We start from the raw sequence: 62096 nt of genomic DNA on the forward strand, positions 1-62096 counted from the left end.
CTAATCTGAAATTGAGATTAGCATTATTTCCTTTACATGAATTTTCTTTGTATAGAATGGGCTAGAAGTCTATTCACTTTGTTTATAATCTGGAGTGATGAAGTACTGATACTTACCTATGGAAATCTTACATAGTCCATTATGAAATAATAATATTAACAAACTTTCATGAAATTTCATTTAAAAATATTGCTAAATGTAGTTAAAAAATCCATATGAAGCTTATAAAATCAAGTGTTATTGTAGAGGATACAATTTTGATTTTTTAGAAATGCAGTAAGTACATTCTCAATGCCTCCACTTTCATTTTGAAAAATTTGTAAAAATTTATCAAACTGTAACTTAATTGGTTTTGCAAATAATGAACAAAAGCAGCCTACATCAAATATTTCCATCAGTCTGTGTTAGCAACTGAATTCCTTCCTCACCTCTTCCAATCAACTTTTCATTGGTAAATAGTAAAAGGAGTTACCTATGAAAAAAAGGTAAAACAGAAGACAAGAAGTTACAATAGGAATACTTTGACTCCAGTATCGAAGTAAAAAGGTAATTCTTGTAACTGATTTCATATTAATAACCATTCTTAAGTTTCATTCATTTCTACATTCTATCTTCTACTTTACTTTTCTTTCTTTCAACTCCCCAAATAAGTACTTCTGAGTAATCAGTTTCCATCATAAGTCATTTGGTTTATTTCTCCTACAGGTGAATATATTGACATATGACTTTGAATTATCAAGTCTGGAAGACAATCAAATGAACAAATTGTTTTCATCAATTTCACAGTTGGTCTTAGATTAAGTAACTCCAGAAATGATGATTCCATTTCTATCTGGTTCAACAGGAATTCCACTTCAAATGATCAATCGTGTATATCATCAAATGAAAGAGCTGACCACACCACAATATAGAACTTTATAAACCATATGCAGTCTGAGGGGAATGGAAATTAACTTATTCATTTTAAATTCTGCCACTTTCATTCTAGTTTTTCCTACCACTTAAAGACATTCTGTAGGTATATGTAGTCTCTGCAGCTTAAATAAAACACAATCTAGCTTAGAAGTAAAAAGCATCTTTTAATAAAATTTAAAAAGTAGCTACTGGAAAACTCTTCCTTAGTAGGTAAGGAAGGTAGAGAAATTTTTTAAAATTATGTATTTACTGAAAAGTTTATTAATCAGTCTACATTTCAGAAAAACAAAACAAAACAAAAAATAAGAAAATGGAAAATTCTGAAATAAAGATCTACATAGAGTCTAAATCAAGATCATTGACCTAGTAGTCATTCTTCTAGTGTTAGCTGCCTCAAACTCGATTAGGAAAGTTGGTGGGAGGAATATATATTAAAAAAAAAACCAAAAACCAAAAAACAATATCCCATCTACAAAGTTATTTTACGGCCTTCTACCTGTTCAATAAACATTCTACCTGTTCCAGGCTCTGCGTTTGGCGATGGGAATACACAATGTGATCCACCCTCAAGACACTGTCTCAAAAAAGGAGAACAGAACTAAGTGACAGTTACAAACTACAGGACAGCGTGATAAATTTTAAAAGTGAGATATACGTACATGGGAAAAGGGGAGAAGAAAGTGTCTAACTGTATCACTTGGGCAGGCTGTACTTGAGGTCAGGGATAGATTTCACAAATCAGGCTCCAGAAACATGGATCAGAAAGTCCTGCAACCACAACCAGTTAAAACACCTGTTGAAACATGTATATTAGAAATGTCGCACTTGTCAGAAAGCAGTATCAAAGCCCAACAGGAGTGCATACAACACTGGGCCAACACTAGACATATAATTAATATCTGCTATCTGATTTGGTGAGGAGACATTACAGTCAGTGGGTGCTACTACATTGTGAATCATCAAATACTATGTGTAACATAAGGATAGTCAAGGGCTTTGGTATGTTAATATGAAACTACCTTTAAGTGAACTACTTGCTTCATTCTTTAAAATAATTGCATAATTAAAAAGTAGACGACAATAATAAAGTATGAGAAATATGCAAGTAGAGAAACTGCTGCACTGATCCTAACTCGACTTACATAATCTGAGTTTATGTCTGCCAATTACTGACTGAGACAGGTTAGACCAGTAAATCAGGATGGAGAAGTCTTACTACTAACCAAATATCTAATTTAGGACCAAAATCAAGTGTATACAAGAACCAAACAGTTTGACATTTGTTTGGCATTCTTGTATAAATTGCCTTTTTCACAGCTATTACACTGAATTCACTCTAACTTGTCAGGTTGATATTATTTCTGTTGGGAAATCCAGGAAGTCACCTGGTCCATGTTTATGATTAGTGGTTAAAGTGCTTTTTTTCCTCTAAAAATTGGCAGTAGCGCTGTACTGTCTAATAGTATATCTACAAATTTCAAGAGATCTGTAACTCATATAATAAATATATTCACATTTCCCATACTGTTTGCAGTTGTCAACATATTCAGGCCGTTGATTTTTATGTTATACAATTTTAGACTTTCTTTTTTGAAAATAAATTACTCAAATCTACTGTATTCTATTCTGGTTCTTCTTATGTAAAATGTCACTTACTCTATATTACTATTTTGTATAAAATTATTTTTACCCTAAAGATAATTTTTATTTTGAAATTATTTCATACTTATTGAAAAACTACAAGAATAGTACAAAGACCCTTTTTTATTCCCTGAATCATTTGAAAGTATGATTTCAAAATGATGTCCTATCACCCCTAAATACTTTGATATATTGATATAACTTACAAATATGACCATTCTGTTAAAATCCTAAATAGCCACAACACAACCCTCAAAATCAAGAAATTAATGTTACTATATTCTACCATCTTATCCTCTGGCCCCATTCACATTTTGCTAATTGTCTCATTTATGTTCATCACAGCAAAGTGATCCAATCCAGAATCACATACTACATTTAGTTGTCAAGTATCTTTAGTCTCCTTCATTCTGTAGAAGTGCCAGTCTTTCCTTGACTTTCATGACTGTGACACTTTTGAATGTTACAGGGACAGTCCTCCATTTGGGTATGTGGTGTTTCCTTGTGCTTAGAGTCAGGCTATGCATTTTTCATACAAATACCACAAAAGTAATGTTATGCTCTTCTCATGGCTGGTGTACATGATTTCAATTTGTCCCACTACAGATGATGTTTACTTGGATCACTTGATGAAATCCATTTTAATTTATTGGCTTTTTAACATACCTCTTAAATTTTGAAAATAGATGCTCTACGAATTACAATACACATCCTTAATTTACACTGTCTACTAGAATTATTACTCTATCACTCCATGTAAAATATAGAAGTTTTGAAGCTGTTTAGGTCCTTTATAAGCCACCCGCATCAGTTATATTGCAGTGTCATATGTCATTTGTATTACATCTACATACATTATAAAACCCATAAGAATATGCTACACTTTTTGCTTTAAACATTTGCTTTAAACATAAGGACATTAAAGAAAAAAGTCTTTTACATTTACCCAAATATTTACCATTTAATTGGTTTTCATTGTTTCCTGAAAATTAGTTTCCCTTTAGTATCATCTCCCTTCAGCCTGAAGAACATTTCTTATAGTAGTGCAGATATAATGGTGAAATTTTTTCTTAGTTTTCTATCTTAGAATTCTGGTTCAACATTTTTTTTTTCTCTCAATACTTTAAAGATATTGTACTACTGTTTTCTGGCACAGATTGTTCCTGATAAGAAATCCACAGTAGTTTGTAACACTATTACTTTGTATACAATGTCGATTTCTACCCCCACACCCCGATGTTTCTGAGATTTTCTTTAGTTTTCAACAATTTGCTATTTTTTTTAAAGGAATTTTTTCTTTCTTTTTTTAAAATTAATTAACTTATTTTTGGCTGTGTTGGGTCTTCGTTGCTGTGCGCAGGCTTTCTCTAGTTGCGGAGAGCAGGGGCTACTCTTCGTTGCGGTGTGTGGGCTTCTCATTGCAGTGGCTTCTCTTGTTGTGGAGCATGGGCTCTAGGCACGTGGACTTCAGTAGTTGTGGCACACGGGCTCAGCAGTTGTGGCTTGCGGGCTCTAGAGCGCAGGCTCAGTAGTTGTGGTGCACAGGCTTAGTTGCTCCGCGGCACGTGGGATTTTCCCGGACCAGGGATCAAACCCATGTCCCCTGCATTGGCAGGCGGACTCTTAACCACTGTGACACCAGGGAAGTCCCCAACAATTTGCTATCATACACCTAGTTTTTTGTTTGTTTTGTATTAACCCTATTTGGGGTTTGCTAAGCTTTTTGAATCTATAAAGTACATATTTCATTCAATTTAGGAATTTTTCACCCATTATTTCTTCAAAAATATATTCTGTCCCATTCTCTCTTTCCTCTCCCTGTGGGACTCTATTACATATATTTAAAAAATTTTGATATTATCCCACAGGATCCTGAAGCACTGATGATTTTTTTTCAATATTTCTTGCTCTCTCTTTTTCAGATGGAACACTTTCTATTCATCTGTATCTTCGAGTTCACTGCTTATTTTCTCTGTTATTTTCATTCTATGAAATGAATGATTTCTATGATTTTTTTAACGTCAGATATTGTGTTTTTCAGTTCTAGAATTTCATTTACTTTCTTTTTATATTTTCTATTTTTTCTGCTGAAATTCCTATCTTTTCATTTGTTATAAGCAAGTTTTCCTTTGCCTCATTGAGATATTATAGCTGCCTTAAAGTCCTTATCTGATCATTCCATTTGAGTCTTCACAGTATTGACCTCCATTATCTTTTCCCTTGAGAATGGGTCACAGTTTTCTGCTTTTTCACATAACAAGTAATTTTGTACTTAGGAATAAACCTCACCAAGGAGGTGAAAGACTTATACACTGAGAACTATAAAACATTAATAAAGGAAATTGAAGATGACTGAAAGAAATGGAAAGATATCCCATGCTCTTGGATTGAAGAATTAATATTGTAAAAATGGCCATACTACCCAAAGCAATCTACAGATTTAATGTGATCCCTACCAAATTACCCATGACCTTTTCCACAGTACTAGAACAAATAATCCTAAAATTCATATGGAACCATAAAAGACCCAGAATTGCCAAAGTAATCCTGAAGAAAAAGAACAAAGCAGGAGGCATAACCATCCCAGGCTTCAGACAATACTACAAAGCTACAGTAATCAAAACAGCATGGTATTAGCACAAAAACAGACATACAGATCAATGGAAGAGAATAGAGAGCCAAGAAATAAACCCACACACCTATGATCAATTAATCTTCAACAAAGGAGGCAAGAATATACAATGGGAAAAAGACAAACTCTTCAGCAAGTGGTGTTGGGGAAGTTGGACAGTCACATGTAAATCAATGAAGTTAGAACATGCCCTCTCACCACACACAAAAATAAACTCAAAATAGCTTAAAGACTTAAACATAAGACATGACACCATAAAACTCCTAGAAGAGAACATAGGCAAAACATTCTCTGACATAAATTGTACCAATGTTTTATTAGGTCAGTCTTCCCAGGCAATAGAAATAAAAACGAAAATAAACAAATGGACCCTAATCAAACTTACAAGCTTTTGCACAGCAAAGGAAACCATAAACAAAACTAAAAGATAGCCTACAGAATGGGAGAAAATATTGCAAATGATGCGACTGACAAGGGATTAATTTAAAAAATTTACAAACAGCTCGTGTGGTTCAATATCAGAAAAACAAAAACAATCCAATCAAAAAATGGGCATAGGGGCTTCCCTGGTGGCTCAGTGGTTAAGAATCCGCCTGCCAATGCAGAGGACATGGGTTTGAGCCCTGGTCCGGGAAGATCCCACATGCTACAACTAAGCCCGTGCGCCACAACTACTGAGCCTGCGCTCTAGAGCCCGCGAGCCACACCTACTGAAGCCCGCATGCCTAGAGCCCAAGCTCCGCAACAAGAGAAGCCACCACAATGAGAAGCCCATGCACCTCAACAGAGAGTAGCCCGGCTCATGGCAACTACAGAAAGCCATGTGCAGCAACGAAGACCCCAATGCAGCCCAAAATAAATAAATAAATACATTTATTAAAAAAAAAAAAATGGGCATAAGACCTAAAGAGACATTTCTCCAAAGAAGAAATACAGACGGCCAATAGGCACATGAAAAGATGCTCAACATCACTAATTATTAGAGAAATGCAAATCAAAACTACAATGAGGTACCACCTCACACGTCTCAGAGTGGCTGTCATTAAAAAGTCTACAAATAACAAATGCTGGAGAGGGTGTGGAGAAAAGGGAACCTTCCTACACTGTTGGTGGGAATGTAAGTTGGCTCAGCCACTGTGGAAAACAGTATGGAGGTTCCTCAGAAAACTAAAAAATTACCATATGTTCCAGCAATCCTACTCCTGGGCATATATCCAGACAAAACTATATAACTCAAAAATATACATGCACCCCTATGTTTACAGCAGCACTATTCACAATAGCCAAGACATGGAAACAACCTAAATGTTCATTGACAGATGAATGGTTAAAGAAGAGGTGGTACATATATACAATGGAATATTACTCAGCCATAAAAAAGAATGAAATAATGCCATTTGCCTCAACATGGATGCAACTAGAGATTATCATACTAAGTGAAGTAAGTCAGAATGAGAGAGACAAATACCATATGATATCACTTATATGTAGAATCTAAAATGACACAAATGAACATATTTATAAAACAGAAACAGTCAGGGACATAGAGAATAGACTGGTGGTTGCCAAGGGGGAAGGAGGTGGGAGAGGGTTGGATTGGGAGTTGGGGATTAGCAGATGCGATCCGGTATATATAGGATGGATAAACAACAAGGTCCTACTGTATAGCACGAGGAACTATATTCAATATCCTGTAGTAAACCATAATGGAAAAGAATATGAACAAGAACGCATATATATATACAACTGAGTCACTTTGCCATACAGCAGTAATTAACACAACATTGTAATTGTAATTCAACTATACCCAGACCAGGGATCGAACCCGTGTCCCCTGCATTGGCAGACAGATTCTTAACCACTGCACCACCAGGGAAATCCCTCTTATTTAAATTCTATGGAGATTATTGGTAATTTTTCTTTAGCAGGACTTCATTCTGGTTAGATTCAGGCCAAAAGTTCCAACCAGCCTTCTGGGAGTCATATTTCAATGTTATTTCTGATTTCAAAAACCTCCAGAGTTTTATTCATATCTAGGCCATGTGTGAGCCACCCAGTAGCTAATCTTGGATTTGGGTCATAGTTTACTTCTCAAAGTCTGTGTATGCTGTTTGGACTCAGACCCACACTGAGGGCAAGACTGAGATTTCATAAGCAACTTTACGGGGTTACTTTGCTGATCTCTTCCCTCTCCCAATCTCCTCTGTACTTTAGTTCCTGGGGCTCCCCCCACTTTTTTTTTTTTTTAACCTCCCAGCTAGAAAGCTGAGGCTTTATGTGCCCTGCTCTACCATACACTTCCTATGAGTATGCCCATCTGGGGCCAAGCAGTGGGAAGACAGAGAGAACAAAAGCAATGGGATTTACCACATCCTCTTGGGACCACAGCTCCTCTGATTGTACACGAAGGTTCCCTTTCCTCAGAATCTTAGGTGTCTGTGGGTTTGTCACTGCCACTGTTGCTACTGTTGCTGCTGCTGACACCCTCAGATTGTTTGAGAGCTGGTGTACAAGAAAACATAGAAAAAGAAAATGGAGTATTTTCTTAATTTTTGCTGGTCATTAGGAGACTCCCTTCCCACTCTTTGAGCCAAAATTAGGTTTTCTCTGGAGCTCTGTCTGCACAGATTCCCAATTCTGGGTTTTAAGCAGCCTTAAGCCCAAGTAGAGGGGCTACCAAAGGGGGAAAAAATGGGTAAACTCACTGTTGGTCTTGTGGTATGTTAAATTCTGGTCTTCTTCAATCTGACTGCTACTCAGAGTCCTCAAGTAGCTGGCCCATGCATTCAAATAGCTGGTCTATGCAGGTTTTATGGCTGCATTCGGTGGGGATAGGATGGAGTGTACTTACTCTAACTTACCCAGAGCCAGAACTTCCAAGGTAGCTTTTGATCAACTGTTTATCACTATGCTCACTTGAGGGTGACTTTTACGTGCTTCAAAATCCTAGGGCTTCAGGATGTGGACGGTGTGGGAGGGTATATGCGTTACGTGGGGGCAGTAGTTAAGTAGGAAATCTCTGTATCTTCTGCTCAGTTTTGCTGTGAACTTCAGTTTGCTCTAAAAATAAAGTCTATTTAAAAAATGATGATCCTGGTGACAAGATGGCAGAGTAGGACATGAGCTCACATCTTCTTATGGAAACATCAAAATCAACTAATTGCTGAACAACCACTGACAGAAAAATGCTGGAACCACCAAAAAAGATACCCTACAACCAAAGACAAAGAAGAAACCACAATGAGACAGTAGAAGGGGCACAATCGTGATAAAATCAAATCCCATACCTGCCGGGTGGGTGACCCACAAACTGGAAAATAATTATACCACAGAAGTTCTCCCACAGAAGTGAAAGTTCTGAGCCCTACATCAGGCTCCCTAGCTTGGGGGGCCTGGAAAAGGGAGGAAGAGCCCCCAGAGAATTTGGCTTTGAAGGCCAGAGGGGTTTGATCACAGGAATTCTTCCACAGGACTGGGGGAAACAGAAACTCCACTCTTGGAGGGCACACACAAGGTCTTGTGTGCACCAGGACCCAGGGAAAAAAACTGGATAGCTATACGTAAAAAAAATGAAATTAGAACATTCTTTAAAGCCATACAAAAAAATAAACTCAAAATGGGATAAAGACCTAAATTTAGGATCAGATACTATAAAACTCTTAGAGGACAACATAGGCAGAATACTCTTTGACATAAATCATGGCAATATCTTCTTCAAGCCGTCTCCTAGAGTAATGGAAATAAGAACAAACAAACAAAAAAGCCAAATGGGACCTAATTAAACTCAAAAGCTTTTGCACAGCAAAAGAAACCATAAACAAAACAAAAAGACAACCTAGAGAATGGGAGAAAATATTTGCAAAAGATGTGACCAACAAGGGATTAATCTCCAAAATTTACAAACACCTCATGTGGTTCAATACCAAAAAAACCAACAACCCAATCAAAAAATTGGCAGAAGACCTAAATAGACATCTCTCCAAAGAAGACAAACGGATGGCCAAGAGGCACATGAAAAGATGCTCAACATCACTAATTATTAGAGAAATGCAAATCAAAACCACCATGAGATATCACCTCACACCAGTCAGAAGTACTGTCATCAAAAAGTCTACAAACAATAAATGCCGGAGAGGGTGTGGAGAAAAGGGAACCGCCTACACTGTTGGTGGGAATGTAAATTGGTACAACCACTATGGAGAACAGTATGGAGGTTCCTTAAAAAACTTTAAAGAGAGCTACCATATGATCTAGCAATCCCACTCCTGGGCATATATCCAGAGAAAAACATGGTTCGAAAGTATACATGCACCCTTGTTCGCTGAAGCGCTGTTTACAATTGCCAAGAGATGGAAGCAACCTAAATGTCCATTGACAGATGAATGGATAAAGGAAGTTGTGGTATATATACACACAATGGAATATTACTCAGCAATTAAAAATAATGATATAATGTCCTTTGCAGCAACATGGATGGACCTGGATATTAACATACTAAGTGAAGTAAGTCAGACAGAGAAAGACAAATATCATTATGATATCACTTATATGTAGAATCTAAAAAAAAAAAGTGATACAAATGAACTTATTTACAAAACAGAAACAGACTCACAGACTTAGAAAATGAACATATGGTTATACGGGTGGGGGGAGGGATAGATTGGGAGTTTGGTATTGACATGTACACACTGCTATATTTAAAATAGATAACCAACAAGGACCTACTGTATAGCACAGGAAACTCTGCTCAATATTCTGTAATAACCTGAATCGGAAAAGAATTTGAAAAAGAATAGATGTTTGTATATGTATAACTGAATCACTTTGCTGTACACCTGAAACTAACACAACATTGTTAATCAACTCTACTCCAATATAAAATAAATATTTAAAACATTTAAAACATAAAAATGAAAAAAGAAAAGTCCTAGGGGAATACTTCTCATGTATTCTACCATAGGTGACTCTGATGAACATTTGAGAATATTGTTGGATAGAGCCTGGGTTCCTCAGAAAGCATTGCTGAGGCAGAGATATTTTGTATCAATTTATTAGGAAGTGAAGTTATGGGAAAGGAGAATGAAGCAGGTTAGGAGAGTGGCAATGCGAGGTGTTACTGAGCTGGCTGCTGCTAAGTGTGACTAATTGTTAGTCAAAGTAATCATCCCAGAAGCTATACATGGTGAGTCTCTAGACTGTCCATGACTGATGGGAAAAACAGAAAGAGGGAAGAATTTAATCACTAGTTCTTGTCTTCCACTTGTCAATGGTTCCCCTGCTGGCTTATGTGTGTTTTGGAATGGTAGGGGTGGGGGCATGGGAACAAAAATAGGGTGCTCTGCATCTACATATAGTTGGCTGGAGCCTACAAGCAGTGGCAGCTGTAACAAGAGATGGTGAGTCTGAGAGAATCTGAAATGGCTCATAAAATGTGTCTGAAATGATACATACCTTAAAAATTAAGAAATCCCTCAGATTACTGGCTTGGTTTGAGGCATGGAACTACAAAGTATTGTGGCCAAAAAAACCACAGGTCTTTTTCGGGCCAGGCTAGGTTGTGGCTGCTTAGGTATTGATTTCTTTGACACTTCCTGAAAAATTGAGCTGTTCAGAAGTTTCCAGGTGACCTTAACTGAACCATATGAAAGTGCTATCATTCAGCTGCTTTGGGCCTACAAAATGGCAATGCCATATGGTTCAATTAAATAGAATATGTTAAGACTTTCCATAGGGAACCCTAGGAACTGATATACTTGCTTAGAAAACACTTAGGACAGAAACCAGCAGAGAAAAGGATCTTAGGTGGTGAGTGGATATTCAAAACAAGAGTGACTAGGATGTGTAAAAAAGGAAGATGAAATGCGTCAGCTTCCTCAATAAAGGATTATGGTAAAGACTCAAACATTCGAGACACAATTATTGCCCTTGCAAATCAAGGTTATGCACACGTCTCTAAAATAAGTACTGAGTCAAATTCTAGAATAATTTTGAGGGAAACAATTTTTCTAAATATAAGATAGTCTGTGAAGTGATTTACATTATTACGCAGAGCCATGTCAGTCCCTAATGTGTTCACATTCTGGCTTCCAGGCTGTGACCCGGGTTTACTGGAATAAGCAAATGTGCTATCAATTTTAGAGAGCCATCTACTCAGTGATAGCTACAAGGACTTGGAAGCAATCTGAAATCATGATTTTTCTGTGAGTTAGCCCAGATCTGAGTTTTGTCCAGGGCACCACTGAACCCTCCCACTCCATACTATTTTCTGTAAGAAGGAAGAGAAGGTAAGGATTTGGGTACATCCTTTATAATTAGAGAGTTTACACTTGAGTTACACTATGAAAAATTTTTTCTGATTGTAGTTGATTAGAGGATTATCTTTTTTTTTTTTTTTTTTTTTTTTTATATGGAGATGATTTCTGCACTGATTGGCAAGTAAAGTGGCACGGATGTGTGACAATCCTAGTAGAAAACCCTTCCTTCTTTTTTTTTTTTTTTTTTTTTTTAAGAAATTCACGTTGAGGATTATCTTAATAAATGCATATATATCGATATTAACTTACGCCTTTTGAAGAACAATTTGAAGTAAGGCTAAAGAAAAAGAGATGAAAAAAATAAAAACTAACCATGAGTTAAGTGAATAACCTCAAAGTTTCCTTAGAATAAGACACTTAGCATGATGGTTTTTCATTTTATTATGAAGTGACCTTAGGATGTAGATACTCTTCCTCAGTTTTCTTCTGTAAGGTAGGATACATAAGACAGATATTTAAATAAATCTAATAAAAATAAAGATGTATTAAGTTAAATACAGAGTACTGTATAATCTTTAAATGCAAATAAAGTCTTTGTGGCACTAGTAATACTCTTATATTAAAAGGAAATACAATTGTAGGCTTCCTAGACAAAGTTGCTGCTTGAATCCTATTCTACTGTAGGGCAAGCCCTATTCCTATTCCTAAAAAAGACTAAGACCTCCTGATATGGAGGCGAAGCCTCAGAATTGTCCTGATCTCTTTAAGAAAGAACTATAGTCTATTTCTTAAGTTTATACCCATTTCCCACATAGACAAGTTCTGTGATAAGTATTGATATATCTGCTTGTTACATCTGAAGGTCTAATTAGTAGAAAAATACTGCCTCTTGCCTTTATAGAGACCAACACACTTTTTAATCAGCAAACATAGCATTACTATTTAAAAAATAGTTCTGTATTAGACGTATTTCAAATTAGAAAAACAAATTTTAACATTAACAAGACACCATGTTGATACAGGGTCTTGGAAATCATTTTATTTGTTCTTAAGAAATTTTGTCCTGCTATGAATAAATGAAATAAAATTAGTCACAGTATGGGGGTTTTACAGTGTAAAAACGGATAAGTGATATTTTGTGAATCTATAAATTAAGCTCACGGAATTAGTGGACAGTACTTAATACACTAATAATCCAGCATCTAAAAAATGCAGTAAAAACTCTATCAGGTAGACAAGAAAGTTTCCAGAAATGGCAAGAACTGATGTATCACATTTAAGAGCATCACAAAAACAAACAAAATAAAAAACCCTACAACACAGAAAGGATAACGTATCTGTAAGATATATCTATAAACCTTCCCAAGAAAGCCCTGGGGTAATAGTTAGTGATCACTAAAATGAGTGAAGTGAGAGCTTCCTATGACCTTAGGATGGTGCATTCTGATATACACACACACGCACACATTGAGCCTAAGAAAATAGAGCTTAATGTGAAATTGGCTTTAACTCCAACATTAATGATTACTCTCAATTAGAGGAAATGTAAACCTATCTCAGTAATGTTTTACTGTAACATTGTAACATTTCATTAAATAATTGGACGAGTTTATAAAGTTTTCCAAAAGAGAATGACACACACACACACACACACATACACACTGATTTCTGGGCCTAGGCCTTTATGGATATATGTTATTCCAATAGTCAAATGGCAAAAATTTAGAACACTGAGGCAAAGCCATAAAATATTTGCAATTAAGAAAATATTTTTAGCTATAGTTGTTACTTGGGGTCACAACTTAAAATGCATATCCACACATTGGATTATTAATGTGTCTACATTTTACCACGTTTCAAGACTGTCAACACTAGTTGTCAGTTAACTCAAAATATTGAAAAAAGTCACTGAGAAATCTGGAAGACCAAGCCAGATGCTTGGGGATAATCTGTGTGTGATTAAACTTTGAAACATTTACATGTCTGATGTTTCACAATCAGCCCCATCTGTTGCCACCCATTTAAAGAAAAAGAAGGAAAAAGACGTCAGAGGGACAAGACATCAATATAACTGGGGGGGGGGGGGCCGAGGATTTCAATGAGCATTACTTTTCAGCTATTTGCATCTAATTTTTCATCTTTAATATAATTATTTAAGAAAGAAGTAATTTCAAATTGTTCTATTCCATTTTAGAATGCTCTTTAGCTTTTCAAGAAACCTTGCAGAGGTTAAGAACACAAATTCTGGAGCCAGATAGTCTAGACTCAAAATCTGGGGTCTTCTGTTTATTTGCAATGGGACCGTAGGCAAGTTACTTAACCTCCTTTGCCTCACTTTCATCATCTAAGATAGGGGTCGGCAAAGTTTTTATGTAAAGCCCCAGACAGTAAATAATTTCATGCTCTGTGGGCCACGTACTGTATCTGTTGCCTTTTTTTTTTTTTAAATAACGCTTTAAAAATGTAAAACCATTATTAGCTCAAGGGCCATACAAAGACAGATTAGTAGTTTGTTGACCCGTGACCTACATAATAGAGATAATAGCGCCTACCTCATAGAGTTGTTATGATGATTTTTTTGAATTTTATTTATTTTTTTATACAGCAGGTTCTTATTAGTTATCCATTTTATACATATTATATTATGATGATTAAATGAATTAATATACATATGTAAAATGCTTAGAAAGTGCCTGGCACATAGTAAAAACCACAAAAATGTTAATTATTACTACTATATTTCTAACCATATTTTATTTTCAAAGTACCTCCTATTCCTCTATGACTTCTAGCATTACTTGGTGACTTGAAATTTGGTGAAGAATTAAATTTGTCCTTTTTGGTTTATTCTAAATCACCAGAGAAAAGCTTAATACTATATGTTCATGAAGCTGCCAAGTGTGGCATTAAAATCGAATGATCAGAGGGAAGAATCAGTAATGGTCCTGAGGCAGTTCCTTGCAAACCCCAGAAGGAACATCCTTAATGAGAAAGATTCACAATAAAAATGTAATAAATAAGTTACTTGAAACATTCAATTAAACACAATAACCATTTCTCAGTCAAAGTATTTCCTTCAAGTCACAGAAATGAACAAACCCATTTTAACATCTGTTTAAGTGAGCATTTAATATTGGTTTTATTTATTTTTTAACTAAGAAGCAAGAAGGAAAACTCAGAAAGCAAATCAGTTAAAATGCTACAGTATTTTAATGTACCAGAGTTACATGCAGAATGTATTTGCCTTAAGTTTTCTCTAGAGTAACTACATATATTTATGGAAATCACAATACGGTGGGAAAAAAATAACTTAAGTAATCAGAAGGCAATTCATAATTTTTAGCAGACAACCTATAAATGAAAAATATGTACAACTCAGCTCTTTTGTGATTTATAAGGCACAGGCTGAATAGGGCCACATTATAAATATTTAAATGCAAAACATACAATAGGCTAACTTTTGAACAATTTACGAGGTGTCACATTGAAATGTGGAGCTTAATGAATTAAACTTTGTTAACACAGTGATGTCTAAACATAAAAAAACACTTGCTTGAGCTTTAATGCAATAAATTTTAATTGCATAATATGTTAAATACAAATGCAATAACCTCAGTGTATACACACATGGCGTGCTGTGACCACTGTAGCCCAACTTGCTTCTACATAATCTTTACATAAAAATGTAGAGTACAAATGGATGTTTATACACTATAAACTAGATCTGGAGATCATGAAAACAAAGGAAGCAGTTAGTAAGCTCTCTTCTACATATTTGCATAGGTGTGAATTACTGTAGTTTGTGGAATACTAATTTAGCATCAACAAATCAACATAATTTCAAGAATTATTTTTTTCATAGTCATTCCTGCCCAGAGTTTAAATTTTGAAGTGTTAATAGACTTAAAACAAGCAAAAAGAAAAAAACAGCAGTCCCTTGTCCCTGACCTCCAGCACCCCAATCCTGGTCTCCCACCCCAGTAAGAGATTTTTCCCATCCTTTTAGCTATTCTTATGGCAGATACCTCTATATTTCTAAAATCAGTAATACTCTTAGCTCTTGAATCATCCATTTTAAACAGATTGTTTGGTTCTGAATACCAGCACCACCACTTACTAGCTCTGTGACCTTAAACAACCTTTTTTTAGGCCTCAGTTTCCTTGTCTATAAAACAAACACTAGAATCTACTACATAAGGCTATTATGAGGATTATATCATGCAAAATCCCATACATGTAATAATATCTTGCTCAAAATATAGTGATAGCTTTTATTATTGTTATTGTTACCTTATGGTAGATGAGGATTTGAATTCTCTTAAAACACCCCTTTCTCCATCCTCCTAAAATAGTTATAGCATATTAGGTTTTTTTTGTTGAATTACAGTGTTTTCATCTTCATGTCTTTTTTATATTTGAGGCAGCTCTAGATTAATGAGACTCACTTTGTATCTTCATCAAAACAATTTATGAGAGGCTGGCAACCTAGCTAAAATGCTGGATCACTGGAATATTCTGGATAACTTTCAATATGCCAAATTCAAAATCACTGGGATTTCTGGACTAAGAGAAACTGAATTACAGAACTTTTACTGTAGTTTTAAAATTATTTTATTCAAATCTCTGTGAAACATACCACTACTGTAATTATCATAATACACCTTTATTACTCACTTACCTTTTCTCTTCTGTTTTTATCATTTTCACAGCTAATGATATTTATGATGTTACACATTATATATTACAGTTTTTCTTTATATGTAATATTTTTTAGGATTTACACCATTGCTCTATCCACTGTTTCCCAGTGATTAATTAAAAATGAAAGCTTCTATTTAGAGTTTACAATTATAAGCAGTCTCTAAGTTGTGAGAAGTAACACAATTTGCATACAGTAGATGGCAGAGATATGTTTAAAATTCTAAAAAACATTTTTGTAGCAGTTTATGCTCAGGAAAAACACAGTTGGTGAGTCACAGTCTATTTTAACAAAGTACTGCAGTAAACTGGAGACATTTTAAAGGAAGAAAGAATAAGTCAGTTGTAATAATTATGAAGAATCACATTAATTCATTTTTATACCTCTTAATCTTAAAATGCAATATTTTCAGTCAGCCAATGAAATAAAATTAGATACTCTGAATGAAAAGATTCTCAAATTCTCCCTCATTAAATTTTAAGCTCTCTGAGGATTAGGAATACGTTTTGTTTACCTTGTATCACCATTGCCTAGGACAATGCCAAACTAGTAATAGGTACAGAGATGTTTCATTTATTTATTCAGTGTTTTATTCACTGAATAAATAAATTCAGCTTAACTTGGTCTCAGGTAATTTACAAATGTTTGACAGTAAAACACAAAATACCATATTAACACAGCATTATTCTTTTCAGCATATAAAGCACACTAGTTTGTATATTATATTTTATGTTTTATTGATGGTGACATATAGCAAAACTTTAATATATATTAATTACCCATGGTCCCTTATAAATATTTACAAGTTCTTTTTCACAAGCACAATCATACTACAAAGTCATATCATAAGCTAAGTTTTTAGAAGACAATTAAAAAAATAAAATGCATTAAAGATATCATAAATCAAGATGAGATACTGAGATAACTCTGACTTTACACATTCTAATTACAATCAAATGTAGACCTTTCAAGAAGTTGATAATTCTGGGGAGGGAGACCTTCAGGAAACATTTAGTTTTCATATAATTAATGGCCAGATTAGCATCCCTGAAGTCTTATGTTCTTAAAAACCTCATTCAGAGTCCATAAATGCAAGCAGAAGATTATCAAGTATTCTTAGATGTAAAAACAACTTTCAAAAAATTTAAAGTATTCAGTGTGCCTTAATATATATTCCTTGAATTGAAAATTGTTGAGGTTTCCAAATACTATCTTTTCATGTCTTCACAGCCTGGATCTGATCTGATAATAAAAACCAAATAAAAAATAATCAGTCTCTACAGGGCAAAACCCATTCTCTAAAGTAATCCAAGACATATCTATAAGAACATGGTAGAAACCTATGTGTACACGTTTTTCTTTTTAAAAGCACAATTCACACTATAGTTTTTATTTCTGTCGTTGTACGTGCACCTAATTAAAATCAACTAGTTCTACAAGGCTTGTATTAAAAAAAGCAGTCCCTTGCCTCATCCCCTTTCTCCTTTCACAGACAACTACTTTCAACTCCCTTTTAGGTGATTACCTGTGTACCTCTAAATAATATGCTTTTATTATTACTTCTTGAAATATCAGTTCCTTCAATGTAATAAGGGGCTTCAGTTCTCACACGCTTGTACACCGTTCTTCTGCCACGCTCATCATGTAACCAATACTCCCATTTTCCTAACACAGTAATGTAGTCATCAATAGGATGACTATGTGAATGCTGTTCACAGCTGAAACGAGTGATATACCCCAGTTACTTTTCCTCTCTTCTACTACATTTTGTTTTCCCTGCAGTTATTAATTGTTCTTCATCCCCAACCCTGCCTTAGGTTTTTTTTAAAAAATGTACTTAACATTAATTCAATCCCACTACCCTCACCCTGTTTCAACCTTTACTATTATGAAGCATACTACACAGTCGATCAATTTCACTTTCTTGAAGAACTCTCCCTTAGTCTTGTGCAAAACTATTTAATCTGAACCAGTTGTTCTCCATGTTTGCCCAGTTATTTTCATATGAGATCTTTCATTATCACTCTAGGATCTCCACTGTCATCCTAGGGATTCCTTCCCAACTCTCTTGTGCAGATTTTCCTATTTCCCTTATTTTTTCTTGTTGGTTTATTCTTTTGTTTTTGATCAGTACACCTCAGTGGCTACCTTAGTAAGTGGTATGGAAAGTGAACTCTTGAGACTTTACATGGCTGAAGATGTATTATACAGTTATAATACACTGATACTGCTGGCGAATATTATTTTCTCCTTAGATTCTTCCAGGCATTGCTTCCAAGTGTTGCTGGTGAGAAGTCTGTTGCTACTTTGTTTCCTTATCCTCTAGATGAAACCTCTTATTTTCTTCTCAGGAAACTTGTAGAATCTTCCACTGTCTTCCAGTGTTGATTTTAATAATGGTCCACCTTGGTGTGGGAATATTTTCATCCACTGCATTGGGCTCTCAAGGGGCCTTGCAACTAAAAACTCATCATTTGGTTCTGGAAAATACTGTTTGATGATTTATTTGATGACTTTCTCCCCTCTATTTTCTCTGTTCTCTCTTTTAGAACTTATTAAGTTATTGAGCCTCCTAAAATGACTCCTTACTTTATCTTTTCTTTCCATTCTTTGTCTTTTTTGCACCTTCTGAGAGATTGTCTCTTTTTTATCTTCTTTTTATTGAGTTTTCCATTTCTACTATTCTATTATTATTTTCCAAGAACTCATTTTTTTGGTTCTTTGTTCTTTTTCAAGTAGTATTCTTGTCATATTCATGAAAGTAATACATTCTCTCTTATCTCTTTGAAGCTACTCTAATAGTTTTTTGAAATGTTCTCCCTAAATAGTCTTCTTCTAATCTGCTTTTTTTGTTTACATTCCATAATTCTAATGTTTTGATCTTCAAATACTTGGTGATCTTTTGCTATCTTCTCATATGTATGAGTGAACACGATAAAGCTGATTGGAATTTTGTTACATGTGTGAGGCTTGTCAAAAGTGATCTTCAGTCTAGTGTATCTAGCTAAGCCATTTCCTTGAGAATTTCTGATGTTAATACCTTTAGGTCTTTTCTCTTAGTCTGGTCTGACTCCTCAAAGTTGACTTGCTGTCTCCTACCTATTGCCAGTGTCTTCTAGGAGAAATAGGAGAAGGCAGAAGACGGTTATAACCTTCAGTATGAAACTTTCCGTTGCTCCTCATTTTCAGTTCAGCATGCCAACATACAGTTGTGCTTGGTGTTCTCCAGTCCAGGGATACTATTTGCCTCTCTGCAAAGAATGAAACTTCAATCTGCTTTTGGGGCAAGGATGTATAACTGTCTTCTCCTTTCCGTCTCACCTCATCCTTATTTCCAATTTCCTTCTATTTCTGAGCCTTTGAGGGGATATGCAATGTAAACTAGGATGCTTTCCAGCTTTCTCCAGCGCTAGCTTAGAATTCCGCTTTCTCAGGTCTGTTAAGTTATTCAACATTCATCAGATATTTGGCTTCCAAAATTTGGTTGCCATTTTTTGTCGCTCCCATTCTTTTTGGGTTAAATGGCTTTAAACAAAAGTCTCTTTACTGTTAGTGAGATCTGAAGAGGGGATGAAACTAAGTGTGTGTTCAATCCTTGGTCTTTCATTGGAATACTCATATGCATAGTTTATAAAATTCTTATATTAAAACCTGGAAGCATTATTAACTTTTCACATACAGATAAAGAGATACAATGAATAAGTTTCATTAGTCATGCGAGAGGATTTCTTTTTATAAATATCTCTCTTTACCTCTGCAATGGTTTCTGTATATTCTCTGGTGGTTTTAAAAAATATTTCATAGTCTACTCATGGGTTCTTGTCTTTGGGCTGTAATGCATAGGTAATTATTGAGAATCCTTCCAAAAGAGAATGGAATCATGGCACAAAATGTGTCATTTAATGTTTTACCCCCAATTTTTCAAACTTAAACTTAAAATAATAAGATTAAATTGGTCCAAAATGAACCAGAGGCCTTCTGGTTTATCATGCTAGGAAATTTCAGAATTTTGCAAGGAAAATGAAGAGATAAAAGTTCAGAACATCTTTCACAGATTTACAGACAAACTTTTGGCTAATAAGTTAACAGTTATAGGCACAGACTAGTCTCCTATATTTACTGCTACCTATTTTGCAATATATGTTTTCCCCTCTTTTCAAATCCAGAGAGACAGTTAGAAGCATCAAAAATGTAAACTATTTATTGTTACACAGAAATTATGAACAAAGGATCTCCTACTCAAAACCAAACTGATATACTTTTAAATCTACATACTAAGTTTCCTCCTCTACTAAATACAGAAGTTAGGTAAACGGGTAAATTTAACACTTTCTGAGTGCTTTCTTATGGTAGGCACTTTAACACATACAGTATTTCATTTAATCTGTATGGCAATTTTTGAAATTTTATTTTTTAATTTTACAGATGAAGAAAATTATTTTTATCAGATAATTAGAGACATTAGTTAATAATTAATAAGTAGTGGAATAAATCTGCTAGACTTGAAAGTCCAAGTGCTTTTTACTACTATTCCACGCTGCCCACATAAAATGGGGATACTACTACTTACTTTGCAGAGAATTGTTGTAAAGGTTACATAAAATAATATGGTAACACAAGGGCACAAAAATTTTTCCAGTAAAGTATCCTTCTTACAAAGACTTGGGAGGTAAGATGCAAAGATAATGGATCAGAAAAGTCAAAGACACAAAAATTAGGTAAGACCAGAGTTGGCCAAGTGGCACTGTGATGTTGGATCGTTACTGACACCTAGTGGCCTCATTGTTACAGACAAAATAACTGCCCCCACCCACGCCGCCAAAAAAAAAAACAGAGAGAGAGAGATCTACAATTTAAAATCCAGATGACCATTCAACCTATTTTCAGTAAGTACTGTGCTTTGAATTACTATATTATGAGCAATTGTGGGGTTTCCATCCATGCTATATCTCCACTGTGAACAATAATAAGCACTTGTAAAATAAGAAATAAAGGCTGAAAATATGCTTCTAGTGTCTTCTCTGTAATGTTCCTCTGTAACCTATCTGTTTTATGTGGGAATCAGTCCCAGAGTGGTCACTCTGACCACTTCTTTGCACAGTCTAGGAAATGAAGTTGGTGTGTTCACAGAAAAATCCCACTAGCTCTTCTGAGAACTACTAGAGGTTCTCAGTTAAGTTTCACTTAATTGTAAAATATAACTAGAAGGTTCTTTGCAGTTTAATGGTAAATGTCATGATGACAACACAAAAGGGAAAAAAATACAATGGTCTGTGCAGTTAACTAAAACACCACATCTTACTAATAACACACAGAAATATTTATCAGATGTACATTTAGTACTTTGAACCAAAGAAATACTATGTCTTTTATGTATGGACAAGCAGGCTACTCTTAGGTCCACTAGGACATACAGAAGAGAAAAAAAACAGAAATAACTGGAATTAAAAGGGTTGTGTAGAAGAAATTAAATTTATAGCCACAAGACTACAGCTAGAATTTATAATCTCTTGTTATTCACCCTTGTTCAGGGCAGGGAGATTCCTAATAGAAATCATCCTCAATTGTCTTGCTCAAAAACGGGAATTTTTTGGCCTGACCTTCAAGGGTCCTGTAATAAGAAGGACCTATAGAACTTGGTTTCATTCACATTCACATTTTGTTGCTCTCTGTGGGTCACTGTGCTTCAATCCATTCCTGTGTCTAGTAGACAATATAACCTTAGGAAAAATGATATATCTTAATTCATGATAGCTATTGTGATGAATAACAAATAGAACTGTGATTACAAAACATTAATAGAATACCAGTATATATAATACTAAATATGAGTATTAAAAGTTGTAAAAACACGCCATGAATAAATGGAGCTATATATGGAGTATATAGTATGATTCTTGAATGATATATGTCATGAAGATTTATTTTTAGTTATTGACAGTAAGGTCTAAAATTTGTCCCAAACTTCAAATGTGCTTCTATTACTAGATCTGACAGAAATTTGTTGCCATAAATTAAAATTATTTTCTAGAGATGTCATGTATGTTGATGTAAGCACTTTATTTAAATAAATCCTTTATAAAAATGTAATTGAAGTAAATGGAGCAAGGTATTGGATACTTACTGTATTGTTTTTTCTGATAGCAGAAATAAATGGAAACAAGAGGAAGAAAGGCAGTGATATAATAAAAATAAAATGTAAAAGAGGAAAGAAAACGTGAATGGAAGGGAAACAAAGGCTGAAGATGCACAGTATTTTGTGATGTACCTTGAAGCCAGTCTACACCTTCTTGCAATCCTTCTCCTTTTATGGCATCACTAGCACTGCAATAAAATCCGTAAAAAAAATCCATTTCATTACATCATAAAACTATAAGAATAAATAATTACAATTTTGCCATTACATACATTACAAATAATTACAATTTTGCCATTTTGCAAATTAATATATTCTACTAACATATCTGAGCAAAACTGGCTAAGCACTGAAACTGAATATATATAGGATATAAAAGTCTAAGTGTTCAGGAGCAAGACATGAGAAAATTATTCATAATTTATATGGACAGTTGGAAAAGTGTATCACTAAAAAGTTACTATTCTAGGAATATTACTCAGACTGGCATTAACGAAATATACACTTTGAGTTATTGTCGCAATAGCGGAAAAGTGTTATAGAATACGCCACCCTACCAGCCCCAATGATTCAACAGCATTTATTTATTAGAAATGCTATACTTAGGTTGTAATTTAGCCATAGGATGGAGTGACTTTATTTGACATGAAGTTTGATATCTAAAAGGCATAAACCTGTAATTGTAACTTTGGTAAACTGGTAGAATAAAAAAATTCCAGGAGATTTCAACCACAGTTTTTTATTTATTGGCTTCAAAAACCTGGATAGGTTGTTTAACTCTTCTACCTTCAGTTTCTGCCTCTGTAAAATGGGGGAATATCACCATTGGCCTCAGGTGATTTTTGTAAGAATTAAATATTTGAGATATGGATATAAAACACTGAACACAGGGTCTTTTCATTGTCTTTCCATTCTTGAGAGTAAACCTAAATCCTTACTGTGACATTATTTTATAAATAATAAAAAGTTATATAAACTAAAATAATAAAATGCAGAAGACTTTTAGGGTATCAAATAATCCTTTTCAAAGACTTAGACTAATAGCTTCTCATAACATGTTACTGATATAGTTATTTCCTTTCAAAATATAATCGTATAATAAGAATTAGTACACATAATTAGATTTTCTGAATGATTAGGGTTCCTTTTAGTGTGCTGAAGCATGATTTTAAAATGTACTCAATTACCTTAAAGCTGTTAATTGGATTCTAATCAAAACAGAAATTACTTCCAAGAAATTACTTGTTAGACTAAGAATATGACTTATCATAGAATTATTTTAAAATAGGAAGACAGAAACAAACAGCATAAGATACACAATTATTCAAAGCAAACTATGGATTACCTATATTAATGGCAAAACATCAGTAACTGAAATACATGTATCAAGTAAGATCAATGTATTGATTTTATCACAAACTTCTAGTCCCAAACAAGCGTACAGTACCATGAAGAAATCCTTCCCCTTTGGTGGAGGTGCCACTACCCTACTAAAAACCCTGCATCTTTTCCTAATAATTCCCAAATGTTTAAATTCTACCTTTCCTTTCAAATAAATCGTAAGACTTGTAATTGGAATAAAAGCCAAAGTCTTTACCATTTCCTACAAGGCCTTATGTGACATGGCCCCTGGTTATTTCTCAGTGGCCTCATCTACAATTTCCCCCTAGATCTCTCTGTTCCAGCCAGCATGGACTTCTTGCTGTTCCTAGAAAACACCGGGCACATTCTCATCCAAGAGCCTTCTCACTTGCTGGCCTCTCTATCTGGAAAGTTATTCCTCTAAACCTTTGTGTGAATTGCTCCCTGACTTCAATTAGATCTCAGAGAGGGACCACATCCATTATTCTTTCTCTTACTATTCTACTTCATTTTTTTTCATCCTCCCAACTGATATTTTATACATCTATTTACCTGTTTTATTATCTGTCTCCCTCACAAGATAGTAAAAAAGCAAATATGTACATACACCACACCAGGGACTTAGTCAAAGAACACACTGGAAGAACAATAACACAATCAGACCTGAAAATCAGAGTTGACTATATGTTTAGTACACTGGTCAAAAATAAACCAAAAAAGTTTTCCTTTAATTTTCCAGACTATACTTCTCTATGAGCTCTTCTTTACTGACCAAATTTACTTGTACCTAAGACAAGAGAGATGCAATATTTTATCTCTGCATCACTGAGTGCTACTTTCTTTCTCTAAAATTAATGGATAAATGTATTTTTAATTTCATACATGCTTTAAAAACATTGCAAAAGATAAAAACAAACTTAACAAGTGAAACACTAATTGGAACTTAGTGAGATGTCCAGTTTGAATTAAGGAGAAGTCAAAATTTTAGATAAATTCAAAAGAAAAACTTGGTATTCTTCTATAAGTTGTGTAATATAGAAACTGGCAATATAAGTCCATATCCTTTTAGCATCAGGTATTACTTTTTTCTCTCACTAAAAAGTATTCAGATGTCACAATAAATCTGTTAAAATTCAATTACTAATTATTTTAAGTAGAAAGAGATTTTTCCATTTTTAAAATTAATTTCTACTTCGAAATTAAGAGGACTGCATCTTTTACTAATTAGACCCGTGTTTTGAATGTTGTACTTTCTATCAAAGCAATCACAACACTTAATGCAAAAATTAAAAATTATTCTACTTCAGATGTTATAAATTTAAGTATGATATACAAAAATACAAAGGTTCTATTTTAAGATATTTCTCTACCCCAAGTCCCTCCTTTCTTCACCAACCAAATACCACAAACCCTCAAATTCCAACTCAAGAATCATTTAGTAAACACTGACTTTTCCTCTTATTTCCAAAGTAAGGAGGGTTTTACTTGAGATATGCAGCCCTGGGTACAGAAAAGTTTCAAGGGCTTTCTCAAGCTCTTTTCTTTTCAGCACCAAGGTTAGCTCTTAAAGTTCTTCTCTGAGCTCTACCACTTCCGTGTTTTGTGTTCAGCCTTTCTCTATAGATATCTTCTTATTAAAAGGGGAAAAATGGCAAGAGAAGGATATCTTCCAGCACGGAGAGGTAAGCAGGTGGATAGAAGGAAGGTTAATTTAACATAAGGTAGTGGTAGGCTTTAAAATACTAATATATAACTTCTGGTTATCCTTGTTAGAATATTTTGGTAGAAAGGCACACTGGAGTTAAATATATTAGTAAGAAACTGCTTTTCAAATAAACAATGTATAATAATTTCAGACACTAATTATTTAAGAGTTCAACCTTATTAGTATGTCCAAATAAGATTAATTTTTGCATTTCTATTTATTCATATCAACAAATACTTATTGTGTATCTACTAAGTAGCAGGTACCATTACTATTCTGGGGGTTACAGAGTAAACAAAATCAATGAAATCCCAGCTCTCATGGTACTAATGCACTAGTGTAGGAAGACAGACTATAAAACAAAAAAGAAAAGAAGAAGGGGTCATATGGCAATACAAAAGTAAAGCAAAGTAAGGAAAAAACAAGAGACGGGGGTAAGGTATAGTGATGTTTCAGAGTTATTAGGAGAGGTCTCTTTCCGGAAGGAAGTGAAATAACAAGCAGGAAAATTATTTTAAAGAATGATTCCGACAAAGGGAGTAACAAGTACCAACACCTTGAGGTGGGACTGTGGCTGGCTGATTCAATGTGCAGAAGGAAATCAGTGTGGCTGAAGTTGGGTGAGTAAGTGGGTTAAGTTGTTCTTTTAAAGAGTAGTTTTTATTTGTCTAGCCCTGAAAAGATTTGAAAAGGTTTTAACAGTAATATATTGATGAATACCTGCAAGCCACGATTCTATAAAACAAAATCTTTACCTTACATCCTACCACTTATAAAGTGAGCTTGGAAAAAAACCTAAAAGTTTGGAGATTTTTTTCAGAATGATAAAATGAAAAGTAAATATAAAACTTTACCAAATATGCCATGGTTTATCTTTGATGTTCTCTAAACACAGCAATTGAGACACTTTTACAGATGTCACTGCATCTCTAAGATCCATTTTGTTTGCAAAGAATAAGATTGGTATTCGGCGGTGCTTAATATCTAAAAGAGAAAATAAGACTATCATCACATTTCCAGCTTTTTGGGTTACTTTCTCCCAAATCCTTAAAACTGTAATCCACTGAAATTGTTTTCCAATCACTTCTTCCCATATCACACATACATAAACATTTAAAGACATATACTGTGAAGCATGTATTTGAGCGACAGGAGAATTTTAAAAATACCTCTTCCTAAGATTATCTGCCCTCTGGTTGGAACTGTAAACCAAAGATGGATGAGGTGGGAGTGGGGGGCTCATTAAACAGTTACTGAACAGCACCTAGAAAAGGGTCAAACATTTTGGGTTTCATTTTTACTGTCAACAAAAAAGAGGCCAACTTCAAACAGAAGTAGAAGGAGTATAAAATGGATCCTGGTTTTATATTTTAGTTGCAGCATTGTAAGTAATCTAGATACTTTAACAAGATGTTTTTACCTTGTTACAATTTTGGGAGCATTTTTTTTACTTTTGAATACATAATACATTTAAACAGTTCAAAATTCAGAAGAGACAAAATTGTACACAGCAAAAGCATCTCCTCCCTCCCAGCTTTGTCCTAGTCCACACACCTGTTCTCCCTGGAAGAGGCAACCCATATCATCATCTGTTTCTTGGCATCTTTTTACGAATATTTTACATATTTGCAAACAATTATTATATGTTATTCTTATAGCAGACTATTCTCACTATTTTACACCTTTTGCTTTTCACTTAATTTCATAGCTTGGAGATTGTCCCATATCAGTACATACAGAGCAGTTTCATCATTATTTTAACAGTTGTGAATGTCCTGTCTTTCAGTACTACGTACCATAATTTATTTATCTAGTACCCAACTGAGATATATTTGTGTTGTTGCCAATATTTACAACTATAAGCAATGTTATAATGAATAAACTTGTACATACAAAAATTTGTACAGGGGCCAGAACATCTATAGGATAAATTTGAGAAGTGGAATTGCTGGGTCAAAGGATATGTAAATTTCTATTTTAAAAATTCTCCCATAGTTTCTTCCACTGCTGTAATAGTGTAATTTTTATATTTAAATATTTAGTCCAGCTGGAATTTATCCTGGAGCAGAGAATTTCAGAGTAGATAAAAAAGTAAGATATGAAGTTTACAAGAAGCACACTTTGAACATAAGGACACAAACAAGTTGAAAGTAAAAGGCTTGCAAAACATATTATGCATATGCTTAAGTGTAAGAAAGCTGGCATGGCTACACCAACATCAGACAAAGTAGTATTCAAGACAAAGGGTACTAGCAAAGAAAAAGAAAGGCATTTAAAAATTATAAAAAGGTGAATCAATCAAGAAAACAAAACAATTTTAAGTGTGTATCTAATAGACAAGCTTCCAAATACATAAAGCAAAATTTGAGAGTATTAAAGGGAAAATCAAATAAATTCACAATCCTAGTGGACACTTCAACACCCCTCTTTTAGAAATTGATAGACAAGTAGACAAAAAAAAATCAATAAGATTGTGGGAGATGTGTGATTGTTTTCCACAGGACTGAATGAGGAAGCAACTTTGGGTGGCGTCTGTGGGAGGAAAAGGCTCCACACTCCCTGACATCTGATGCCTGGCTGTGCTGCTCCCTGTCCCAGATGATTATCTTAAACCGCAGCACAGAGCCTTCATTTCCCGGACTGTCCCCAGGCAGTTTATTCTCTACTCTCTCAGGTGCAAAATGGAGTTCACTTCCTCTCATGGGCACACCAAAATCACAACTGTTTGCAGAATAGTCATCAATGAAAAAGACCAGAACATATCAGAAAGGATATTCTACAACTAAATATATAAAGAAGGGATCACAATGCGATGGGTAGGAGGGGTGGAGTCGAGATATAGTCAAATCCCATATCCCTGGGTAAGCGAGCCACAAATGAGTGAATAATTATAACTGCAGAGGTTCTCCCAAAGGAGGGACAGATCTGAGCCCCATGCTAGGCACCTGAGCCCAGGGGTCCTGCACTGGGAAGATGAATCCCCAGAGCATTTGTCTTTGAAGGCCAGCAGGGCTCACTTTTGGGAGACCCAGAGAACTGGGGGAAATAGAGACTTCACTCTTAAAGGGTGCACACAAACTCTCACGGGCTTCAGGACTCTGGGAAGAAGCAGTAATTTGATAGGAACCTGGGTCAGACCTACTTGCTGATCTTGGAGAGGTAAAGCTCACCCTGGGGACGAAGACACTGGAGGCAGCCATTTTGGGGAACTTGTTGTACCACGTGGACACTGGTGCCAGTAAGCTCATTTTGGAATCTTTCTCTAGCTTATCCCAGCCTTGCCCTGGCCAGACCCTGCTCTGGGACTGGCTGGGCCCTGGCCCTGCCCACTAGCAGGTGAACACAATCTTCAAGACACCCTGGGCCCCATATCCAACTCTGTCAGGAACTGGTCCCCCCCCCACCAGTGACTCAACACCTGCTCTGGGACCCCTGGGCCCTGCAACCAGAACCCAGGGCTTGGCTCTGCCTGCCAGTAGGCCAGCACTAGCTCCAGGACGTGGCTTCAGCCATCAGTGGGCAGGCAACAGCCCCAGGGTCTCCTGGACCCTGACTCCACCCACCAGTAAACCAGCTGTAGCCCTAGGGCCTCTTGAGTTTATGCAGTCAGCTACCTTGAGAGCTGATCCTGCCAACCAGTGGCCATCAGCCTCCACACAAAGCAGGACCTGGCAACCAATGAACCAGGAGCCAACCAGGCCTACCAAACTACCCACACAGTTAGCCCGACACAACAGAAGGACCCATACAGCCTCATAGAGGGGGAACCCCTAGAGCATATAGCTCTGGTGACAAGAGAGGAGTGTACTGTTGAGATACATAAGACATCTCTTACAAAAGGCCACTTCTTCAAGGTTGGTGAATATAACCAACCTATCAGATACACAAAAATAAAAACAGAAAGTTAGGGAAAATGAAGTGACAGAACAGCACGTTCCAAACAAAAGAACAAAATAAAACTCCAAAAGAAGAACAAAGTGAAGTGGAGCAAGGAAGTCTACTTGAGAAGGAGCTTAGGGTAGTGATCATAAAGGTGATCAAAGAACTCAGGAGAAGAATGGATGCACAGAGAGAGAAATTAGAAGTTTTTAACAAAGAGTTAGAAAATATAAAGAACAACCAGAGATAAAGAATACAATAACTGAAATGAAAAATACACTAGAAGGAATCAACGGTAGACTAAATGATACAGAGGAACAGATCAGTGACCTGGAAGATAGAGTAGTGGAAACCACTGATGTGGAACAGAAAAAAGAAAACAGAATGAAAAAACATGAGAGCAGTTTAAGAGACCTCTGTGACAACATCAAGCACACTAATATTTGCATTATGGGGGTACCAGAAAAAGAAGAGATAGAGAAAAGGCCTGAGAACATATTTGAAGGCATAATAGCTGAAAAACTTCCCTAACCTGGGAAAGGAAACAGACATCCAAGTCCAGGAAATACAAAGTTCCATACATGACTAACTCAAAGAGGAACACACCAAGACATTGTAATTAAAACGGCAAAAATTAAAGGTAAAGAGAGAATATTAAAAGCAGCAAGAGAAAAGCAATAAGTAACATACAGCAGAAGTCCCATAGGGCTATCAGCTGACTTTTCAGCAGAAACTCTGAAGGCTAGAAAGGAGTGGCAGGATATATTTAAAGTGATAAAGCAAAAGACCTACAACCAAGAATATTACACCCTGTAAAGTTCTCATTCAGATCTGATGGAGAGATCAAAAGTTTCACAAACAAGCAAAAGCTAAAAGAGTTCAGCACCATCAAAACAGCTTTACAAGAAATATTAAAGGAACTTCCCCAAGTGAACAAGAAAAAGACACAATGAGAAAGATGAAAAGCATGAACAGAAAAAGCTCATCAGTAAAGGCAAATGTATAGCAAAGATAAGAAACCATCTATGCACAAAGGTAGTAGGAGGTTAAAAGACAAAAGTAGTAAAATCATCTATATCCTCAATAAGCAGTTAAGGGATACACAAAACAATCAGATGCAAAATATGATATCAACAACAGTAATCATGAGGGGAGGAGAGTACAAATGCAGGCTTGTTAAAATGCACTTGAAAGTAAGATATCAGCAACTTAAACATACATATATGCATATACATACATACATATAATATATACCTCATGATAACCACAAACCAAAAATCTATAATAGATATACACACAAAAAAAGAAAAGGAGTCTAAATATAACACTAAAGAGAGTCATCAAATCACCAGAGAAGAGAACAAAAGAAGAAAGGAACAAAAAAGAGATACGAAAATAACCCAAAACAATGAATAAAATGGCAATAAGAACATATATATATCAATAATTACTTTAAATGCAAATGACTTAAGTGCTCCACTCAAAAGACATAGAATGGCTGAATGGATACAAAAAGAAGACCTGTACATATGCTGCCTACAAGAGACTTACTTCAGATCTAAAGACACACACAGGCTGAAAGTGAGGGAATGGAAAAAGGTATTCCATACAAAAATGGAAATCAAAAGAAAGCAAGGAAAGCAATATTTATATCAGACAAAATAGACTTCAAAATGAAGACTGTTATAAGAGACAAAGAAGGACATTACATAATGATAAAGGAATCAATCCAAGGAGATATAACAATTGTAAATATATATGCACCCGACATAGAAGCACTTAAATACATAAAGCAAATATTGACAGATGTAAATATAGAAGCTGAAAGTAACACAATAATAGTAGGGGTCTTTAACTGCCCCTTCCATCAATGGACAGACTATTCAGAAAGAAAGTCAATACGGAAACACTAACCTTAAAAGACACATTAGATCAATGGACTTAATAGATATATACACAACATTCCACCCGAAAGCAGGAGAATACACATTCTTTTCAAGTACACATGAAACATTCTCCAGGATAAATCACATGTTAGGCCTCAGTAAATTTATGAAAACTTAAATCATATCTAGCATATTTTCCAACTACAATGTTATGAGACTAGAAATCATTACAAGAAAAAAAAATTGCAAAAAACAGAAACACATGGAGGCTAAACAATATGCTACCAACCAACTGATGGATCACTGAAGGAATCAAAGAGGAAATCAAAAAATACCTGGAGACAAATGAAAATGAAAACACAAGGATCCAAAATCTATGTGACACAACAAAAGCAGTTTTAACAGGTAAGTTTATATTGATACAAGCTTACCTCAGGAAACAAGAAAAATCTCAAATAAACAACCTAACCTACCACCTAAAAGGATTAGAAAAAGAAGAACAAAGCTGAAAGTTAGCAGAAGGAAGGAAATAGTAAAGATCAGAGCAGACATAAATGAAATAGAGACTAAAAAGGCAATAGAAAAGATCAATGAAACTAAAAGTTAGTTCTTTGAAAGATAAACAAAATTGATACACCTTTAGCCAGACTCATTAAGAAAAAAATGAAGAGCGCCCAAATCAATACAATAAGAAATGAAAAAGGAGAAGTTAAAACCAATACCATAGAAATACAAAGGATCATAAGAGACTACTTTGAGGAACTATATGCCAATAAAATGGATAAAAACTGGAAAAACTGGACAAATTTCTAGAAATGTACAGTCTCCCAAGACTGAGCCAAGAAGAAATAGAAAATATGAACAGACCAATTACCAGTAATAAAATTGAGTCAGTAGTTAAAAAAAAACCATCCCAACAAATATAAGTCTAGCACCAGGTGGCTTCACAGGTGAACTTTATCAAATATTTAGAGATGAATTAACACCTATCTTTCTCAAACTATTCCAAAATGTGTAGAGGAAGGAACACTTCCAAACTCATTCTATGAGGTTAGCACCACCCTAATAACAAAACCAGACAAAGATATCACACACACACATGCACACACACACACACACAAAATTACAGGCCAATATCACTGATGAACATACATGCAAAAATCCTCAACAAAGTACTAGCAAACCAATGCAACAATATATCAAAAGAATCATGATCAAGTGGGATTCAACCCAGGGATGAAAGGATTTTTCAATACCAACAAATCAATCATTGTGATACATCACATTAACAAGTTCAAGAATAAAAACCATATGATCATCTCAATAGATGCAGAAAAAGCTTTGAAATAAATTCAATATTCATTAATGATTACAAAACTCTCTAGAGAGTGGTTACAGAGGGAACATACCTCAACATAATAAAGGCCACATATGACAAGTACACAGCTAACCTCATACTCAATGGTGAAAAGCTGACAGCATTTCCTCTAAGATCAAGAACAAGACAAGGATGCCCACTCTCACCACTTTCATACAAAACAGTTTTGGAAGTCCTAGCCAACAGTAGTCAGACAAGAAAAAGAAATAAAAGGAATCCAAATTGGAAAGGAAGAAGCAAAACTATCACAAGGATCTGTTTGCAGATGGCATGATCCTATACATAGAAAATCCCAAAGATGTATCCCCAAAACTACTAGAGCTCTTGAGTGAATTCAGTAAATTTTCAGGATACAAAATTAATATAAAGAAATCTGTTGCATTTCTATACACTAACAATGAACTATCAGAAAGAGAAAATAAGGAAACAATTCCATTTACAACTGCATCAAAAAGAATAAAATACCTATGAATAAACCTACCAAAGGAGGTAAAAGACCTGTACTCAGAAAACTATAACATGCTGATGAAAGAAACTGAAGATAACATAAACAAGTGGAAAGATACACTGTATTCATGGATTGCAAGAATTAATATTGTTAAAGTGACCATACTACCCAAGACAAAATACAGATTCAGTGCAATCCCTGTCAAAATACCAATGGCATTTTTCACAGAACTAGAACAAATAATTTAAAAATTTGTATGGAAACACAGAAGACCCTGAATAGTCAAAACAATCTTGGGAAAGAAGAACAGAACTGGAGGAGCCATGATCACTGATTTCAGACTATACTGCAAAGCTACAGTAATCAGAACAGTATAGTACTGGCAAAAAACCAGACACGTGGATCAGTGGAAGGATCCACTGATCCTTGTGATACACCACATTAGGATAGAGAGCCCAGAAATAAACACATGCACTTATGGTCATTTAATCTAAAACACAGGAGGCAAGAATATACAACAGAGAAAAGACAGTCTCTTCAATAAGTGGTTCTGGGAAAACTGGACAGCTACATGTAAAAGAATGAAATTAGAACATTCTCTAACACTATATCTAAAAATAAACTCAAAATTGATTAAAGCCTACCTGAAACCATAAAACTCTTAGAAGAGAAAACAGGCAGAACACTCTTTGACATAAATCGTAGCAATATTTTTTTGGATCTGTCTCCTAAATCAAAGGAAATAAAAGCAAAAATAAACAAGTGGGACCTCATTAAAGTTAAGAGCTTTTGCACAACAAAGGAAACCACTGACAAAAATGAAAAGACAACCTACTGAATGGCAGAACTTATTTGCAAATGATACAACCAATAGGGGTTAATATCCAAACTATATGAACAGCTCATACAACTCAACATCAAAATAACAAACAACCCAATTAAAAAATGGTCAGAAGATTGAACAGACATTTTTCCAAAGAAGATATACAGCTCACCAACAGGCACATGAAAAGATGCTCAACATCATTAATCATCTGAGAAATGCAAATTAAAATTGCAATGAGATATCACCTCACACCTGTCAGAATGGCTATCATCAAAAAGAACACAAATAACAAATGTTGGTGTGGATGTAGAGAAAAGGGAACCTTTGTACACTGCCGGTTGGAATGTAAATTGGTGCAGCCACTATGGAAAACAGTATGGAGGTTTTTCAGAAAACTAAAAATAGAACTGTCATATGAGTCAGCAATTCCACTCTTGGGTATTTATCAAAAAAAAACCCCAAACACTAATTCGAAATGATACATGCACCTTAGTGTTCATAGTTGCCAAGATATGAAAGCAACCTATGTGCCCATCAGCAGATGAATGGATAAAGAAGATGTGGTACGTATATACAATGGCATACTACTCAGCCATGAAAAAGAATTAAGTATCGCCATTTGCAACATGGATGGACTTGAAGAGTATTATGCTGAGTGAAATAAGTCAGACAGAGAAAGGCAAATACTTTATGATATCACTTATATGTGGAATCTAAAAAATACGACAAGCTAGTGAATATAACATAAAAGGAACAGACTCGCAGACATAGGGTGCAAACTAATGGTCACCACTCAGGAGAGGGAAGGGTGGAGGAGCAAGGTAGGGGTAGGGGATTAAGAGGTTCAAACTACTATGTATAAAATAAATGAGCTACAAGAATACATTGTACAACACAGGGAATATAGCCAATATTTTATATTAACTATAAATGGAACATAACTTTTAAAAATTGTGAATCACTATGTTGTACACCTGAAACTTATATGATATTGTATTAACACATCAACTATACCTCAATAAAGAAAGGATGTGGAAGATGTGAATAACACTATCAACTGACATTTATTCAACTCTTCACCCAAGAACAGCAAGATATACATTCTACGTAATTGCAGATGGAACATTCACCACACTCAATTGTATATGTTAGGTCATATATTTCTAAGAATAAAAATCATGCAGAATAGGTTCTTTGATCACATGGAATTAAATCAGAAATCAATCACAAAAAGATACCTAGAAAATTCCCAAATATTTGGGAAATTAAATAATAATACACTACTAAATAATCCAAGCATCAAAGAAGAATTTACAAGGTAAGCCTGGAAAATACTTTGAGCCAAATAATAAAGAAAAGAAATATATCAAAATTTGTGAGATATAGCTAAATACTCAGAAAATATGTATTGCTTTAAATGCTTTTATTATAAAACAAAGGTGTAAAATGCTTTATTAGAAAAGAAAGGTATAAAATCAACAATTTCCACTTCCATCTGAAAAAGATAAAATGAGATTCAATTTAAGTACAGAAAGTTCATAATAAAAACGAAAGTTCTTAATAAAAAAAGAGCAGAAATTAACGAAATTTTAAAAAGACACACCCACAGAGGAAAGTACCAAAACCTAAAGCTGGTTCTTGGAAAATTAATAAAACCATAAACTCTTTAAAACATGGAGCAAGAAAAACGGGAGGAAACATAAATTGCCAATATTAGAAATGAAAGAAGATATGTATATCATACAGGTCTTACAGACATTAAAATGATAATGAAAGGACGTTACAAACAATTTTATGCCAATAAATTTCACAACTTAGATAAATTAACAAATTAACAAATTCAGTCACAAATTACCGAAAGTGACCCAAGAAGAAATACAGAACTTTAATAGCCTTACATCATTTAAAGAAACTGAATTTATAATTCATGCCCCCAACATACACACAAAATCCTGACCCAGATGGCTTCATTGGTAGATTCTATTTTAATGTTTAAGTAAGAAATAATACCAATTCTACACAAATCCAAAAGATAAAAAAATAAAAAAAGGAGGAGTAAATACTCTTCAAGTCATTTTATGAGGTCTCTACAGCCCTAATACAAAATCAGGGGAGGCCATTGCAAGATAGAAAATGACAAAATGAAACCCATTACGCTAAGTGAAATAAGTCAGAGAAAGACAAATATCATATGATCTCACTTACATGTGGAATCTGAAGAAAACAAAACACAACAAACCAATAGATGCAGAGAAGAAACTGGCTGTTGCCAGAAGCGGCTGGGGTGGAGGGAGCTTGAGATGGGTGAAAGGGGCCAAAAAGCACAAACTTCCAGTCATCAAATAATTCACGAGATGTAATGTATAGCATGGTGACTACAGTTAGTAATACTGTAGTATTGTGTATTTGAAAGTTGCTAAGAATAGATCTTAGAAGTTCTCATCCCATGAAAAAAAAACTCTATGTGTCGTAAAAAAAATAGATGTTAACTAGACTTACTATACCGATCATTTCATAATACAGTTGACCCTGGCACAATGTGGGGGTGGGGCTCCGACCCCTGCACAGTCAAAAATCTGTGAATAACTTCGTTGCCGACCCTCTGTATCTGCGGTTCCACATTCGTGGATTCAATCAACTTCGAATCATGTAGTACTACTGTAGCATTATTTGAAAAAAATCTGCATATAAGCGAACCTGTGCAGTTCAAACCCCAGTTGTTCAAGGGGCCAACTGTATATACAAATATCAAATCATTATGCTGAATACCTGAAAGTGATATAATATTATATGTGAATTATATCTCAAAAAAATGTTCACACCAGCTTTATTCATAATTGCCCTGAACTAGAAACAGCCCAGATATTAATCAACAAGAGACTGGATAAACAAACTGTGGTATATTCACATAATAGAATATTACAAAGCAAGTAAAAGGAGTAAACAAGTGATACAACAACATGGGTGACTCCCCAAAACATTATGCTGAATGAAAAAACCTAGGCACAAAAATGTATGTACCTTTCCCCTCATTTATATGAAATTGTAGAATAGGCAAAATTCTGGGGATCAAAATCAGATTAGTAGTTCCTCTGTTTCCAGGTGTGGGGTGTTGATTGGAAAGGGGCATGAAGGAACTTTCTGAGGTGATGAAAATGTTCTGTTTCTTGATTGGGAATGTAGTTACATGAGTGTATGCATTTGTCAAAATTACAGAACTATATACTTAAGATCTGAGCATTTCACTGTATTACAACTTATACTTCAATTAAAAAAAAAACTTCATATACGTTTCAGCTGAGAAATCCCTCCTTTGGTAATCTAACCTATAAAATAAATGCATCAGTAAGTACATAAAGATACATGGACAAGGCTTCAGTTGAGGAAACCAAGGTTCCCACGGTATTTAAAGCAGATTTTGTAGGAACTATTTCATTTTTTGGTCAACGTCAAAACACGTTTTGGGGAGAAAGTGGAAAGATTAACAAAAAAGGGAATGTAGAATGAAAAGTGCCTTCTCAACCCAGATAAAAGACTAAGTTTTTAAAAGTGAAAAAGTCACATAAAAAGTACAGGCTGGATAATTTCCCCCCCCAAATACTTGAATAAACTTGAGGTTGTCCAGTAAAAATACCAAAGATATTATGGTTAAGCAGCAAGAATTGTTAGAAGTCCTTTTCTAAAACCACGGGTACAAAGGCCACTTAAAATCTTTTTGCATGAGTCAGGCTAGAAATGCAGAATTCCACAATACTACTGGAAAACTTACTGTGGGAAAAAAAAGAATATCTAGCAACAGGTGAATGATTGAATAAACTTTGGTACATTCACACTATGGCATATTAGGCATCATTAAAAAGAATAATTATATATATGCAATTTGACTTGAAAGGATTTCCATCACGCAGTGTTATTTGAGAAGAGGAAGATGCAGAAGAGTGTACAGAATATGATCCCGTCTAGTAAATAATGATGACAGTTCTCATAGCACCCAACCCTGTACAGTTTGCCCTCTGTATCTGTGGACTCCACACCTACAAGTTCGACCAACTGTGAATGGAAGATACGCCAGGAAAAAATTACAGAAAGTTCCCAAAAGCAAAACTTGAATTTACCATGCACTGGCATTATTTACATGCTATTTATATTTTCTTAGGTATTATAAGCAATCTAGAGATTATTTAAAGTATATGGGAGGATGCGCATAGATTCTATGCAAATACTACACCACTTTATATAAGGGACTTGAGCAACCACAGCTTTTGGTATCCTCGGGGATCCTAGAACCAGTCTCCCATAGATACCAAGGGCGACTGTACGTATCTTTGGTAACTGTATATGTTTGTGTATGTATATATGATATGAAATATAGATAAAGGTATGAAAGAAAAAGTACCAAATTGTTAATACTGATATCTTCAAAGAGGATTGGAGGGCTGGGAGTAGTTTAAAAACAGAAAAGATCTGTTTTAAAAGAATTCCCACAATAAATACCAAAGAAATGCTGCGATCACACACACACACACACGTAAAAAGATGGTAACCAAAAAAATTTTTAATGTGTTGAAACATTGATTTTTACTTTCTTCCTTATCCTTTTTCCATCCACATATTTTGCTACTGACACATTACTTACATAATCAGAAAAAAAGGGCATTTTCATTTTCAGGGAAATAAAAACATTGCAAAAAACTTTGAAATTTAAAAAATATATGGTACTGCAAGTAAAGATATTGTTAATTCGGCATAATTAATATGTTTTAAAATTCAAAAATTTTAAATAAAAGATCACACAGTGTAAACAACACGTTTTGCTTACACCAAAGAACAAAACATCATACATAAACAGACCCCAAAGCACAGACATCACAGACTGAAAGACACACACATGTACCTGGATGATTCAGAAGAGTATCAAGTTCTTCTTTGGCCACAACCATTCTTAATCTATCACTACTATCAATGACAAAAATAATGGCTTGTCCTTCTCTGTATAATATAAAGAATGAGAAATATTAAAGATAAACTTGAACATTTTTCTATGTTTACTATCCATTTGCAATTCCTAACCTGTGTATTATGTCTTCATGTTCTATGTCCATTTATACATTACAGGCTTTGGTGCTATTTCTTATTAGTTTATATGAGTAATTAATATATTAACCATGTTAGTCATATTTCATGTAGAATAATTTCTTTTCATTTGGATCATAATATGGTAAATTTAATGATATTTCATAATTTTAAAAAAAGACAAGTAAAACCATAATCCTATTACACAGATACAACCATTAATATTTTCATGTAAATCATTTTCAACATTTCCTTTGTGTATATTCATATATGAATATCTACATCTGTATTTAAATGGAATCCTGCTGTTTTATACTGCCTTTCTGAAATATATGTACCTTTCCCTGATCTTCTTTTGCAGGATAGTTTGAACTACTTTTATATGAAACATTAAAGCTCTACACCAGTGTTTGTCAAATATTTTTTACCATAACCATAGTGAGAAATATATTTTACATTAAGATGCAGTTAGACACATAAGTATATGTAAATATATTTGAAATAGTCTCCTGAGACAACACTTACAAAAAGCTTTTACTTTATTCTATTTGACTTTTAAGCTGATAACCAGCCACTGAAATGGTATAAGGATTCACTTATAGATCACAGCGGCACTTCAAAAATCACTGATTTCCTTCGCATCTTTCTTTTAATGATTAGAAAGTATAATCGACGTGTCATTAAATATTGTACCAAACTTCTATTTCTGGACTTCATAGGTTACTTCCAATTTTCATTACTATGAAAAACTTTGGGATAAACATCCTCCTAAATACATTTTAAAAATTTCTTGATACTTTAAGATCTGTTCTTAGGAATAAAATTTCCAGGAATACATACAAAATTTAAAGTTTTAGATAAACATTGATAAATTATCCTCTGGAAATGTTATATCAATTTATACTACTACCAGCACTTTTCCCACTCCCTTACCAGCATGGCTCTTATCATTCTTTCCAATTTTTTACCATCCTAACAGCATATTATTTTACTTTGTATTTTGTTAATTGCTCGTTAAGTTCAATATATTTCCATATATTTATTGGACATTTATATATTTTTTGTGACTCAGTGTAATCATAAATTAAGATTTTAAAGTTCAATGCCATTAGTAACCACATGCATATAAAAATAAAACAACTTTTTAATACCATTTTCTCCTATCATTTAAAAAATGAATGCAGATTATCACAGTCACATATTACTAGTGGATATAGAAACTGATATAATTGGAAATATCTATCAAGAGCTTTAAAAATGTTCACTTTGAGCCAGTAATTTCATTTCTGGAATTTATACTAAGGAAACATGAAGTATGACAAAGATTTATACAGTAATACGTTAACTGAAGAATTGCTTATAATCTTCAAAAACTGAGAACAGTCTTTATGTCCAAAAATAGAGAAATGATTAAGCAAATTCGGGCACAGGAATATGAAAAAATATTAGGGCGCCATGAGAGTTACATCCTTTCTATGTTTTTCCTGATTCACCCTTATCATAGAATGTTAACTGAAAAACTATATAGTACATGGTACATACTTTAGGCTCCTTTCTCAATTATGTAAAGTGTTTATTATATATTTCAAAATAGAAGAAACATACCCAAAAGATTAACAATGGTAAATTTATTAGTAGTGAGATTTACAGGAAACAATGTTTAAATATTCTTTTCTATATTTTCCAAACATTAACTCCTTTCCAAACAGGCACTCCTTATATTTTATGCTTTATTACTTTTTTTATATTCTAAGAGTAATATGCAAAAATTATATGATAATTAACATTACAGAGTCATACAAATGACAAACTAAACTTCCTTTATAATCTTATTCCCAAAACAAATGCTATTAATGGTGCGGTACATATTCCACTAAGAATTTTCTTCTCTCTCCATATATATTAAGCACATACTTTTATTAAGAATAATTTTTTTCTTCATATAATTGAGATATGAAAAAATGTCATTGTAAATAATTCTCAACACACATTCTTCTCTGTGTATCTTTGCCCAGTAGTCCTAGGCATACTGTACTTTTCTGAAAGCAAAAATTATGGCTGTAGGGCATGAACATTTTTCATTTTAACAGATATTGATAAATTATCCTAAGAAAGATGTTACATTCTCACTACAAGAGTGGATTATTTTGCCAACAGTAGACTTAATTAATCTTTTTAACCTCTTTCAGTCTAACAGATTAAAATGTACTTGTTCTTTCACAATCAGAAAAGTACAGAGATAGAGGAAATAAATTTACTATTACTGTAGACTTCTCAACAGTAACCATATTCAGCATTCCACCTACAATGTACCTATAATATTCCTGAATTCATTAACTTCTTCCAAAAAGATTTTGAAGAAAAAGAAGTTAAAGTCAGAAAAAATGCTTCCTTTTTTGAAGTACTATTTTTTATGCAGTATTATGTTTTCTGTAATTAAAATAAATGTTACATTTTTTTAAAGTAACTAAATTAAATACATTTTTTTTTAGAAAAAAGAATTGTTTACCTACTAATTGGAAGAAGAATTAAAAAATCCTATACTGAAAACTGAGGTTTCCTTAAAAACAAAAACAAAAACACCTCACATTTCCCCCAGAGAATTTAATGCAGGATACCACAAACATTCCACCCTTCCTTTTCCAAACTGGCCCTCAAATCTGAAGCATTCTTCTCTTTCTACCTCAGAGGTCCTCTGGCTCTATATGATTTAAATAGGCCTTCAATATGAAAAGAATATCTGGAATAAATCTCCTTTGGTTCCTACCCAAGGAATACAACATTTGTCCCCACATTAGCATGAAAGAATTAGCCAATGAAAATTAAAATCTGATCTGGCAGTCATCACACACCATTTCAAGACAAGAGTTCATAAGGACAAAAGTGCATTTAGTGAAGAGATACTGTTTATAAATTTCAGACTCCAAAAGTGAGTTACACTCATCTTAAATGAAGAAGTCCTAGCAATATTACAAGTTTAATGAATTTATTTTAACATCACATGCAAATCTTGAGAAGGTATAACACACTTGGATCCTAGCAACTTGATAGCTGTTAATCTGAAGAAATTGGTGAACACTTGATTTGCACATGCCAAAAATATCTTGTTTAAAATTGCTTATAGAACACATGGATCAACTATTAGTGCTGTTATTTTAACTAAATTTATTCAGTAAGTATTTACTGATCTATCTGGCCAGAATCATACTTGGTCTTGAAGAAATACTGAATAAAAAAAAAATCCCTGCCCTTAAGGAGTTCATAATCCCACTAGGGAGGCAGCTATGGTACATGAGTTTAAGATGTAATAAGTACGATTCAAGAGATATGAATGGACGAAGTACCGTGTCAACACGGGGGACAGAATAACTGGGCAAAACAGTGGAATCCTTCATAGAGGAGGTGATTTTGAGCTAGTCCTTAAAGAACAAATATATTAACCTTAAGTTGCAGAGAAGTAGGGTAGAATAGGGCATTAAAAACAGACAGAACAACATATGCAAGGTCAGGAAGAATCTGAAGCATTTGAGAAATAATGTGAAGTATGATTATACTTTTTTTAAAAATTAGGAAGTATACTTAAATTATATAAAGAATAAACATTGCAACCTAGCCCGTGTAATCATTTGGATTTCTAATCATTACTGGTTATTAAAATATAACCATCTAGTTAACTAACATTCACAAACATACTTACTTATAATAGTGTTCCCAGAGATTTCTGTATCTTCCTTGACCTGACATGTCAAACACTGTAAAAGACAAACTATAAAACAAAACAAACAAAATGAAAAAACATGACTACATCATAAGGTAGTAAAAGTGTAACTTTTACTTAAAATTTTAAATTGTTTTCAATCAAAGAAACCACCCTTGAATATACAATATTCAACTTGGGCCAGCTTTCAAGTACAAGTGCCATAGAATGAATTTTTTTGAATATAAATATGATTTTACAATGAGTAACATATAAAAAAGATATTTTCTTTGCTAGTGAGGTTGTCAGAGTTTATCTAAACTCTAAATTCTTTAGAATAATCCAGAGGTAGTGGTACAAATATTTTAACATCTATGGGCTTCTGAAATAGCAAATTACTTTTTCTAAGAGTAAGAGGAATAACTATGTAGATCTAATATCATTTTTCACCCACAACTTCTTAATCACAAGTTTAATAAAATGAATTACCTGGACGATTTGAATTTCTCTATGCTGAATCCTATTGTTGGAACTATATCTTGAGACTGAGCCTTTAAGAGAGAAGACAAAGTTTAGAAATTTGCAATTACCGAAGATGAATTTTTCCTCAGGTTAAAAAAAAAGCACCCAGATTTTCCAGTTCTAAAATCTGCCACTAAGGAGATGACAGGATTAAACAAAATTATAAATTTTGCAATGAGATCACTGTGTGTGAATTCTTTATAAAGTTTAAGGTTTACTAGTTATAAATCTGCATGCGTGTCTTCACATTCACATTTTGTGGCTTGCTGCAAGTTACCATGGACTTAAAGTGGTTTCATAAGTCTCCAGCTCACATATAGGACTTTCTAATCCTTCTTACTTATTGAGTTTATATATGCTACAGAGGACTGTCCTCATGTGTAGATGGTGAATATACATGGTCCCTGCTCTCATGGAATTTATAATCTGGAGGAGGTAAACAGCAATAAACAACTGAGTTACAAGTGAACACAATTTTGAGCAGTGCTCAGTGCAATGAAAGGTGATTGAGGGTGGGAGGCAATGGGGCAGAGGAGGGTTAGTATAGAAGAGCCTCTCTGATGAGGGGACATCTCACCCAGGAGTGAATGTTAAGAAGGGGAAAAGCTAAGACAAGATCTTGGCAAAGAACATTCCAGTCAAAGGAATTAGCCAGGGCATGACCTCAAGGTTGGGAGGAACTCACCAGTCAGAAAAAGTAGAAGGCCTGTATGTCTAAAGTATATTTAGTAAGGGAAAGAGCTGTATGTAACCAAGTAAGATAGGTAGGGCCTTGAAGGCCATGGTAGGAACTGTGTGGAAAAGAGATTGCAAGGGGGCAAGAGTATAGTGGGAGACCTGCTGACACATCCCACAGGCAAGTAAAAGGCCTTAAATGGACAAGTTAGCTCATCAAATGCATCATAATACTTCTATCATCAAAACTTTCTCCTTTTGAATAAAAATCCATTCACTTTCTGACCCAGATGCCTAGGATTTATTCTCAACTCCTCCCCTTTTTACATTCCCTATACAACTGTTCTCTAAGCTTTATGGGTTCTATCTCACTAACTTAGCTTAGGCTCTTATCGTTTCTTGCTTCAAATTACTACGACAGCCTCCTGATTACTCCTAATTGCTAATATACTACCTAAACAAGTTACTTAACTTCTCTAAGCCAGGGGTCCCCAATCCCGGGCCTTGGACCGGTAGCGGTCTGTGGCCTGTTAGGATCCGGGCCGCACAGCAGGAGGTGAGTGGTGGGTGAGTGAGCAAAGCTTCATATGCCGCTCCCCATCACTCCCCATCGCTCGCATTACCACCTGAACCATCCCCCCCAACCCCCCTGCACCCCACCCTGTGGAAAAACTGTCTTCCATGAAACTGGTCCCTGGTGCCAAAAAGGTTGGGGACCACTGCTCTAAGCCTTAATTTTCCCAAATGTGAAATATATTATTACTATCCTTAACTCATAATGTTATCATGTGAATTAAATAAGTTAATGGATGCAAAATACTCAACATAGTGTCTGGTCCATAGTAAACCCTCAAAAAGTGTTTGCTATTATTAGAATTACACTCTCACTGATTTCAGTTTCATTCCCCAATTTTCTCCATACTGCCCAAAGTGTAACTTAAAAAAATTTCCTTTCAGTTCATCTTGTTGTTTTTATGTAAAAACAGGAGAAGGAGAGGGGAAACTGTTGCTCCACATCATTATGTTCACTTCGGTAGTCTACTCCTGAAAATTTAAAATTCAAATCGAAAGACAGAAGGTGAAAAGTCACTGTAGCTTGGTCACCTTAATAGTAATGTGTTAGTGAAAAGACCTCCCAGAACTGCCCTGGTTTTGGCTTTCTGAGATTTGTTTATTCAGCTTTTCCTTTCATCCTGTGAGCTGCCTAGTATTCTTCCAAAAATATCTCTCTTTTTGTTTATGTTAGACAGATTTTATTTCCTGTTACTCAGAATCCTGCCTCATACCTTAGGGGTCTTTCATTGCACAACAAACTTTGGAATAAAGAGTTTCCTAATTTTTGTTGTCCCAAAATGCAACACTGTTTTGATTTTATGGATTTTCATGTGCCAATCATGTGATAAAATCATCAGCTATTATTATTAGGAAAAACATAAGAATAAAAAAGTTAAAAGTTTAAAGAAATCTCAGAAAATATACCTCAAATGAGTAGCTTTGTCTTCAGTGAACTGTAATTAGAAATTGGCCTAGCCTCTTCACAATCACCCAGTTTCTTCACAAACTCTTTGTTTCCAGAGAAGCTACCCTTTAACTTGCTGTTTTAATAGGGATAAAATTAATCAACTTTCTTTTCTTCCCCTCACTTCTAAAGTTCTATTGGAAGATAATTAGAAAGAAGAAACTCCACAAATTAATCAGGATAGGACAAGGTATGTGGGCTGGTACTTCCAGATTTTCCTCTAAACAATTCCGAAATAGTCTCCACCGATTAACTTTCCTCTGCTCTATCCAGGAACAATACATTGGGTAATTCTCTAAATTGGACAGGGAATGCTTACAAAGCAAGCAAAGGGCACAGGAATTATTACCTAAGTGGACTAGGCTATCTGAGACAGCCCAGGAATAGACCAACATCAATAAGAGTAGAACAAGATTTCTAAGAGAGGCCCTATTTGGTTAGCTTTATTAAGACTGCTAAAAATGATATCCTTGGTGCTATCGATCATTACTCCCTGCCCAAAAATAAAAATTAAAAAAATCACCCATCAGTCCACTTGTCCAAAAATACATTTAACTGCTAAGCAATATTCTAGGTATCTGGGATTCAGTATTGAACAATACAAGATCTATACTCTTATGGAATTTAATTTTATAATGAGGAAAAATTTAATAAACAACAACTGTATATGCAAGGTAATTTCAGATTGTTTTAAATGTTAAGAATATAAAACTGGATGATGTGATAGAATGAGAGCATTTATGTTGGGGAGTGGGGCAAAAGTGGGAATTTTAGAAGAAAGGTGTTTACAGAGCACATCTCAAGAAAATGACAGCTAAGATCAGGTTCTTGGAAAGTTATCAAGTTAAAATGTACCTCCTCTCTCTCTATTCATCAGTTTAGAAAACCTAGATCAGCAACCTCAGTATATTAACAATAAGTGAACATTAGGACAGCTTAATATTAAAAACTAGTTTGGGTTCAGGAAGTATCTTGTTATCTAGAAAATGATTTTACCCCCAAAAAATAAGAGACTACTATAAAATGAGATTTGCGATTTCTTTTGCAAGACATTTCCTAATAGAGCATTGTAGATTTCTATTATTTACCTTAATTCATTAAAAATAATGAACTTCTCACAGTGGATGTAAGCTCACAAGAGGCTTTTCTTGAGTTCAAAGGTAGGGAGGAAGCAAGTGTTATATCTGTGCCTGAATGACAGAGGTTTTGGGGCTTTTAAGAAGTCCCATTTCAAGTGTCCTCTTGACTATTATCACCAAGTTGTTTTTTAAATTTTTTTAAAGTAAAGCAGCTTACTCTGCTCTCAGGATGTAGAGGTCAATTGTTCTCAGGAGACAGGATAGTTGCCTAAAGATTAAGGCTCAGGAAGTGGTGTCAGAAATTAGGCTATCCCCTTAAAAATAGCCCTGGAGATAGTCTAGGCTAGTTCCATAATTCATCAGAGGTAGCAGAGAGACAGGTATGTTGGAAAGCAAAAGAAGATTAATTAAAAAGCCTTACTTATTGGCTGCAAGCCCAGGTTTTCCTGAGGACTCTCCCTGACTAATGTGGTGTGTTAGGCAGGGTTAGTAGATCTTTCACAAGACTAGTCTGAAATTGGGATATTAGAATATTTCAAGATGATAGACTGAGCTCATGCTGCCTCCTTCCCCTTCTGCCCCAAACAAATGACCAATTATGTTTAGAGAAGAAAGCTGTTCCCATCCATACCATATCAAAGATTATCCTTATGGTAATAACCATGTCTTGGGACAGAAAATCACTATACTGTTGGGGATGATGGAAAAAGATAATGTAATTTCTGTTTTGTTCTTTGAATGTTATTTCTGCCAATTTGAGTATAGTAGGCACTGGGGGGGGGTTGGCCCACTTTGGGGCTATTAACTGTGGCTCTGGTTTCAATCATTTTGTACTTATTTGAGACTACTTTTACAAAAAAATTACTTTTGAGGATATTCCTTCATGTGGAGAAAAATGGAAATATCTCCTATAGGATAGGACCTTACCTAAAGAATTTCCTTATAATCTTGCTCACAGCCTTACCTGCAGAAGTGCCACTAAGTTTAACTATTAGCCCAGGTTGATGTGCTGATAGCTGATCCATGGAACTAATTATGGACCCAAGCACAGCTGCATGTGGTTCTATTTTTACCATACATCCATCATTCTCTAAATTCAATTCAGACCCCATTCAATTGGGTAGGATGCTATATCTTCCTCTCAAGGACTGTTAAAGAAATTTCTCATAATCACCTAGGTCAGGAGACAGACTCCAATGTATACACACTTTTTGACCTGTTCTTTTCCTTATTGGGGAAGAATCTCTTTTTCTCTGCTTCTATATAGAGAAAAATCCATTAAAATAACACTTCTAGTTACTCTATCTCCCCTCTCCAAATTTATTCCTCTTCATAGGGAAAAAAAAAGAGACTTCTTTGACTTCTCAGTTTATGAAATGGAAACCGACATCCTTGGCTCTGCCTCTCTGTCTCTGTCTCTTTGAGAGCCACATGCTTCTCGAAACCATGCATTCTTATCTGTTCTTAACCATGCAGTAAACCTAGATGAGCAAGATCTTTCTCTGAGGAGGAAAGCTTGAATTTTGGGACACGAATCATAACTTAAGAGTGTTAGCAAGTCCTCTGCCCAGACCTAAACCTTGCCCTCCAAAATCACCTTTTTCAATAAAACTGCTAGTTTTCATCTCTGCCTGACTTCAGCATGTATATCTCAGCTGATTTCCAGCTTGGCTGGGGAGCCCCTTAAAACACCTAAATTGCTTTGCAAATCCATTTTCAACTTCTTATCACAGCTGCCTCAAACAAACTCCCACCTGAAAATACACCAGCAATTAGTTGTTTTCACATGGCAAACTCACTCATGTAGAAGAAAGGAATGATGACCAGAAGAAAAGAAATAATGGCATTTTTGTAATTCCAAAGCAATCTTGAACTAAACAGAAGTATAACTGAAGCCGTTGGGAGAAAGAAAAAAAAAAAGGCAGTAAGGCTTCTCATTCTGCTCAACCTGAAGCACTGTTTGGAGGCACTTAAGTCCACCTTCAATGACCATATTTAGGAGCAATGCTTCCCGCTCTCCAGCCATTCAGTCATTAAGAGTACCAGCTTCCTAATTTTTGTTCTGTCTGTATGCAGTCTATATTATTTTTTTACTCAGCATTTTTCATTGATTGACTAATGGTTTTTACCTAGATAAAAGAACTTACAACTTACAATTGTCTACCCAATATCCACTCTCCTCTTCTTTCATACTTACAGGACCCCTATTACTAATGGAAGCAGCAATATGTCCTGCTTAAAAAAAAAAAATCCAGCCTCATTTACAGGTAGGGGTAGCCAGTGAGGTAAAAGAGTCATTAGTTGGGGCTTCTAGGTAAGCTCTTTAAAGAGGGCTTATTTAGCAAGAAGGCTTATTCTTTTGCCCTGTTCTTTTCTCATCCCTGTGATTTAGAATATAGATAAGATAGTTAACTAAGGTGGCCATTCGGAGATCTTGAGGATCTTGAAGAAAACCAGGCACTAAGAATAGCAAAGCAGAAAGATGGAAGATGCCTGGACCATGTAGCTGCCACAGCAGCCCTGGAATACCTCTTCTGGACTTATTTAGATGACAGAAAAATAAGTGTCTTATTTAGTCCACTGTTATGTGGGTTTTCTTTATATGTAGCAGAACCTAACTGTAACTCATGCATTATGTGGTGGATGTGCTAGCTTTATATATATTTCAGTTATTAAAATAATGTGTTCAAGTACTTACTACTTAAATGACTCAAAGTCATTTTGCTTGCTACTACTGCTATGCATACCACACTCCTGGGAAACTAATTATCCATAGAACCTATAAAAATGATTCACCTTTCTCTTTGTTTTGCTCTTCTTGTAAAGAGAGAGCCAAAAAGAAGGCAACGCTACCTGAAAGTAAACTCCACAAATTTGTGAAGATCTTCTGAGAAGAAAAAACATTTGGAAAATATTCCAGTTTAAATAATAAAGATTTACCTACTTACCTGCATAAAATACATGGCAAATTATGGCTGGCTGATACTTATTAATTTAAGGTACCACAAATTTGACAAGATTTCATAACATGATAATGAAGTTATAATGGCAAACAAAATAATCTTGCCTTATCTTTCTTTAGCAGAAAATACAGGGGGCGGAGTCAAGATGGCGGCAGGAGAGGATGCGGAGTTCGCGTTTCCCCACAACTAGGGTGCCTGCCGGACACTGGTGGGGGACCTCAATGCCCAAGGAGATGGGAGGAACCCCCAAGCGACTGGGTAGGATGAGGGGGGAGTGAGGGGGGAGGAGAAGTGGAGGCTGGACAGGACTGGCGCACCTCAGGGGTGGCTGGGAGAGGGGAGGGGTTCCTATGCCCGGAGGGAGCTTCGGGGGCTCAGAGGATCAGGGGGAGCACGCCTAGCGTCTCCCTTGCCCAGTCTGGCCCTGGGAAGCCTTCAGGGCTCCTCGGCAGGGTCCTCCACCCTCCGAGGCCCCGTTGGTCCTAGAGCCATAGGAGGGAGGCGAGGGGAAGAAGAGGAGAGGTGGGCGGGAGGAGCCCTCCCAGACCGGAGGATCAGGGAAGTGCGACAGGTCTTTGCCCTGGCCGCTCGGCCGCAGGAAGCTTGCTGGGCTCCAAGGCCCGCTCTGGGCTACGTGGGTCCTAGCAGCATAGGAGGGAGGCAGGGGGAGAGGAGGAGAGGCGGGAGGGAGGGGCCCTCTGGGGCCAGAGGATCAGGGGAGGTGTGGCTGGCGTTTCCCCCCAACCCACTTGGGCCCCGGGAAGCCTGCTGGGCTCCCAGGCCTGGTGCTCTGATCTCCAGGGCCCCCTCCAGCCTTGTGGGTCCTAGGAGCATGGGAGGGAGGGAGGAGAGGGGAAGAGGAGGAGAGGCAGACCATCCAGGGCCAGAGGATCACGGAAGGCACTGTGGGCGTTTCCCCCGCCCACTTGGCTCCGGGAAGCCTGCTGGGCTTCCAGGTCTGGTCCTCTGCCTTCCGGGATCTCCTCTGGCCATGTGGGTCCCAGGGGCATAGGAAGGAGGGAGTAGAAGAGAGGCCAGTGGGGAGGGGCCTTCCAGGATCAGAGGATTGGGGGGAACATGCTTAGCATTTCCCCTGTCCACTTGGGCCCAGTGAGCCTGCTGGGGTCCTGGACCAGGTCCTCCACCCTCCAAGGCCAGAGGCACTGCCTGGGCCCCTCCTGCTGAGGCTCCTCCTGCTGCATTGAGCCTAAGACTCACCGCCCCACCCATTCAGCCCCGCCAGGGCCTTTTCCTGCTCTGTTGGTCCTAAGCATAGGCCCCGCCCCCACCTAAAACCCGCCCCTGCCTAATCCCCGCCCCCCACAGCCAAGGATTTTTCTGGATTCTTTTTTCTTTTTCTCCTCTTTTTTACTATTGTGGGTCTGTTTTACCTTCCATTGTTGTTTCAACTATATTCTTATTCTTTCTAACATATCTGTTAGTTTTCTAATCTAATTTTATTTTTTACTCTTTGTTATTGTTCTGCTCCTTTTCTTTCTTTTTTTTTTTTTGCTGCCCCACACATCGTGTGGGATCTTGGTTCACAAGATGGGGGTCAGGCCAGAGATCCTGCAGTGGGAGCTCCGAGTCCGACCCACTGGACTAACGGAGAACCTCAGACCCCAGGGAATATTCATCGGAGTGAGGTCTCCCAGAGGTCCTCATCTTGGCATCAAGACCCAGCTCTACCCAACAGCCTACAAACTCCAGTGCTGGAAGCCTCAGGCCAAACAACCAGTAAAACAGGAACACAATCCCACCCATAAAAAAAAAAAAAGAGAAGACAAAAAAATATGTTGCAGATGAAGGAGCAAGGTAAAAACCTACAAGCCCAAATAAATGAAGAGGAAATAGGCAACCTGCCTAAAAAGAATTCAGAGTAATGATAGTAAAGATGATCCAGAATCTCCGAAATAGAATGGAGGCACGGACTGAGAAAATACAAGAAATGTTTAACAAAGATCTAGAAGAACTAAAGAACAAATAAACAGAGATGAACAGCACAATAACTGAAATGAAAAATACACTAGAAGGAATCAATAACAGAATAACTGAGGCAGAAGAACAAATAAGTGAGCTGGAAGACAGAATGGTGGAAATAACTGCCAAGGAACAGAATAAGGAAAAAAGAAAGAAAAGAATTGAAGATAATCTTAGAGACCTATGGGACAACACTAAACGCACCAACATTCGAATTATAGGGGTCTCAGAAGAAGAAGAGAGAAAGAAAGGGTCTGAGAAAATATTTGAAGAGATTACAGTGGAAAACTACTGTAACATGGGAAAGGAAATAGTCACCCAAGTCCAGGAAGCACAGAGAGTGCCATAAAGGATAAACCCTAGGAGAAACACACCAAGACACATATTAATCAAACTAACAAAAATTAAATTCAAAGAAAAAATATTAAAAGCAGCAAGGGAAAAGCAAAAAATAACATACAAAGGAATGCCCATAAGGTTATCAGCTAATTTTTCAGCAAAAACTTTGCAGGCCAGAAGGGAGTGGCAGGATATCCTTAAAGGGATGAAAGAGAAAAACCTATAACCAAGATTACTCTACCCAGCAAGGATCTCATTCAGATTCAATGGCAAAATCAAAAGCTTTTCAGACAAGCAAAAGCTAACAGAATTCACACCACCAAACCAGCTTTACAGCAAATGCTAAAGGAACTTTTCTAGGTGGGAAACACAAGAGAAGAAAAAGACCCACAAAAACAAACCCAAAACAATTAAGAAAATGGTAGTAGGAACATACATATCGATAATAACCTTGAATGTAAATGGATTAAATGCTTCAACTAAAAGACACAGACTGGTTGAATGTATACCAAACAAGACAATATATATGCTGTCTACAAGAGACCCATTTCAGACCTAGGGACACATACAGACTGAAAGTGAAGGGATGGAAAAAGATATTCCACACAAATGGAAATCAAAAGAAAGCTGGAGTAGCTATACTCATATCAGATAAAATAGACTTTAAAATAGACTGTTACAAGAGATAAGGAAGGACACTACATAATGATCAAGGGATCAATCCAAGAAGAAGATATAACAATTATAGATATTTATGCACCCAACATAGGAGCACCTCAATACATAAGGCAAATGCTAACAACCATAAAAGGGGAAATAGTAACACAATAATAGTACGGGACTTGAACACCCCACTTACACCAATGGACAGATCATCCAAGCAGAAGATAAATAAGGAAACACAAGCTTTAAATGACACAAAAGACCAGATAGATTTAACTGATATTTATAGGACATTCCATCTGAAAGTGGCAGAATACACTTTCTTCTCAAGTGCACATGGAACATTCTCCAGGATAGTTCACATCTTGGGTCACAAATCAAGCCTCAGTAAATTTAAGAAAACTGAAATCGTATCAAGCATCTTTTCTGACCACAACACTATGAGATTGGAAATCAATTACAGAAAAAAAACTGTAAAAAATACAAATACAGGGAGGCTAAACAGTGCACTACTAAATAATCAAGAGATCACTGAAGAAATCAAAGAAGAAATTTAAAAAATACATAGAAACAAATGACAACGAAAACACTGTGACCCAAAATCTGTGGGATGCAGCAAAAGCAGTTCTAAGACGGAAGTTTATAGCAATTCAATCTCACCTCAAGGAACAAGAAAACTCTCAAACAATCTAACCTCACACCTAAAGCAACTAGAGAAAGAAGTACAAAGAAAACCCAAAGTCAGTAGAAGGAAAGAAATAATAAAGATCAGAGCAGAAATAAATCAAATAGAAATGAAGAAAACAATAGCAAAGATCAATAAAACTAAAAGTTGGTTCTTCGAGAAGATAAACAAAATTGATAAACCTTTAGCCAGATTCATCAAGAAAAAAAGAGAGAGAATGCAAATCAGTAAAATTAGAAATGAAAAAGGAGAAATCACTTCTGACTCTGCAGAAATACAAAGGATTATAAGAGACTACCACAAACAACTATATGCCAGTAGAATGGACAACCACGAAGAAATGGATAAATTCTTGGAAAGGTATAATTTTCCAAGAGTGAACCAGGAAGAATTAGAAAATATAAACAGACCTATCACAAGTAATGAAATTGAAACTGTAATTAAAAATCTTCCAACAAACAGAAGTCCAGGACCAGGTGGCTTCACAGGTAAATTCTATCAGACATTTAGAGAAGAGCTAACACCAATCCTTCTCAAAATCTTCCAAAAACTTGCAGAGGGAGGAACACTCCCAAAATTGTTCTGCAAAGCCACCATCACCCTGATACCAAAACCAGACAAAGATATCACAAAAAAATAAAATTACAGACCAGTATCACTAATGAACATAGATGCAAAAATCCTCAACAAAATACTAGCAAACAGAATCCAACAACACATTAAAAGGATCATACATAATGATCAAGTGGGATTTATCCCAGGAATGCAAGGATTCTTCAATATATGCAAATCAATCAATGTGATACACCATATTAATAAATTAAGGAATAAAGACCATATGATCATCTCAATAGATGAAGAAAAAGCTTTTGACAAAATTCAACACCCATTTATGATAAAAACCCTCCAGAAAATGGGCACAGAGGGAACCTACCTCAACGTAATAAAGGCCATATACGACAAACCCACAGCCAACATCATACTCAATGGTGAAAAATGGAAAGCATTTCCACTAAGACCAGGAACAAGACAAGGATGGCCACTCTTGCCATTCTTATTCAACACAGTTTTGGAAGTTCTAGCCACGGCAATCAGAGAAGAAAAAGAAATAAAAGGAACACAAATTGGAAAAGAAGAAGTAAAACTGTCACTGTTTGCAGATAACATGATAGTATGCATAGAAAATCCTAAAGATGCCACCAGAACACTACTAGAACTAATCAATGAATTTGGTAAGGTTGCAGGATACAAAATTAATGCACAGAAATCTCTGGCATTCCTATACACTAACAACAAAAAATCAGAAAGAGAAATCAAGGAAACAATCCCATTTACCATTGCAACAATAAGAATAAAATACCTAGGAATAAACCTACTACCTAAGGAGGCAAAAGACTTGTACTTAGAAAACTATAAAACATTGCTGAAAGAAATCAAAGATGACATAAACAGATGGAGAAATATACTATGTTCTTGGATTGGAAGAATCAATATTGCAAAAATGACTATACTACCCAAAGCAACATATGGATTCAATGCAATCCCTATCAAACTACCAATGGCATTCTTCACAGAAATATAACAAAAAATTTTACAATTCGTATGGAAATGCAAAAGACCCTGAATAGCCAAAGCAATCTTGAGAAAGAAAAACGGAGTTGGAGGAATCAGGCTACCCAACTTCAAACCATACTACAAAGCTACAGTAATCAAGGTAGTATGGTACTGGCACAGAAACAGAAATATAGATCAGTGGCGCAGGATAGAAAGCCCAGAGATAAATCCACGCACCTATGATCACCTAAACTATGACAAAGGAGGCAAGAACATACAATGGAAAAAAGACAGCCTCTTCATTAAGTGGTGCTGGGAAAACTGGACAGCTACATGTAAAAGAATGAAATTAGAACATTCCCTAACACCATACACAAAAATAAACTCAAAATGGATTAAAGACCTAAATGTAAGACCAGACACTATAAAACTCTCAGAGGAAAACATAGGAAACACACTCTTTGACAGAAACCACAGCAAGATCTTTTTTTACCCACCTCCTAGAGTAATGAAAATAAAAACAAAAAAAACAAATGGGACCTAATGAAATTTAAAAGCTTTTGCACAGCAAAGGAAACCATAAACAAGACGGAAAGACAACCCTCAGAATGGGAGAAAATATTTGCAAATGAAACAACAGACAAAGGATTAATCTCCAAAATATATAAACAGCTCATGCAGCTCAATATCAAAAAAACAAACAACCCAATCCAAAAATGGGCAGAAGACCTAAATGGACACTTCACAAAAGAAGACATACAGGTGGCCAAGAGGCATATGAAAATACGCTCAACATCACTAATTACTAGAGAAATGCAAATCAAAACTACAATGAGGTATCACCTCACACCAGTCAGAATGGCCATCATCAAAAAATCTACAAACAATAAATGCTGGAGAGGGTTTGGAGAAAAGGGAACCCTCTTGCACTGTTGGTGGGAATGTAAATTGATACAGCCACTATGGAGAACAGTATGGAGGTTCCTTAAAAAACTGAAAATAGAACTACCATATGACCCAGCAATCCCACTACTGGGCATATACCCAGAGAAAACCATAATTGAAAAGGACACATGCACCCCAATATTCATTGCAGCACTATTTAGAAGAGCCAGGACATGGAAACAATCTAAATGTCCAATGACAGATGAATGGATAAAGAAGATGTGGTACATATATAGAATGGAATATTACTCAGCCATAAAAAGGAACAAAATTGGGTCCTTTGTGACATGTGGATGGACCAAGAGTCTGTCATACAGAGTGAAGTAAGCCAGAAAGAGAAGAACAAATATTGTGTATTAATGCATGTATGTGGAATCTCGAAAAACGGTATAGATGGACCTATTTGTAGGGCAGGAATAGAGACGTAGATGTAGAGAACAGACATGTGGATACGAGGGGAAGGGGAGGGTGGGACGACTTGGGAGATTAGGTTTGACATAAATACACTACCACGTGTAAAATAGCTAGTGGGAAACTGCTGTATAGCACAGGGAGCTCAGCTCGGTGCTCTGTGATGACCTAGATGGGGGGAGAAGCAGGAGAGGGAGGTTCAAGAGGGAGGGGATATAGGTATACATATAGCTGATTCACTTCACTGTACAGCAGAAACTAACACAACATTGTAAAGCAATTTTACTCCAATAAAAAAAAATGGATTATAAAAAATAAATAAATAAAAATAAAAACAATCCTTTATAAAAAAGAAAAAAATAAGAAAATACACAAAGTATCTAATAAATATACTTACGTTTGAAGGTTTAAGTTTATTAATGATTGTTGTTTTGCCACTATTATCCAGCCCAAGGCACAAAACATGAACCTCCTTCTTCCTCAGGCCAAGCAAGCCTGAAAGTCTGTCTAGCAATCCCATAATGTGAGTCAAGTATTTACAAACCAGCTGCAAGTCAGGAAAAAAAAAGAAAGATATATTACCCACAGGCACCTTAAGAATAGAAAATATGAGCATATGTATCCCAAATTTCAGAACTTAAAGACACAGTGATATTGTGAAAACCATGTCAATGTAGCTCTGCATTTAGTAAACAGAGTTTAAGCTGATTACCAGAAAGGAGACTTAACGGAAATGCAGATTGGCGGATAATAACCCCTGGCAATACAGAATAATGCCCTCGAAATACCTGTACATTTCTCATCGTAACATATAATACTTAAGAAGAAAATGTGGTTAAACTCAGAATCATGTGGAGTCTGCCATTTGTGATACTTGAGAATATCTGCAGCCTTTTCTGGAAATCTGGAACAATGTATGGGCAATGGCATTCATGTGAAGCCTGATGCTGAAGCTTAGAAAGTAGAAGGCAGACCAGAATAACAGAGAAAAACTGAGATTTTGGCTACGTCATTTGAGCCACTGGTCAAATCTTTTTCTAAAGCCAGCCCCATTGTAGTTTGCAATAATACAAAGTAATAAACATTAAATTCACCATTTTTGTTTCTTTGCTTGATTATATCCAGTTTAGGTTATGTCTTCTATCAACAGAAACAAAAAATCCTAACTGATATATTTATCTTAATTTTCCCTTAGTCCTTACGTATATCTTTATAAGTCACCACAAATCCATTTGGGAAGAAGGTTATGTATAAAACACACACACCATTTGAACCTTAATAAATACCTGTTTCTTTGAAACTATAACTTACATGAACTATCCTGTTAAGTATCATTTTAAAAGAATTTTAACTAGTGTACTAGTAAAGAATATGAATGTAAATACCAATCTTACATTTTCATCTCATTTTCTCAAATACCATAACAGTTTCTTTGTTAACTTGTCCCTGAAGTGTTCATTTGTTTATCAATTCTTTCTTTGGAAAAAAAAATCCTTCCTATGCAAACTTTCAAAAAAACTCCATCAGTAATCCAAACATAAGTATTTTGAAGTCAAATAAAACTGCTGACGATGTGTTGCTGGCTATGTGATAACTTCATGGCTATTCATACCCTTCTAAGGTACTGTTAGATTTAGACTTCAGGTCTCCAAATGAAACTTTCCAAAGGTTCTTCCTTTGGGTCCATCACCACCCCCACCTCCCAAAACATTATTATGTGGTGGGAGAAGAGAGATACCACTTTTGCCAGCCCTCAACTGCTGCAGGGACTGCTACAGCAGTAACTACAATACATCTGTATTCCAAACATTTCCTATTACTCTCCAAACCACCATTTTCAAAGTTCTCTTAAAAACAAAAACAAAAACAAAACCCCTCTAAATATCAGTTTCATTTAATTGATTTATTCTCATCTCCATCTAAGGTTCCAGAAGCTTGTCATCTTACAGCTCATTCAGTATTTTTTATTCCACACCAAAAAGGCAAGACCATACCTTGAAGGATGTGAGGATGCAGCAACTTAAAAAATAAGAAGCTTCCAAGACAACTGCATCTGAAAGGTGGCTGCATCATTAGTTTTGCTTAGGTCCCTTCAGAGATCATTATGGACAGAAATTTTAAAACTGAATTCCAATGATGTGCAGAAAAGAGAAGGTGAAGCGCCCCACCCAAACACGGGGCCACGGTTGTCTTACCCAAGGGATGGGTTTGATTTCAGGTACTCCATTTGTGCCTCTTGAATCGACTTTTCTCCTTTTGTTGGAGATGCAAATCTCACTCAACCCATTCCTTTAAATCTCAGCTTAGGGATAGGCATTTATAGAATCTATTTTAAGTTAGCCTTCTGATATCATGAAACAATTCACACAGACCATTTTAATTCAAAGTAAATTTGCTATTACCCACTTCGTTATTAATTGTACTAAGCATATTGATATAGGTTTATATCTTGTTTTCCAATTCCCATACAATTTTGAATAGATTTTAAAAAAATATGACCACTTCTCACATCATCCCCCTCTGGGCATCTACGATAAAGCACTGATTGTCAAAAAGCTTGGTACTTGAATATTCATTTTTTCATAGAACATCGGATTGTGATTTTCCGTCCCCTTTTCATGGATTATCAAACACCTGATGCTTGTTATTGAAATACTGTGGGATATACAATTTAAAAGAGAAGTCAGTTGTTCTAAAAGATATAATTACATTTATTGAAGTTGCTTTATAAACAACTATCATATAGCCTTATATATGCTTCTATTTCTTAGTAATTATACATCTTTATAAATTTACTTTTTGCATGCATGAAATAAGGAAATAGAAGATAATTTAAGTCACTCGACATTCATTAACCATGTCCTAAGTGCACAGGAGGAGATACAGTGCAAGTTTTCTGTAGCAACCTACTCCTATAGCCATGATTCTCGACCCTGGCTGCACACTGGAGTCAGCTAATTGGATTAGTATTTCTGAAGATGGAATCAGGGCATCTGTATTTTAAAAAGCTACACAGTGTTTCTGATGTACAGTCACTATTGAGAACTTCAGGATTTTAGAATAAAGTCTAAACTTCCATGCATAGCTTTTAAAGTTGTTCACAATCTGGCTCCAATCTACCTTTCCAGTTTCTTATTTTACTGTTTTCCTCTCTCTGCAAACCAGCCAATCAAATTCTCTTGGCTGTTATCTGAGGAACGGCTTTTTTTTCTTTTCTTTCTTTCCTTTTTTTGGCCCCTCCAGGCGTCAAAAGGGAATCGTAGTTCCCCAACAAGGGATTGAACCCGGCCCCCTGCAGTGGAAGCGAGGAGTCTTAACCATTGGACCACCAGGGAAGTCTCAGAATCTGCTTTTTAAAGGTTTTTTTTTTTTTTTTAACTTGTTGCCAGAAAAGTCCTAAAGAATTAGGATGTTACCCATAGTTACGAGCTTGGAAGGTAGGCTACACAGAGAGAGAGTGGTCGAGCAAAGAAAACACCATGAATGGTACTTTGTAACTTTAAAAATGTTTCTAGAGTGAATTATAGCACACTCTCACTACCCCCAATAAATATTTTTATTCAGCTTTCAGTTTTTGATGATGAAATTTCAATTATACTTCCCACACAGCAAAGAGGCCCAAATCGGGCAGTGTTAAAACCATCCAATCAAACAAAAATTCACCCAAAGCAGTTCCATGAGTTTTCTGGGGTCCATAGCCCACTTTTTCTTTTCTAGTTCTCACACATTAGAAACAACCACACGGAGTGAAAAACATGAGGAAGAGCAATTCTAAAATTGGCGGCGGAGGGGACTTGGGGGTGGTGCTGGATACAAAAATTGGGGTTGGGGAGATACCTGGTCTTTGAGGTTAGTCTTGCGGGCCCGGGAGCTGCTGAAGAACAGAAATGGACGCACTCGCTCGTATCCGTCTCTGCGATGGGAATCTGGTGCGGGCGTCCCTCAGCCTTTCTCTCTAGGCCTCCATAGAAAGGATCCCTGGGCCTGAGCAAAGCCGCCTCCGCAAGTTGGATGAACGGGGAGCCTCCGGCTCAGCCCAAGCATCAGTGGCGGGTCAGGCGCCGTGGTGCGTGGCGTTCCCCGGGCAACCGCAGGTTCTTCCGGTGCGGAGCCACGCCTCCTCAGAGGTCTCAGCGCGTCAGCCGCAGTGCCCCTGTTAAGGGATTGAAGAGCTCCCCCAAATGCCAGAGGCAAAGCGAGGAGTATTGAAGAAGTGTAAGCGAGGTTGAAGGGGTGAACTGCAGCCTCCCAGCGAGGAGCCGCGCTGTCCCCGGTGGAGCATAATGGGAGTTGTAGGCTCGCGCACAGCCTGCTGGGAAGTGTTTGGCGTCCGCGTTGGCTTCGGGCGTTTCTCGCCGCGCGGTCTCTCCGCCCTCTCAGGCAAGTCGGCTCACAGGGAGCGGCGCACCTTGTGGCGCCCAGAGCGCTGAGGAGTCTGCGTCGACGTCGAGCATGGGCGCAGCGTGGTGGCGACAACTGCGGGACCCGACGATGAGCTCTAGGGCGAGAAGTACGCCGGAATTTCCTGGTTGCCCATCGCATCCACCCTTTTCCAGGCTGTTAGGCCTCAGACCCCGGAGTCCTGGAGAAGTAAAACCGTTCATGCGGGCAAGGAGAGGAGATAAACTCACAGGCATTATTCGGCGAAGGAAGTCTGCCTGAACCTGGTTTCTGAGCTGTCTGATCTCCTGAAGAGATTTCCACGAGGCATAATCTCCTGTGATTAGAGTACAGTCCCCAGAATCAAATCGGCAGGAGGTCAGGAATCAGTAGTCCCAATGCTTAAAGTTAGCCACCCTCTTAAATTGCTCTGGGGTATTATAGTAATAGTAAAGGATTTATCTCCTTTGTTAGCCAGGAGTATGAGATTCTTTACCCCCTCCAACTACCTAGTGTTATCTTTACTACCCTACCTGTTCTTTGGCCTATCAATTTCGGCCTATTAAGTGGATTAGGAGGGTGAAAAAAGAGACTAGAAGGAATTATATAAAAGTAATAATGGGGGAAAGGCTGTATTTGCATGATCATGGGATGCATTTTATTTTATTTTCCAAATTTTCAAATGCGGTTCTGTTATTTTTACAATGGAAAAAAAAATGTTCCGGGCTAGTGACTCTTGTTGAAAGATGAAAACTAACAAAACACAAAAACAAAAATAACCTATAGTTGCGTCCAAAAGAACTTACTTACCAATGTCCTTGAAGAAATGGAGTAGGGAAATATATTCCGCCTTATTGTGTAGCCTTAGGCCAGTTAACGCTGCTCTATTGTTCAGCTTCTTAACCTTCAAAAAAACACTAAATATCTCATCTGGGGGTTTTGAGGAATAAGTAGGTAACAGAGGTATGTATGTTTGGCACATAGTAGGTGTTCAATAAACAATTTCCTATCTTCCTTTGTCCTGCAATTTTTATTATATAGGTAAGATTTTTAAATGTGGTCCTTTAACTTCTGACCCTGAATGAATTTACAATGAGGTATTAATTACTTTTCTGTGTGTCTGGGTATTGTGACTCACTTTGATAAAAGTTGGAAGCTAAGTGCTTACAGCCGGATTTTGACTTTTTTTTTTTTTTTTTTTCCTTAGAGCTAAGTAGAAATCTTATGTTTCAGGAAGCTTTAGTGTACAGACAATTTTTCCTGTTTGGAGTTGATATTTTCTGCCCCTAGGTTGAGTTCTGTTTTTGCTTAGTACAAAACATTTGGTGAACACTGGAAATGAAATGGAGAGATTGGATGTCCAACTTTTCAGTCAATTTAAGCAGATAACATAATTCTTTTTAAAAAATTTGCTAAGTGAATAGTTATCTTAAGGTACATAATTCTCTTACAAAAATTTAGCTAAGTAAATAGTTATCTTAGATAAGTGTAGTTGATGTGTTGGCTTCGTATTATTAGAGATGAAATAGTGGTCATGAAACCCACAATCTACTCAATAATCTAGAAAATGTCAGTTTTGAAACTAACAATCTTAAAAAAAGTAAATACTTCATATGGTTGAATCTGCTGTTTTGGTGCTTTGCCAATCAAAACAGCTCTCAACAATACACTCAAGGCTCAGCATAAAAATTGGTTTCACTTGATTTAAGAAGTTAGTTTGGGTCTCCTTATTATGAGAATAAGAAGCTTTAAAAATGGTACTTAATTTTATGGAGGCTTCTTAAGATACCTGTATAAGGAAAGAAAGTTTCAAGTACTTTATTACCAGTTTAAATTTCATACTGTCTTTT

At 35.9% G+C, this 62096-nt stretch overlaps 1 protein-coding gene across 4 annotated transcripts; it reads right to left on the reverse strand.

Annotated features, from left to right (window-relative positions):
- Window positions 1–216: 216 nt before the first annotated feature.
- On the reverse strand, window positions 217–60109 carry ARL6 (ADP ribosylation factor like GTPase 6). 4 transcript variants are annotated; one of them, XR_005019771.1, is made up of 9 exons: window positions 59704–60109; window positions 56264–56413; window positions 43021–43082; window positions 42532–42600; window positions 38656–38750; window positions 26199–26328; window positions 22410–22465; window positions 1575–1683; window positions 217–472 (listed from the first exon to the last, which is right to left on the reverse strand). XR_005019771.1 is itself a non-coding variant. In XM_036851530.1 (9 exons), exons 2-9 carry the CDS (start codon window positions 56384–56386, stop codon window positions 17350–17352), a joined length of 582 nt encoding a protein of 193 aa, XP_036707425.1. In that variant the 5' UTR covers window positions 56387–56413; window positions 59704–60108; the 3' UTR covers window positions 16629–17349. The 4 variants fall into 4 exon arrangements, 3 of the variants coding, with proteins under 3 accessions (XP_036707425.1, XP_036707426.1, XP_036707427.1); XM_036851530.1 differs by lacking the exons at window positions 217–472; window positions 1575–1683 and adding exons at window positions 16629–17383; window positions 22266–22278 and having other exon boundaries at window positions 59704–60108; XM_036851531.1 differs by lacking the exons at window positions 217–472; window positions 1575–1683 and adding an exon at window positions 16629–17383 and having other exon boundaries at window positions 59704–60105.
- Window positions 60110–62096: the final 1987 nt, after the last annotated feature.

The sequence above is a fragment of the Balaenoptera musculus genome, chromosome 4 (assembly GCF_009873245.2).
Source record: "Balaenoptera musculus isolate JJ_BM4_2016_0621 chromosome 4, mBalMus1.pri.v3, whole genome shotgun sequence".
NCBI lineage: Eukaryota > Metazoa > Chordata > Mammalia > Artiodactyla > Balaenopteridae > Balaenoptera > Balaenoptera musculus.

Excerpts from the sequence above, each read along its gene's own strand:
- ARL6 (XM_036851530.1), bottom strand. The coding sequence starts at position 56,386 with ATGGGATTGCTAGACAGACTTTCAGGCTTGCTTGGCCTGAGGAAGAAG. Across the intron at positions 42,601-43,020 it reads GAGAAATTCAAATCGTCCAG|TTTGTCTTTTACAGTGTTTG; the intron begins GTAATTCATTTT and ends TTTGTTTTATAG. Across the intron at positions 38,751-42,531 it reads CTCTGGGAACACTATTATAA|AGAAGGACAAGCCATTATTT; the intron begins GTAAGTATGTTT and ends TATATTATACAG.